This window comes from Lycium barbarum, chromosome 12, assembly GCF_019175385.1.
Source record: "Lycium barbarum isolate Lr01 chromosome 12, ASM1917538v2, whole genome shotgun sequence".
In the NCBI taxonomy this organism is placed as follows: Eukaryota; Viridiplantae; Streptophyta; class Magnoliopsida; order Solanales; family Solanaceae; genus Lycium; species Lycium barbarum.
The window spans coordinates 100,956,218-101,028,306 of record NC_083348.1 but is presented as its reverse complement, the minus strand read 5'-3'; the positions used below and the strand labels follow the sequence as shown (position 1 = coordinate 101,028,306).

Below are 72,089 nucleotides of genomic sequence, written 5' to 3'. Positions count from 1 at the left end.
GTATGTAGTTAGTGGAGCTTGGTAGAGTTCAGCGTAGTGGTAAGGGTAGAAAGACTGTTGTGGATGGTTAAAGTATGTAATGGCTTGGTTTGGTGGGTTTAGAGTAGTTGTAGGTGGTGGATAAAGGAATATAAGGAGTGTAAGCTAGCGATTGATTTGTTGGGTTGACGGGTAATGGATTAGGAGTAGCATAGGTAGTGTAGGTGGGTGGTTGACTTTGTGGAGGGGTATAGACGAATGATGTATTTGGTGGATCTACGAGGGTGATTGGAAGTAAGTTGTTGTTGGTAGGTGCATTATTCCGGGAAGGAAAATGTTCAAGAACTTGAGATTCAAGTGATGGAAAATGAGGCGGGTTTGGTGCGACGTTCCTAGGTTCAGGAGGTGGACTTTGGAGTGTAACGGATAAGTTGGTCATTTTTCTAACCCGATTTAGCTCTTCACGTAGATCCTCAATCTCTTGAGTCAGGCGGGCGATATGTTCATCCCGTTGAATAGTAGTTCCGTGTTCAGAAGTCTCGGGGGGATTACCAGGGATCACGATGTTTTCCACACCAGTTGAAATAGATGCGGCCGGATCAGACATAGTAATTTATTTCCTTGAACAAACCAACTACGTTCAGGCAATGATGACGTCTTCGACCTTGTGAGGTAAGGATGATCGGCCATCGAGTGTCAACACGAATCAACTCTTTGGGGAATAAATGAAAAGAAACATAAAGTGCAAATGATGTTAGCCTTATTAACATATCTAGGTAAGTCATGATCACGTAAAGTCAAGTAAGTCATGTAGCAAATAATTCATCAAATAAAGTCAAACAAGTTGTCAAACAAATGTAAACGATTATATCAAAAAATAATAACGCGTCCTAATATGCATGTGACCTCTTTGTGCCAGAGGTAGGCCTATCGTTTGTTTGAAGGGTAAAGTATGCCATAATACGTCATCCCATTGATTTTGATTAATTAAACAAATTCTATTTCCCAAAATAGAGTACAAAAAATAATGTAATATTTATTACATGTCAAATGAGTACAATATAAAATATTTTCTAATTTAAGTAAAGTAAATATGACATCTAGCTCCATTTTGTGATGCCCTTGGTCTTTGTCGTTCGTTGATCACGGACGTACTCTAATGTGAAGTCCATACATGTCATAGAAACGTTAGTCATTCCCTCCCCCCTAAAGTTTAATTAATTAAAGCAAATAGTCAATATTTAGGCACAATTATCCATCAAATATGTACATAAAGTATGATCAGTGTCACTCGGGGTCGTGAACCCGCTTGGACGTTTGGGTAAAGTCATCTAATGGGCTTAATACACCAAGGGTATTAAGTCTCCTAGGTAATGAAATGTATGCTCCTAATAAGGGTGTTGGTTTAGCTCTATCTTAGGCTGACTAAGAGTTGGCTTCCTATGACGCAAGGTTCCCCCAAGTGGACAACTTGGGAGTGGAAAGTCCGTGGCCGTCGACTGCACCGCCGATCGACTAAATCCACAAGATCGATCCAACTAAAGGGTGATTTTGTAGTGTACGGCCGCGAACCGCGAAACCGCTTTAAGTGTGTGAATATGTGTGAGTTTTCCAGGAGTGGAAGAAATATGAACGGAATGACAATTTATCAAAGCAGTAACACTTAAACAGTTTATATCAAACAAACAATTTATCACGCAAACATATTTATAGCATATAAAACAGTTTAGGCAAATAAAGTAACTAAGTTTGCACACAAAGACTAATTAAATCTAAGTCCGTTATGGTTAGAACCTAGGTTAATCCCCAGCAGAGTCGCCAAGCTGTCATACCCCATTTTAACCGGGTTAAATTAGAAGTACAACATATTGGAAATTCTTATTTTTTGTTTATTTTAAGGAGTCGCCACCTAATTATTTACGGTGAATTAGGACACCTAAAGTTATTTAAAGTAATTATCTAAAGTTGATTTTATTTTAAAGTCTACCCAACTAAAAGATTCTAGGTAAGGGTTCAATTAGTCTAAAGGGAAGGTATTAAGCATCCTTTAAGACCCATTAACAATGGTTAACCGACCGGACTTACAATTAATTAGGCTGAGTGTAAATATAGTATTATAAAAAAGAATGTAGCCTTGTAAATGTGACTAAAATTATGGATAGACTTGTAAGAATGCTATTTAAAATAGGACCTGTAGAAAATAATTATTTGTATAAGAGAAGATTTTAAGTGCTATTTAAGAGTAAGACTTACAAAAGACTAATAGTTCATTATAGACTATGTAAGGATTGTTTTAACAAATATATGTTTCAAGCGTTAAAAAAAAGAGCTAAAGTGAAGAAGTTATCCACAAAACTAGCTTGTCTTTTATTTCTCAAAATACGCTAACATTAGTGTATAATTTGTGATGTTTTGAAAATCCTAAGATGAAAAATGATTCTTTTAACCCAAGAATGTGTAGGCATGCTATTTGAAAATCAATTACTCCAAATAAATGTTATAGATACTATACATAGTTTAGAAAATAGAAGTGAATGTAATTTGTGGAATTTTAAAGAGGCAAAACTAAATATTGGGTTGTTGGCTTTAATCTCTAAACTTAAGTCACATTCGATATGATAAAGCAAAAAATTATAGTTACTGCCTTCAGGGATGTGTGCTGTCGTATATGTTAAAATTACTCCCTTTATCACTAGTTATATATGAAATTTATCATGACCAAATAAACCTATTGTTAGTCTTATTGTCCACCAAACAACACACAAGCAAATAGAAGTAGATGAATCAAACACAATGAAACAAATTTGATGGAACATTCAGCCGCGTTTCCATGTTTCCTGTGCAGCTCGAACATGGAGAAGAAAAAGAACAGGGACGTTACAACAGCTTGTGGCAAGCTGTAAGCTTAAGCCTCAAACAAGTTAATGGTTTGCCTGAGTGACATGGCAATTCACGTAGATAAACAACAACAATAAACAGTATTGTCTCATGAATGTGGCCGATGAGATTCGAAGATGTTGGAACTCGAAATTCCAGTTCATGCAAAGAAAGAGAAGGAGAAGGCTGAGTTGATGTCACAAGTTGTATATTCTAAAACCGACCCAAACAACAAATGGGAAAATAAGTAGTTGAACTGTTCACACATATTAAATCAGTCCACACAGAAGGCAGACTGGACTAGTTATCTCGACAACAATATCATGCTTCGACTAGATTCTCATCCATCTTAGATTGTATTCAAGTAAACACCTGTTCGATCTATCAATTGTTTAAAATAGCAAAGCAACTAAAACAAGACCCAAATCTCATGATTGACCAGACACACTACTCAGGTTACGCCATCTAGGCTTATAGCAAGTTCAAACATATACTTTGATAATAGGCAGTGACACATAAATGATAACTGAGCTTATATCAGAGGGATTATACAACATAAGTTTAACTTTTAAAGGGCAGTCCATGAACCAGTCTCAACTTAAATCAATATTTTAGGACTCCAGATTACCATGGGTATGCCTAGCGGACGGTTTCAGGGAAAGTTGAAGTAAACTCATAGAGACACTCCTCTGACTCGACTGAGCCATTGATCAAACTTTAATAGAAGAGTGCTACAGGTTTTCCAACTTTAGATTAGACGAATGTTAATCCAAATAACTCATACGACAATCAAGTTTAGGTTTAAACTAAACGCTTATGCGTTTGAAGGCTAAACCATATAATATAACAACCCAACCCAAATTACTTGAACAAATAAGAGCATATTATTATCCCTTACATTAATCAGATTACTATTTTAACAAACAATCATGACAATATAAACTGGAGGAACTACAACCAACCAGACAAATGGTTATCATCTAGCATTCATCGAATTCGACTTAAATCACGCAGCGAAGACATGGTAAACTTAACCTAAATCTCAGACTATCCATTCAACAATAATCTTATCAACTAAAAGAAACAGCCATGACCTTTTAAACCAAATAAAATCAACAACCAGTATCGATATGTCATGTAATCATTTCGTTACATCTAAACCCATGTAAATTATATTCATAACAGAATATATTATTTCGAACAAATAGAGCAAAAGAGGAGCAGTGTCGTATTAATAACCCTGAGGATCAAACAAACAAATCTTAAAAATCCAAATACCATATTCAGGTATGCGTTATTTTAAAGAAGCGAAATGGGGTTTCAACAGGATTCATACGGAGTCATACTAGGGTTAGGTCAATTTGTCGCTCGTAGGTTCCTAAAATTATTTATCTTTCACAGAATCCTCACAAGCTAATCTAAACAGGCCCAAGTAAACATGATTATGTCAAATTGGAGACCAAATACCATCATCATAATCATTCCTAACGAACTCGTACGAACATCTAAACGCCAACAAAACTGAAATTGAACTAAGCTAAAGTTAAAACATAAACCAAATAGATTCTAACAACTTCTAGACTGCAAAAAAAACGAAACTAAATTAAGACGCGGACATACAAGAATCATTAGAACCAAAATCAAACTAACCAATCCTGAACATGCTTGATACTACAAGTCATCAACTAAGATTCAACCAAAAATGAAACAAACATGCGAACATATTCGAAATTTCAGATTTGAAAAGAAAAGAACATGCTGACCTTTTGTAGGTGCAGTGAAGTGGGTGTCGACGTCTCGGATTTATACTCGAACTCGAAGAACCCGATTAAAGTAACAAAAGTTTCCAACCAAAAATAGAGTGATTGTTGGCTGTTATTTTCGAGCAAGGCTATCTTTGATGATTAAACTTGTGTTTTTGTAGGGAATTTTCTGGTTCCAGCCCTTGGTTTTATTTGATTTCGGGTCCCGTATCCCTCAACCATTGAAAAATCCCCCTTAATGTTGAGTAATTGCGTTGTTTTTATAGAAAAATATAAAGAGAGAGAGAGGAGGCGGGACAGAGAGAGACAGAGGAGACAACGGCGTGGGGGACAAGGAAAGGTGGAGCAGAGGCGTGGGGGACAGAGGTATGGTGGAAGTGGCAGGGAGAAGGCGTAGGGAGAACGTGAGGAGAGAGAGGAGCGTGGAGAGGAAGAAGAAGAGAGGGAAAGAAGGAGGCGGCTGTGGTGAAGAGAAAGATAAAGAGAGAGGGGAAAGATTAGGGTAAAGGAGAAAATAAGGGGTTGGGCCGGGTCAATAATTCGTTTGGGCTGGACCGGGTAATATTAAACATGGGCTGCTCATTTTGAGTTGGGCTGGCCGAATTAAACTTATGGGCTTCTAATTTAATAATTAGTACAATATATACTATGTGGAGACAATTAATAATTAATACGTAGGAAAATAAAGATTTTACAAAGTGTTGTCTTGTAATTAATTTAACGAATCCAAACCCGAGAATGAAACGATGACGAACATTTAAAATTTGTGATAAAGTAATGCTCGGAATGTTTAAAGATAAAAGTAGCGAAAATGATAGTAGTGAAAATAAAGTATTTAGTTCGTCAGTAAATTTAGAAGCCCGAATAAATAAAATTAAATAAAGGAGGGACAAAATTGAGTGTCAACAGTGTTTTGAATGAAGAGATGAGAAGAAGATCTCAAGCGTCGTCTTCTTTAACTTCACATTCTGATGTTTTGGTTACTGAAGATAGGGGGAGAAGTAACTTCAGATCTCAGAATGACAGAGGCAAAAGTAGAAGCAAGTCAAGATCCTTCAGGTATAAGAATCTTACATGTGACTATTGTCACTTGAAAGAACACATCAAGAAACATTGCTACAAGTTTAAGAGAGACCAGAAAAAACAAAAGAAAGAAGGCGATAATGAAAATCGTGTTGCTGTTGTTGCTGAAAATGATCTTCTTGTTGCTTGTGGTAAAAATGATATCAATCTTGTTTGTGATGAGTCTACCTGGTTTGTGGATTCAAGTGCCACTTCTTATGTCACGCAAAAGAAGGAATTTTTTTTTTCTTATACTCCGGGTAATTTTGAAAATTTACGAATGGGCAATGATAGTGAGGTTGAGGTACTTGGTATTGGCACAGTTTGCTTGAAAAGTAAGAATGGTTCGAGGTTGGTTCTTAACAATGTCAAGCATGCTCCAGATGTTCGGCTGAATTTAATTTCTGTAGGAAAGCTTGATGATGATGGTTATGATCAAACCATTGGTGGTGGCCAGTGGAAGCTTTTTAAAGGTTCAATGGTTATGGCTCAAGGTTACAAGATGCCTGACTTGTACTTATTTCAGGGCTCCATTTGTGGTGACTCAGTAAATTTGGTGGAGAATGATACTTCATTAGAATTATGGCATAGAAGGTTGAGTCATATGAGCGAGAAGGGGATTGATAATTTGGCTAAGAAGAATTTGCTTTCTGGAGTGAAACAAGCAAAGTTAAAGAGATGTGTTCATTGCTTTGCCGGGAAACAGAAAATAGTTTCTTTTCAGAGTCATTCACCTTCAAGAAAGCTTGATTTGCTGGAGTTGGTACATTCTCATTTGTGTGATCCTTTTAAAGTAAGCTCTCGTGATGGTGCACTTTACTTTGTGACTTTTATTGATGATCATTCTCGCAAACTCTGGGTATTTCCTTTGAAGTCCAAGGATCAAGTACTTGATGTGTTCAAGACTTTTCAGGCCTTGGTTGAGAGACAGACAAGGAAGAAACTAAAATGCATCCGCTCAGAAAATGGTGGTGAATACTGTCATACCCCATTTTAACCGGGTTAAGGTAGGAGTACAACATATTGGTGATTCCTATTTTTTGTTTATTTTAAGGAGTCGCCACCTAATTATTTATGGTGAATTAGGCCACCTAAAATTTATTAAAGTAGTTATCTAAAGTTGATATTATTGTAAAGTCTACAAAACCAAAAAGATTCTAGGTAAGGGTTCAATTAGTATAAAGGGAAGGTATTAGGCATCCTTTAAGACCCATTAACAATGGTTAACCGACTGGACTTATGTTAATTAATCAAGGCTAAAATGTAGATGTAATTTTTAAATATTTAAGAAAATATTGCTAAAGTTATTTAAAGTAAAACTTGTAGAAAATAATAGTTGCATAAAAGAGTTTAGTTAAAAATAAACTAAAAGAAGCGAGACTTGTAATGTTTATATGTATTTGGAGAAAATGACTAAAATTTAAAGGAGTTATTTAATAAAAGTTTTAAAGGTTCTTTTAGACTAATATATATTTCAAGTGTTGGAAAGGAACTAAAGTGGAAAAGTTATCCGTTGAAACTAGTTTGCCTTTTATTTCTCAAAACAAGCTAACGTTAGTATGTAAAATTTATGATGCTTTGGAAACATATCTTTCCTTTTAACTAAAATGCCAAACTTACGAGGAACAACTACGCTCACTTGATTTAAGACCCAAATTTGCTAATTAAGACATCCTAATATAAAATAGGCTCGGTCAAACATAAGCAACTAAGTATTTATCCTAATCACACAGTTAGGCAAAATGTTAGTCACACCAACATATAAATAAACATCGGAATATAGAATTAAAATGACTAAAGCCGTGTTTGGCTTCCATAAAAGCGTGAAGTTTTCAGTGGTTCGACGTTTGGCTAGCCACCCTCTTTGCTTTCTGTTCAGATGAATATCGAGAGAATGAGAGTTGAATAGGAATGCGTGTTCAAGGTCCAATTGCCGCATAGTCTTAAAATGAGATCGTTGGGATAGTGAGGTCTTTATGAAGACTCCATTTCGCTCCCAAAGTGTTCATGTAAAAAAAAAAGAGGAGAAATAAAGATCCAATTAGTAAGCAATTTCCAAGTCTTAACAGAAAGCATACTAAGATAAAATATTCTCGTCTAAAGAGAGATGCTACCACATAGTCATCAAATTAATCAAATTTCTAATTAGTTCGCATAAGCAAGTGTGTTCCCAGAAGTATGATTTTCAGACATGAACGTACACCAAACAATATTCGTTTGGAGCAAGCCCCTTAATGCATATCAACACCAGAGTATTAACTTTGAAAAATTCTATTTAAAGATTTACCTCCTAGAGTTCGAGCTTAAAAGAATTATAGATACTTAGCTAAACCCATATTCAAACATGCGTAATTGATAAACTCCAATAGACATATTTCTTAGATAAACATGCAGAGACATTTTCTATATGTTGAGGTGAGCATAAGAAGATACATTAACGCTTCAAAAGGGGCTTGATAATAACGAAAGAAATTTATTTCTCAGGCTATGCTACCGTATTATTTCAAAGGAAGTGTTCTACATTCTAAGTGAAATGTCTAGCAATAGGGAACTGAAATCATGGTATTTAAAACCAAAAAAACCACAGAAATAACAATTAATGTCATGATCATCAGAAAATCTATTCACATAAGAAATATAATCGACTTCTATCTTTGGCTCGATCAACATATACAAAACAGAATACACAATTCCTTCATGATTTTTTGTATACAACAAACTTTAAATCATGTTTTCTACATGGAAACCAAATAAACTATAACTCATATATTCAAATAAACGAACATTTGTTAATACCAAAGCACAACAAACAGGGGGGAAGAAATTTAAAGTTACGGACCAGTTTTGGGTGCAGTGGGCTAATCAACAGAAACTAAACCAGGTTTGATTATATTATGCACTCTACTTGAATAACTTACGCAACAATCAAATTTTAGATTCAAACGAGACACTCGTGACCATACTAATATTTTTCAAACAAACATAAAAGGATCAAATTATCCCTGAAACGGCAGAAACATGCTAAACTTAAATCGAGCGAAGACTAAACCAACAACCAGCACCTTGATTCATTTCTATGCGACGAAGTCTGAATCACGATTATTTTCGATTAGAGACGCTTATAATATCTAGTAACTCATCGTCAGCTAGCAAATCTACTGGTTACAATAACTTAAACTTAAAGATGTATTTAAATCTTTCAGGTGAGAGGACTGCCACTTCTTTGATTTTAAATAACCACTGTTAAAGACAACTGCTTAACAAGCCAGACTCAAGAACGCGCAAATACTGGTGATTTTCTTGTGCTTTTATATAACAATGAATCAAGGGTCTTGAACTATCAAAACAGTAAACTTAATTTGGGAAGCATCAACAGTCATCAGTTGAAACAACAAACATACCATTTTACAACATCCGACATGGGAGCAGTAACTTGAAATCGGAAACACTTTTTATACAGAAAACCACATTACAACACAAAAACTCTAGACAGAATCGACAAGAGAGAAAAGGGGATGAATAACACTGACATGTCGTTGGTGCAGTGAACGGGGCGTCGAGGGCCTTGAATCTATGCTCGAACTCGAACGAACCCGAACCCGAACCCGATTAAAGTAACTAAAGTTTCAAAACTAAAAATGAAAATAGAGTAATTGTTGGTCGCGGCTAAAGTTCACCGGAAAAGGAAAAATCAAGTGTGGAAGATAGTTGTGTCCCTCAAAGCTGAATAAATTTCCTCCAAATACTGGAAAAAAAATCCCGCTTTCAACTGAATAATTCTTCTTCATTTATAGAGTGAGGATGAAGAGGAGCGCATGAGAGAGAGGAGCGGGGGGACAGAGAGGAACAGAGGCGTGGGGGACAGAGGGAAGTGGAGGTGGCAAAAGCGTGGGGGGGAAGACGAAGGAGGAGAGAGAGAGGGACGGGGGACAGAGGAGACAGAGGCGTGAGGGGTACAAGGAGAGTGGAGATAACGTGAGGAGAGGAGAGAGGAGGAGCTGCGGCTGTGCTCTCTCTTTTGTGACGAAAGAGTTTTAGGGATTTAGTTGTAGTGGGCCGCCGGGTCGGGTAAGGAGTGGGCTGACGGATTGATTGTGGGTATTGGGCTGTTGATTTAATATGTGGGCTGGTTATTTGGACTCAAATGTTGGTCTGAAAATATGGGTTCTTCTTTCTTTATTTTATTATTTTTTGGGCTTCTAGTTTAATACCTAGTACAATATATACTATATGATTAATAATTAGTATGTAGAAAAATAAGGTTTTAACAAAGTGTTGTCTTGTAATTAATTCAACTAGTCCACACCCGAAAATGAAACGATGACGAACCATTTAGAATTTGTGATAAAGTAATGCTCGTAATGTTGAAAATAAAAGTAGCGATATTAATAGTAGTAGCAATAAAAAATAAAAATAGTGAAAATAAAGTATTTAGCTCGTCAATAAATTTAGAACCCGAGTGAATAAAATTAAATAAAGGAGGGACAAAATTGGGTGTCAACAAATACATTGGTCCCTTTGATAATTATTGTAGACAGCAGGGTATTCGGCATCAGAAAACTCCTCCAAAGACTGCTCAGTTAAACGGTCTAGCAGAGAGGATGAACAGAACTCTAGTTGAGAGGGTTAGATGTTTGCTTTCAGATGCTAAGCTGCCAGATTCATTTTGGGCAGAAGCACTTAATACTGCTGCTTATGTTATCAATTTATCTCCTACTATTGCTTTGGATGGTGATGTCCCTGACAGAGTTTGGTTTGGTAAGGATGTCTCTTATGCTCATCTGAGAGTCTTCGGGTGCAAGGCCTTTGTGCATGTTTGTCACGACCTACCCCGTGGGCCGCGACTGGTGCCCTATTTGGACACCCTAAACCCATTCGCTTATCAAGTCAACATATCGAAGACTTATTCAAATTTAGCATACGTTATTTTAAACAGATACTGAAAACAAATGTCATCTTAAGCGGTTGCCCGTACAGAAACATCATATCAAATCCGGTAGGCTGGCGGAATACACATCGCCCAGATGTACAAACATATACAAACATGTGGGCCGTTTTGGCCATAATAACAAACGGGACCGCTTAAGGCACAAGTCACAGACATAATCGAACAAACACGACCCATGACCCACATATATGACTACAGGCCTCTACAAACCATAACAGAAACATATGACGGGACAGGGCCCTGCCGTACCCCAGATAGTCATACATATATATAGAGACATATACAATGAAAGATCTTTACCAAAAGTATGGGCTCCGAGTCAAAGGAGCACTCCAAAGTAGCAGAATGTATCCTACACTGGCGGGTCACCAGAACAAACGTCTGTACCTGCGGCCATGAAACGCAGCCCCCGAAGAAAGGGGGTCAGTACGAATTATGTAAAGCATGAAGTACAGAAATCTGAATCATAACTGAAGTGAGGAGTACAGAAAATGGATACAGAATTAGTATGTCAAAACATGTGCTGAAAATATATATAATGCAAATAAAAATCATGCATAGGGCTCAGGAACGTGGTCACCACTCCGACGCTGGCGCCACAACACATCATACTCCAGAAGGTTTCAAATCTCCATACAATCCCCGAACATATCATATCATCAAACATATCACATCATCAGAACACATCATATGCCATATCACATCATAACGCCGTATATAAGCGGAACCCGGCCCTATGGCGAGGTCTCGGGAACCGTAACACATCATACTGCCGAATATATCATAGTGCGCACGATCACAAAATCGGCCCGGGAACCGGCGAACGATATCAAAGTAGTAGGCACGAGCGGAGTAGTGCGGAAACCGTATGCATATAAATAAATAAATTTTGAAATTCGATGAACAAATATATTTATGACATCCGAAGGCTCAGAAATCAGTTTCGGGTCAATCAGAGTTAGTATACGAAAGTTACAAACTTTTGAAGTACAGAACTTTCTAAAAGCATTTCAGAAGCTCTTTTCGGAAATTCAAGTGACATTCATATTAAGGGAAATTTTAACCATTAGTATGGAGCAAACCAAATGGAGCCTTTAAGATCATATGTACGTATCAAAATATATGTATCCAAAACTTTAGCCATATCAAATATTTTTCGGACATCATTATGGATCACGTATTCATACTAGGAAACTTGCGGATAACATTATGGATCAAATCAAATGGGGACTTTAAGACCATATTTTCATATCGAAATATTCATCAAAGGCTTTAGTCTTCTCGTTTTTCTTTCGAACAACATTCGGAGCATAACAAATAGAATCTTTGAACATCATAAAATATGTATCCAGCCATATGGAATAGCTTATGGAGGTCAAAGATGTTAGCCATCCTAGTGGCTCTAAAAATAGGATTTTCTTTATAAGCATACATATACATTTTTGTTTATTCCAAAAAGGATCATGCCAAAAAGAAGGAACGGTAGGCTTTACATACCTCAATCGCTCGCTAACAAATCCCCGAATTAAGTCTCGGGCTCTCCAATATCTACAATAATATTATCAATTACCAAACATTAGCTACAAGTACTTAGAGACCCAATTCTAACTAGTACTTGTCTACAGAAATTTCGGCAGCATCTCCCCTGTAAATTCAACATCCCCGAGAATACAACTCGACCAAATTCATCAACAACCATACCAATAACATCAAAAATCAATTTAGAACGCATTCTAACATTAGTAGCCTTCTTTTCTACATAGTCATCAACATTCAATTCAACCACGTACGTTCAAGCCGATATCGACACTTACATATTCACTACTAATTCAAGATCATTTAAATACAATTCAAAAGCATTTCATACAATTCTACAAAATATTCAACAATCCCACCAAAAACCATACTTCACCCGAAACCTCCAATATTCGACCCAAACATTCACAACACATTTTTATCTTCCAATTCCATCAACAACAACAACAATTTGCACCTTAACAACTCCATTCCCATAATTACATCAAACTATAATAAAATCACATAATTTCCTACAACAACTTAACAACCAATTTTCATGCCAACTTGAACTATTATTCTTCCATTTGCATCACAAGGCCACAACAACACAATTAACATAATAAATAAAATTTGTTCATCCTCCTCCATCAACAACACTACACGACCACACACACACATACCCACAACACACAAATTTCATACTTTTCATTCATTTTCACATACTACAACATATATATAAGTCTTCCATAACATAAAAATGATAGAATTCTTACCTTTTCTTAAATCTTCCACTTGCTAAAAAAAGTACTTTCTTGCCTAAAAAATTATACCACGTTGAAGAGGGTCTTGAGCTTAATAGGAATACTAGGAATTTATGATTTTTGGATCAAATTTGATGGGCAAAAATTTTTCTTTATTTGTCCACTATGGCCGAACCCTTTCCTTGGCTCCCTCTCTCTCTCAAGTTTTTTTTTTTTTTTGTGTTTCTTGAATCTTCCAAATGAAGATGACTAATAGCTCCTCTTATTTATTTGTGGACTTGACTTAAATGGACACATGGGCTTGGGCCCTCTTTCCTTGTCATGGCCGGCCACTCTTGTGGATTGGGCCCCTTTTTTTTCATTTCTTTTGAGCCCAATTGGTTATAGTTCTTATTTTGTAATTCCCGAAACTAATTTTCAAAATTTTCCATTTTTCCCTTGACCTTCCTCAATATTTTCGCATCAACATTTCATGAACAACACATATATATTGAATAAAAATCAAAAGGCCTTATTTCTTACAAGTCAAAATTATTTCGAATTTTCCGAATATGCAAAAATACGGGATATAACAATGTTCCTAAGGATGAGAGGTCAAAGCTGGAGGTTAAAACTAGGCAGTGTATCTTCATTGGTTATGGTCAAGACGAATTTGGCTATCGTTTCTATGATCCAGTTGAGAAGAAACTTGTTAGAAGCTGTGATGTTGTGTTCTTTGAAGACCAAACAATTGAAGATTTTGACAAAGCTGAGAAGGTTGATTCTTAGAGCAATGAAAGCTTAGTTGATGTGATCCAGATCTTGTGACTATTGCACCTGAAGAAAATCTTCAAAATAATGAAGATCAAGTTGATAATGAAGATAGTGATCATGTTCAGAATGACCAGCATGATGTTGTTGATGCTTCAGTGGAAGATGATGTGGTTGGCCAGTAACCAGTTTCTATTGATGTTCCAAAGAGTTCTCTCAGAAGATCTATTAGAGAGAAAGTACCGTCATCTTGTTATTCATCCAATGAGTTTGTACTCTTGACTGATGGGGGAGAACCTGAAAGTTTTGATAAGGCCATGGATAGTGAAGAAAAAGAAAGGTGGTTTGATGCTATGCAAGATGAGATTAAATTCTTGCATGATAATCATACATTTGATCTGGTTAAGCTTCCTACAGATAGAAAAGCTTTGAAAAACAGGTGGGTTTTTAGGGTGAAACATGAAGATGGTAACCCAGTTCCACGGTACAAGGCTAGGTTGGTTGTCAAGGGATTTAATCAGAAGAAGGGAGTTGATTTTGATGAAATCGTTTCTCTATTTGTGAAGATGTTATCTATTGAGGTTGTCCTAGGCTTGGTTGCGAGTCTAAATTTAGAGTGTTGCTTGATCGCCAGGATAGCGGTTTCCTCCACATAGTCGGGAGGGGGAAAATTGTTAGGTTTTTGGGTTTTCCCTTCCTATGTGGAATTGGATTAATAAAACCCAATCCAATTTGGACCAGGCCAATTTTGCCCAAAATTTTCTCTATATATAGGATCAATTTAGGTCTTATTTTGAGAACACAAGAGTGAATTTATAGCAGCCATATAGAGAGAAAAACGTGAGAGAGAAAACAGATTTTCATCCAGAAATTTTCTGCTACAATAGTCCGCTTTAAATTGCGTTTCCTGATTCGTTAACCGTTGAATCGTGCTGAAATTTGAACTGGGAGTTCTCAACATCAGGTTCTTCAATTTCAACGGTGAAGATCAGATTTTGTGGTCTGTAGCTCCAGTTTTCGAGTACGAACAGTACCTCGGTTTTGGGGGTGATTTCTCTCCTTTCTTCGCTAGTTTTGGTGCTATCTTTTATGTATTGTTGCTCTGTGCTTGGCTTTGTTGTTGTAGCCATTTGGGGAACATTGTTGTAACTCTTGTTGATTATAGTGGAGCTTTTGTGGGCTGGAGGTCCCATGGATGTTTCCTCTTCACATTGAAGGGGTTTTACCACGTAAATTTGGTGTCTCTTCCATTCGATTTATTTTTTCTTACTTTGCTAATTTATTGTTGGTATAGCTGCCTGGATTTCCATTTGTGCTAGTGTTTATTGTCTTCTCTTGGTTCAAATAGTGTGGGAAGTTTCGACTTGGGTATTTCTTCCGCTGTTACCTCGTCGTGCAATTTGGTTATTGCTTGTTTCTTCCCAGCAAAGTGTTGGGTGTGCGAACAAAGTACCACATTGATAGCTGAAAAGAAAAGGAAGATACTTATAAGGAGTTGGACACTCTCAATGATGTGAGGCCTTTTGGAGAAAACCGTGCGGGCTTGGCCCAAAGCGGACAATATCACAGCATGTTAAGAGTATCTTTGGGCCGTTTTAGCCCAACAACTGGTATCAGAGCCAATGGTTTGGCAGGACGAGTATGAAGATGGCGGAGTGTGGCGTGGGGCCCAGCTTAGTGTCTTTGCCCGTCTATGGGCCGGTTTACGACCTTTACCCGTAGCTTTGAAGACGCATTCACAGCCTTTGGGCTTCGGTGACCGTAAATACTCTGACCGTGTGGGTGGCACACAGACATGTTGAATCTCTGACCCGTGGTATGATAATGAGCCACGTGGAACTTAGTTCGAGGGGGAGATTGTTGGGTGTGCGAACAAAGTACCATATTGATAGCTAAAAAGAAAAGGAAGCTATTTATAAGGAGTTGGACACTCTTAATGATATGAGGCCTTTTGGAGAAAACCGTGCGGCTTGGCCCAAAGCGGACAATATCACATCATGTTAAGAGTATATTTGGGCCGTTTTAGCCCAACAGTCAGAAAGGTTAAAAAGTTGATGAATCTGTATTTAATTTATGTTTATATTATTGTATTTTCCCGCGCTTCGTGCGGTTATTAAAGAGATTATTAAATTTATAAAATAATATTTTATTAAATTATTATTATTTGCGAAGTTAAACACATTCTTTTATATTGTCATTTCTTGAAGTATTCTTTTAAGATTTTAAGCTATTAAGAATGTAATTTATTTTAGTTTTCATGCATATGGGTACATAGGGATACGATCTTCCAAGTGAATCTTCTTTTTTCATCTCATATTTACAAATCTTTAGTTTCTTTCGCTACTTCATGCGTCTTTTTTAAAGCAAAATGTCAGCAAAAAAAAATTAGAAATAAAGTTTAACAAAATTCGTTAGTAGCTTATTGACGTTCCTTAATTTGTGTTGATCAATGTTGAATCGCTGACGTTAGATCAAGGACTAGCCTATCTTCACTATGTGATGCTTAATTTGTCAAGATCGTTTATTTGATAAGCCTTCTCATTTTTTCTATCTCATCTCAGCCAAACATCAAAATCAATCCTATTTGAAGCAAGTAATTACGCTCCTCATTAATGCTTAGCTTTTTTCCAATATTGGCCATAGTTCCTTTTGGAGATTAATTAGGAAACATATTAGTGTTCATAATATATTTGCCGTCAAACAATTTTATGCAAATAACCTGTGAAAGGCGAAGAACAAAATTAGTTTAAAAGCATCATTAATAGTAAAAGTGGAATTTTTAGTATAAGCAAATCACTTTTGAACTTCGTATATGCAAATAATCTTCCTGCGCTCTATTTTTTTTCCGCTTTGCCAGGGCCACTGTTAGCATCTATATCTATATATCTATATATATATATATATATATATATATATATATATATATATATATATAAAAGAAGAGGTACAAGCAATGTGATTAAATCAAGTGGAAAGCTAATAGCAAACCACTTGGCAATTTTAAGACAACAATGATAAGAATTAGGACAAAGTTTTTAACATTTTTTAAAACATTCCAAAATTAAAAAAATAATTTATGGAAAATAAAGTTTTAACATTTGAATTTAAAACAAGCAACACTTATCCGCGTTTAGGATGAAGCTTTAAACTTTATCCTTAACAATATCACAATCCATTCAAACTCAAGCAATCTGTTAAAAAAAGAGTTATGTACCACATTAAATTCAATCAAAGGGTATTGACGATGCTCTCAACAGAAATGAAGAAACAAAATTGGAAATTTCTACAGCTAAAGGGAAAGAGAAGAAGAGACAAGAAGAACAAAGTGGTTGATCTGCTTTTTAGTTCGTAGTACTTGATCTGAGAACATTAGGTCTGAATATGAGGCATCATTTTCTATTTATACTCCTGGGCCTACACAGCTTTCGGTTATAATTTATTTGGGCCAAGTCTCAGCAGATGTGGGTTATAATTTATTTGAGCCAAGTCTCAACAGATGCAACATGGTTTATTTGGCCCAAGTCTCAGCAACACAGTGCAGGCCCATGTCCATCAGATCAACATACAAATAAAATCAAGATACAAACAAAATACAACCTGTACACAACTTGTATTTTTGTATTTATATTTTATTTTAGTAGACACCTATAAATATTTCATTTGGTTTGTTAGACAACAACATATATAGTATAGGGACATGTGTAATAGTACAATTAGTACAATATTCCTTGAATATTTTTAGATGCTCTGGGTAGTGTATAAATCCACAGGCTTGTACAGATTTGAGAATCAAGAAATACAACAGAAATTTTCCAGTGTCTTCTTCATTTCTAATAAAGGGTCCTATTTTAATTCTTTTAATAAAAGTGATCCAAACCGTACAGCTTTTGAGTTTGAGAGAAAATATTAAAATTTTGAGTTTGAGAGAAATTTCAAAACTCAGTTTTCAACAAGGAGTACGTCCATATTGATTCATATTAAAAAATCTGACGTTTATCTCTTTTTCTTTTGCCATTATCTTTTGTCAAATAATCATTTAATAATAATAATAATAATAACAACAATAAAAATTGCTAATTAATACATGTAATAATAATAATCTATAAATATAAAGTGAAGGATTTAAAATTTTAAAAGCTAAAGTTTTCTTAATTAACGAGAGTCGAGAGCAAGCTAGAAACAAATATCGGCACGGGGACATTCTCAAATGCATATACCTTTTTATCTTTGCTTTGTTAATTAACGAAAAGAACAAAAAAAAATGAATAGAAGTTAATCTTAAAGATAAAGATAGAGATATTATATGCAGATATTACTCCTCCTACTAACTAATTATCTTCATTTACACATATTGAAATATATTATGTGTATTTGACTCTATCCTAAAAGAGTCCTACTCCTGAACAAAGTTCTACACTTCTACTAGGATGCATTTCAGTAAAAGAGTCATATTTTAATCCAAACTGCACAGCTTTTCAATTTCTTGTATAAATTGGTATTCTAAGAATCTCGATAACATAGTTCAATTTCAACATTGGAAAACAAATACGCTGTTCAATATATACTTCAAAAGCATGTCTCCCTGAATTGACTTTATTAGTGATATATGGAGTACTAAGATGATGTGGAATTTAAAGGTTCGCGTAGTGTCGCTAGAGATGCTGCTGGGGGATGAGAAGGTATGTATACGGTTTGGATATTTTATTACAAAATCGTCTTTATTTCATGGTTGTATGATCTCAATCTTCTTCACAAAGCATAGAAATCAAGAAATGGTTGAATACCAATCAGTGGTTCGGTGAAGGTGGAAAAATTATGACCAACATGGTAGTGAAGCACTAATTTTTAGTGACAGAGAGGAGGACATTGCAGAACTAGAGGAAGAGAAACGTTATTTCTATGAGAGGGAGGACAAAATTCTTTGGTGAGTTCACACAATATAGTTTGTATACAACTTCATAAAACATTAACATTTATGGCAAGTGCGAGGTGGTTATATTACTCTTTATCATTTTGTTGTTTTCTGATTTTTAACTTATGCCGATAGTAGGTGGATGAGATGACCAAAAGGTTTTGTACAAACGAGTCTTTAAGCTCCCAGCAGTTACATTTTCCTAAGTTTCGTATAGACTTTTGTTTAAGAGATTAAGTTACTTCTTATCACTGAGAAGTATTATGTCTTGATGTATGTGCAGGGATTCAGTATTGAATGTAGAGGACTTTGTGAAATTTCATTCTGGCGTGAAGCATGGAGATATTGTCGGAATTACTAAATGTCTAGGTGTGGTATTCTTATTTCCTGTTAGTTTATGACAGATGTTCTCTGCGGTAATTTTGGTCTTGGTGGTAAAAAACAAGTTCTATTAGAAGAGAAAAGTTACTCTCACTATCACTCCATCATGTACTTAAACACTATTGATTAATGTAATTGAAAGGAACTGGAAACAAAATGTGTTAATGTGTACGTACTTTATAGGATTGGTGTACTATTGCATATTGATAGGTAAGATTTGCATGTGAAGTTATGATCATATTTAATACCATAATCAGTGAACTACATTTGTTTGTTTAGTTAGTGTTTATCATCTCAGGTTATTTAGTGTTTGTTTGGCCATTGGTTAGAGTAATGCAGATATTAGTTATGCTAGGTATTAGTAATACAAGATTATATGGCGTCACTGTTTCTGGATAAGTGAGATTGAAAGGTGTGTTTTGTTCATTAGTATTAATGGAGTAAGTTGTAAGTGTGTAAACCATTAAATGTGTAGAGTTGAGGTTTGCCAATGTTTTCTCTCTCTGTTCGAAAATGACAAGGAGAGGTTTAGAAACTAGCTGAAGGAATTGGTCTGTATTTATTGTCTGGATGGTTGTTTCTGATGCTGAATATAGCCCTGAGATGGATTATCAAATTTGTGGTTTTACCGACTTTGTGCAGGAGGATTCAAAATTCAAGCAAGCCGTAAGAATCAGGAATCCCAGAAAGAGGCTGAAAAAGATGTGGATACCTGCCAAAAATAAAGCAAAATGTGCGGACTGGATGAAATCGATGTACAAGGTCAAGATTTTGAAGCACCTATCGAAAAGAGTAAGGGTGATAGGATGCAAAAGATATAGTGACGACCCGGAACAGGTGCAAGAACCAGTTGAAAGGAAACAACAACTCTCTCTTGAAAGGGTATGTGAATGTTTCCCGTAACTAGGTGTTCTGATTTGCTTGGGACGACCTCTCACGCGCAAATAGATATATTACTTAATTTGTTATCTATGTACATCTGTATGTATTTATCGTGTTGTATGAGTGTGTGTTTGTATGTTTGTCAGCATGTGTGTGAAAATCAGAAATTTTTCATATTTCTTGAGATTTGTTGGGATAATTAACCTAACAGTAGATTAAGGAGAAACTTATTTGAAATTCAGGACAACTAAGTGGAGAGCATTGCTAGCGGGTGCAATTGGCAGGCCATTAATGCTTCTTGCTGGTAATACGTAGCACATAAACTTGGCAATTTACATTCTTATGCCCGCGGCTGTGTTGGAATCACGTTGTGGAATAAATAGTAAGCGGTTTGGGAGCATATGCAAGTCTTTAACTTAGGCTCATGGAGACATTTTCCTTATGTGTGTATCCCCTTCACAAATCCTGTAACCATTGTTTTTCTTCTTTTGTGAGGACCTAATTTCATGTAAAAACATACCTTAATACCCTTTTTCTTTAATATACTTCTTATATATGCTTTATACATATAAAACGTTATTATTACTGTGTAATTTATTTTCTTTCTAAACAACATAAAAATGCAATTTTTATGCATTGTTAGCACAACATTGTTGATAAACTGTAAAATTATGAACAAGTAAATATCTCTTCTTTCATCTTTATTTAATCTTTTAAGTCGTTGTGTCCTTATTTTAACATCTTAGGCACAATATTTTTAATGATTCATTTCTTTTGAAGCGATACGCGCATTGCGCGGGTACGTATACTCCTATATAAAATAGGAGAGGTATAAGCAATGTGGTTAAGCCAAGTGGCAAGCTAATAACAAGCCACTTGGCAATTTTAGGACAAAGTTAATGGAGATAGTAATAAAACTTTTGAATTGGTTAATTTGAATTGAAATATATCTTGAAGTATTTGAATTGGAAAATATTAGATTGTTGGAGTAAAATTAGATTTTCATTAGTATTAAACTACTAACCCACGGATGAAGAGTTCTAAATGAACTCCTACTATTGCCAAAACTTATCCTATCCGATATTATAAAATAAACCACATTTTCTTGAAGATCTTTTTAATTGCATTGCATTCTCTATTATTCTTTGTTGGAATTAAAGTTAATTTTTAGAGATAAACATTTTAAATCCTCCTAGATTTTAAATTCGCGATATTGGCTTCTCTTAAACAATATCTGGATTTTTTTTTTTACTAACTATGGCTTATCTAAACTTATATTTTAATAAAGTTAAAAATGGCTATAATGCAAGTGTATGTACAGAAACAAAAATATATGAATCTTTTAACAAATAAATTAAGGTTTAACATTTAAATTGAAGCTATCCAAATCAGATGAAATTATAAGTGATAAGATTCTATAATACATCAATAAAATTTCATTTCGTACTTTTATTACTGAATTTGCAATGAATTTAAAGTTTTAAAATGAAATAAAAAATTATCCAAACTATATATATATAAAATTAGCAAAGAATATGTGTCAGGATAAAATTTTCGTACTTTTGTTTTTGTCTTTTCTAACAAACAAAAGAAATAATAAGCAAAGAAGATTAGGGGAAGGTCAAAACTAAAGATAAGGAAGGGTAAGAGCTGCTCTTCTTTTGTTTCATCTCCATTTAGTTTAAAAAAATATAATTTATCTCCTCGGTTTCAAATGTTTTTCTCAATTCAAATATATAATAAATTATAAGATAAGGATATTTTGGAGTCCTATCTAATAAAGTGATATGATATTTGAATTCGAATTCAAAATGAAATTTGAGTTGGAATGAATATCCAATTTCTTGACCTCTTCTATATATATCATATAATGCTAGACTTTCTCCTCCTCCAATTCTATTCGTGAATTTTTCATTTTACTGAATTCATATTCTTTATCTTTTAGAAACTTATTCAGTGTTAATGTTTTTAATTCTATATGCAGATGTGTGATGGACCTATTATAGAAAAGGACGTTACAAGATTATTCCTTCTATTCATTATACTCAGGCCTGAACTCAAGTAAGTACTCTCCAGTGTAATTATTCTGATTTTGTCGTTATGATTTTTGATAATAAAATAAATACATTCTATTACGTAAAATAGAAAATCAATCTCTTATAGTCGAGTTGGCCCATTTTAATGCTAAATTTTCTTAATATTTTAAATTATTATTTTATTGAAACTAAAATAATGATTTTTGTTCTTTTAAAAAAATATATTTTTTATTACATAGGGGGTAGGAGAAGGGGAAAGGGGGGAGGGGACTACAACATGGGGATTCGAATCCACTAATAAGGTGAAAATTTAAGTAGCCAACCAATTGAGCTACTAGATCCCTACAATGATATTTGTTCCAAATGTTTGTTTGCTATTTAATTTTGTCTACAGACAATCATTTTTCAAAACTATTTGTGTAGATGACAACATGTTGTACTCTAAATTCTCTTCTTGAAGAAAAAATATATACGGTTCCGAAGATCTTTGTAATGGACGAAGATGTATAATGAATATATTTTTCCCTAATATCATAGAAGATAATTAATACTTGCATCTCTTATTTCTGTTTTGCAAAACGGATCTGTTATTGTAATTCTCATAAAAAAGTTAATGATGAAACAAGTTAGAGAATATCATATTGTTTTATAAGTTGAGATGTTCTTTTCTCGCCTTTATTTCTATCATTTATTATAATTTTAAAGCTAGCTCTACACCCATGTATTTATTGCATATGTATTTTTGAACCAACTTTTTTTTATTTTTGAACCTTCGTTTTACTCCGATTTTTAAGAACTTGCTGGATAAACATAATTCATCATTACTAAGATTAATCCTTGGAGTTTGAGCAGTAGCTTTTTATCATCTTTAATGCTCTTCGTAAAGTCAATACTACAATCACCAATTTAAGGATGTGATTTACTTTCTCCATGAACAAACAACATTGATAATTTCCTTAAGGTAAGATAAGAAGTATAAAGTTAAAAATTCTTTTGATGGTCATAGTTAATTTGTAAGTGATTTTATCGGATTCAAAATGGCGACCCACTCATAATTTTCAGTTACGATTTAAAAGCTTTTATCAATCATATTCCTCATAGTCGATCTTGCAATTGGAAGTTCAAGTTCATGTAATTTCCTTTTTTGTTTGTCTCACAGTTTTTTGGTCACAATATGTTTAGCTGCAAGAAATCTTTTTAGAAAAAATCAAGGTTGTAAGTTATATACTAGATATTGTTGGGGGGAAAATAAAGATTGCAAGTTATACATCTAAATTCGTAGGCCTATGGGCTAGCCATGATTTCTCTGATGTTTGTGTATCTCTCCCATCTAAATTTTTTCTTAGAGTTTATTAACAGAATACACAGTTTGCCAAAAACTAATAATGTGGAGATGATTTTCTTCTTACGGTTTCAATTACTGTAGGTATGTCTCTATATAAAATTAATCATTTTATGATGAATCAATCAACTATGTAATAAAGAAATTAAACAAAGACGAAATTCGATGCAATTGAAACCTATATATTTTTGAACGCACACGAGTGTGTATTATTTTTTTTTTGTTTTTGTAATGATGATATTTTTTTATTAAAAAAAATATATCTTGCGCATATGAATATTGTGTGGATTCGCAATCAATTCAATATGTAATTTTGTTTCCAAATCTCATCACTCTATTAAAATTGCCAAATAAAAAGAAAGGGATGCCAAATTAGGTATGTGAAGAGCGTACGGTCATTTATTTGGGTAAGTGATACAAGTTAGAATCCACTACTTGGTTCATTGTTGTAAGAGAATACGTGAAATAGTATCAGAACGTTGACATATCCTGCAAACTGGATTGTTGGTTTTGGGGGGGGGGGGGGGGGGTGGGGTTTGATCATATAATGTTATTTATTGAGAAAATGGTAAAAAAAAAAAAAAAAAAAAACGGAGGAATGAGTTGTTGTTTATACTTCACTCAAAATGTTTGCCTTTGTTCTTTTAACAAGTAACTTCTCCGAGTATAAAGTTTATTAGCATTTAAAATTAAAAAATATTTTAAACTATGGAGTATATTATAATAAGAAAATTATATTATGAATAAGACCTTATAACAAAAGACTTAATAAATACATCCAAAATTAAAAATATCAGATTAATAAATACAACCAAAATTAAAAATATCGGATATAAATAAATCTGGTACCACATTAAAAAATTCAATATATAAACTAATTTCTCATATAGATAACTTTAAAACACAGCATTCATAAGTTCTTTTGCTTTCGAAATCACATTTAGAGTGAGTTACTAATTATAGTTGTGTCAAATAAATCTTTTGTAATGTTATGACTTTTATATGTCATAAACTTGAAGAAGACTTAAAAAAATGATTGGTGAATCTACTGCAACTACAATGAGGATATTAGAATGACAGTAACTATAAACATATTGAAGTAGCTTTTGCAATTTCAGATGTATTTGTATAACTTTAAAACATATTGAAGTAGCTTTTGCAATTTCAGATGTATTTGTATAACTTTATGAGATTTAAAAAAAATTAAAAAAATAAAGACATCAAATTCAAACAGACAAACAACGTACAACTTATGACGAATAAAATTTGTCATTGGAAATAAGAAATGAATATATAAAGAACAATGAATTACATATACCTGCAAAATCAAGCAAGAAATCTAAGCATACCAAAATATATGCCACAAAGATAACAAAGCTTCCCCAAAGTCAGATATTGTACTTTTAAATGAATGAAACCTCCATTAGCTAAATACTATTTATAACGTGGCTTTTAACATTGCTTTGGAGGGCGAAGATGAGGAAACATGTGCAATAATTTATATGCATTAATTATTACATTTTATTAGCATTAATTATTACATTTAATTACAGAGCAAAAACATCTCTTAGTCCCCTCAAATTTCACCTCACCCGTTGTCTACTCAAACGGATGTTTTTGCGAGAATTTCGAAATGGTGCTGCCTATCATAATTAAGGGAGTCAGTGAGTGTTTCTTAAGATTTTTTAGGTAGAAGATAATGAGAAAAAAATAAGAAAAAAGCCAAAAAAGAAGTAGAAAAAAGATAATTAGGTTTTTTTGAGAAAAGGCCATCAATAGTCCCTTATCTATAGGAGTAGGTCTAAAATGGTCCCTTAACTATATACTTACCGGTTTTAGTCCTTTAACTATTCAAAAACTTATCAAATTTGGTCTCCATCTATTGTTTTATACAAACAACGTACAAACTCATAAACCTTCGTGAGATTAATCGTTAAACCATTTCTCAGACCTATATTTCTCTCTCCCTGCTTTTTTTTCCTCAAGTTCATTCTTTAACCTCAACTTTTTCCTCAAGTTCTCTCTCGCGTTTCCTCAAGTCCGTCGGTTTTAAAAAAAAAAAAAAAAAAAACTGATGGTCTCACGTCGGTTTTTTTTTTTTTTTTGAAAATTAAAGAATGAAATGTAGGAACTTGGAGTCAAACCCGGCTATGTTCCTTGGCATTAAAGGGCTTTACCACTAGACCACTGATATTTTTGTTCATATACTTACATTGATTTAATTTATACTGTTTTTTCGCTCTAAAAACCGACGGACTCCGTCTCCGTCGGTTTTTTATAAAAAAATAAAAAATAAAAATAAAAAACCGACGGACTCCATCAGTTTATTTTAGAAAATAATATAACAAATAATTATATTTTTTCGCGCAAAAAATAATCGACGCAGTCCGTCGGTTTTCTTAAAAAAAAAATATTTAAAAATATTATTGAAAAAGCCGATAGAGTCTGTCGGTCTTTCCATCGGTTTTTTTCCATCGATTTTTTTTTCTGTCGATTTTTACCAGTTTTTACCATTTTTTTTTTTAAACAAGAGGAGCTTGAGGAGAAAGAAGCAGGGAGAGAAAAATATAGGCCTGAGGAATGGTTTAATGATTAATCTGACGAAGGTTTATGAGTTTGTACACTGTTTGTATAAAAAAAAAATAGACGGAGACCAAATTTGATAAGTCTTTGGATAGTTAAAGGACTAAAACCGGTAAGTGTATGGTTAAGGGACCATTTTAGACCTACTCCTATAGATAAGGGACTATTTATGGCCTTTTCTCGATTTTTTTTTTGCCAAAAAGAGGTGTCACATCACTCCTCTTTTGCCTAATTTTATATTATATATAATATAGCTATGGTCCTCAATTATGTAGGTTGTTGATCCTTGCTAAATCAACGAATTGTGCCATTGCACGGTCAATTGTGTATTTTATTGAAATATTGATTCCTATGTGGTCCTAAAATTCAGTTGTGGTAAATCCAAGCAGTTCCCACAATGTCACGTGAGTGTCAATGTGATTATATATGGATTTTTTGGAAAACAACAAATCGTGATTTTTTTATATTTTAAAAAAGACAATAATTTTTCCCTTTTGATCTTCTTGATGTTTTTTTTTTCTTTTTCCTACGGTACTCTTTAGTTTGACTAATATATACATTGATAATACAATTCTCGCAATTGTTACATCTGGATCCAAATTATTGCAATCACTAATTATATTGAGGACAATACACACCGTTTACTTTGATAGATTGCTAGTCAATTCAAGCTGGATATCTGAAATATATCTGTCCCAAGAGATTGAAAATTTTAAAACAGTTATTTGTGCCTTTCATAAATTTAGTGAAGCCGTTAAAATATGCCCAAAAGACTATCAGTGTGAGTGGTTTAATGGAAAGAACCGATGAAGCTCATCTTATGTGTCTAAATTTCATGAGTTGCCGGTGATTACCTAGCATTTATTTGTCACTTTTCGGCCCTTTCTTAAAACGATCGCCACTATCCTGGAATTTCAAATTCCACCTATAAAACTCTAGGTATTATCCCTTGTGAATTTTGAAACTCTAGAAGGATTAACAGGTTCACAAAATTGAATGTCTGCTTCTACCTATTGTGGATATATAGGAGTTCCCAAAATTCTTATTTCTAATTAGATCTTCATGTAACACTGCTTGGGTGATGTATTTAATTAATTTGCCGTTGGGACAAATAAAGATGCATACCAATTACCATATATCTTAGGTATGTTGTATTTCAGTACGGTATTAGTCGCTTTCCACATATATAATTGAGTCATTGACAGGTCGTTTGACCAAACCTGTCACCCCAAATATATTCGCATATGACATAGGTTTTGAAGAAAGAAAATAGCCAGCCAAGTAACTTTACAGCATTGCGTGAACAGTGTGTAGCATTGTGTTTGTTATCAATCAATTAGAATCGCACCACTTACGTCCTACACTGTTTGGCTACTTTAATACTCCCTCGTACCAGTAAGAATAAGGAAAAACAGTTTTAGTCATGAATTGTTGTTTTAAACAAATTTCAGTCCTTATATTATTCGACCAAACATATTTACTTTTCAAATGAACAAAGTGGGTCTTGTTAGGCTATAATTGTTGACTTTCCTCTAAAAGTCTAGATTGTATCATGCAAAATTTGATGGAATAATTACTCTAAATCAAATTTATTAATATCTTGTTATGCCTAGATCAACAATTGACTTGAAGAAATGATGGTGTAGAAAAGGGTTAAAGGAAGAGCAAACTCAGTTGGTGGAATATATACTATACCAAGTTACTAATATGCATATGATGGACTACATCCCCCCCCCCCCCCCCCCCCCCACAAGCACACAGTTTTGGAGGGTCTATAGTGTTTTCACACTTCCCATTCTGGGTGACTCGAACTCAAGACCTACCAATTATGGGTGAAGGTGCTTTACCAACTGAATCACTGTCTCAAATTGATGTTAAAGCCCTACAAGATTAGAAAGCCCATAATTTTGTTGTTTGAGTTTTAAGATATTTGTACAGTTAACACACACACACAAGAATATGATCACTATATCATATTCAAGAATTTACACTTTGTTCTTTAATTTATGTAACTAAAAAACAACCTTTAATTACATGACTTTATGAAAAAAAATTAAGTACTTCTTGTCAGAAAATCCCAGAAAGAGATAATTTTCCTTTTTTAAATATATTTTTGAATGGCAGAAGATTATATAATTTAAAGTTCCTCAAGGCACTTCTCTATCCAAAAAAGTTTTTAAATATTCTTAGCCTAAAATTTACTAGCCGCGCTTCAACTTCAAACTAAGTTGAAATCAATTATTATACGAATAATATCTATCTATGCTGCTATTGGAATCCCACTTAATGATATTATTCGAGTTTTGGGTTAAAATTGTCCCTTATCTATGGAAGTAGGTTCATTTTGGTCCCTCAAATATTACCCTGAGCATATTTGATCCCTTATCTATAAGAGTAGGTTCATTTTGGTCCCTCAAATATAACGCTAAACATATTTAATCCCTTATCTATGCTAAAGTGGGGTGCTTTTGGTTCCCCTAATAGAACCCGTTTAAAAAGTAACGGTGCTAAACCCATGTGACACTCACGTGACTCGTAAAAGGCTAAACCCATTGGACAAAATGTAAAGCAGAGTAATGACATTTCTCTAAAAAATGCAATTCATATAAGATATTAGCAAAACAACTCATAATATTTGGATCATATGGTTGGTAACCAACTCTTAAATAGTAATCTGGCAGCACACATGGAACCGTTTCACTTATTTTGGAAGCATGTGAATATAAAGTTATTTTTGTTAAATATTAAAAAAATCAAAACTCTTTTTAACAACCGTTATAAATTATCTTAATTGTGGAATCACTACAATTTTTTTTGGAAGCATATGAATGCAAATTTTAATATATTAGATAAAGTTTCTGCCTTTTTTTAAAAATCAGCTTCTTCTTCTTCCAGCCAATTGAAAGCTTTCTACAGAGAGGCTAAGGCTTTTGTCGGTGAAGTGTTTCTTCATATGAAGTTGGGGAGAAAGGCAAATGAGTTTAGTATTTTTGTCCGGTGGGTTTAGCCTCTTACAAGTCACGTGAGTGTCACATGGGATTAGCACCGTTACTTTTTAAACGGGGTTCTATTAGGGGAACCAACAGTGTCCCACTGTAGCATAGTTAAGAGATTAAATATGCTTAGCGTTATATTTAAGGGACCAAAATGAACCTACTCCCATAGATAAGGGATCAAATATGCTCACAGTAATATTTAAGGGACCAAAATGAACATATTTCCATAAATAGGGGACAATTTTAACCCAAAACTCGATATTATTCAAATAGAAGTCCTTTTTTAAATTTAAAAAAAGAAGAAAAGTGTTCAGGTTGTCTAATCTAAGAAAGAGCTAATTTGGGGTCGCCCCAAGAAAGCCCATACCAAAAGTGCCCATAGAAGTAGTATTCATTTGTTACTGATACTAGTTATGTGAGACCCGTGCTAAGTTCGGGCCCAAACTCAAGATATAAAAGTAGATATTTTAACTAAATAAATATGATTTGTGTTAGTACAAGTGTACAACAACAACCATATACTCATTGTAGTCCCACAAGTGGGTAGTTTAAATGAAAGCAAAATTTTCATTCCACTCATTTAATATTTTAACTTCCATTTTGATGAAATTATTTAATTCAAATCAAATTTGGAGCAAGAATTTGACATTATAACTTATGTATCCTAATTTTCTGAAGTTATTTAGTTCTAAATAAATAATATATACATAGTTAATGAACTTTTAAGACAAATACATAATTTAACTTGTGCAGCGGATGGAGCTGCTCCTCTCTTAATTAGGGATTAGGGGTTCGAACATGGATATGGAAAAAAATCTTTGGAGGAAGCGCTCCCCCCGAATAGGCGCGATACAGTGCGAATTATCTGGATTAATTGGGCTCAAATGCGGATATCGAGCACCAATCGGAAAATCAAAGAACGTGAAAAATGAGGTAGGAGGTTCGATAGCTTTTGAAAAGTAGACTTTAAAAACAAAAAACAAAAAAATTGACTTAAATAAATAAGATTAGGACCTAAAAGTAATTAATTAAAAAGTTTTAAAAAAAAATGAAAATTATTGTGAGGACTACAAAAGTCCCCAGGTTCGATAACTTTTGAAAAGTAGACTTTAAAAACAAAAAACAAAAAAATTGACTTAAATAAATAAGATTAGGACATAAAAGTAATTAATTAAAAAGTTTTTAAAAAATTGAGAAATTATTGTGAGGACTACAAAAGTCCTCACATTTGCTCTTATATAATATAGTAATATGTTGAATATTGGGCAATTCTGCGAATTGCCCTTCTTTTGGAGTGGTCTTTAAATTTTGTCCCTCATATTTGTAGTCTTTAAATTTTGCCCCTCATATATGTGATCTTTAAGTTTTGCCCTTCGCTTGGATACCTGAGGTTCTGGGTTCGAATCCCTACTCAAGCATAAAATAAAAAAATATTTTGGCAAGGCAAGATTGGGGGAGTGTATGCCGGATCCGACATACAGTCCTTAAGGAAAAATTAAAATTATGCCGGAGGGACATAACTTTTCCTCAAGGCATAGTTTAGTTATGCCTTATGGGGCACTACTTTTCCTTAAGGAACTATGCCTTATGGGGCAAACTTTTAATTAAGGCATAACCAAAAGTGTGCCCCATAAGGCAAAACTTTTCCCTAAGACGTAGACTTTGCCTTATAAGACAAACTTTTAGTTATGCCTTAAGGAAAAGTTCCGCCTTATAGGGCATACTTTTAGTTATGTCTTATGGGTACACTTTTAGTTAAGGCATAACTAAAAGTATGCCCCATAAGGCAGAACTTTTCCTTAAGGCATAACTAAAAGTTTGGCTTGAAAAGTAAAAAAAAAAAAATATATGTCTCAAAGCAAAGTCTGCCCCCTCCGGCATAATTTTCATTTTTCCTTAAGGACTGTATGCTGGATCCGGCATACACTCCCCCAGCCCTGCCTTGCGATTTTTTTTTTAAATGCCTGAGCAGGGCCTCAGGTATCCAAGCGAAGGGCAAACTTAAAGACCACAAATATGAGTGGGCAAAATTTAAAGACGACCCCAAAAGAAGGGCAATCCGCGCAAAAAAATGTTGAATATTGTCACATAGTCCACAGTTGAAAGAACTAGCTAGCAGCAGTGTCCATTTTTGGGGAGGGGTTTTCTTAATTGAAAGCTCCTACAATACTAGTAACGAGAATTTTTAGATACATAAATATTACTAACAAATTACAAAAGGTTTAGTTTTTATTAAGACTAGACACGTAAGTGGAAGAATGTCCCCAGAAGTATACACATACTATACGATTTTGAGTCTTTTTGTTTCTTCGCTATACCATTAACAAACTGCCTCCATATCAATGAATAAGGGATTAAGGAAATGTTTATACATTTTTGGCAAATTTTGGAAGATGTTACGGTTATTATCCTTAATCTTCTGTTGGAGTCTTAAAAAGCTCCGTTCAAGCGGCCACATAATTTGCCTAATGTGCTCATAGTCCAGAATGTGGAACAAGCTTTCGAGTTTCGAGGACGAGAAAAATAGTTTAACATCCTTGATAAATTGAATACAGAAAAAAAAAATCCAACAAATATTCTTAAAATATCAAAATTTAGTGACCAAGTAACCATTTGTTTGTTAGGCAATAAAGTCTTATGAGGATCCATAAGAAATAAAATAAAACAATTGAGATTAAGATCAAATGAATCGGAGAAAAAGACATTGAATTCCACACAGTCTAATAGAGGAAAAGGATCCTTACAACTTTTAAACTTTCCTCTTTGTTTTTTTTAATTCTAGGATAGAGTAGTTCAGCTTTTCTCTTGTTTTTTGTTCTGTAAATAGCTTGATTGATTTTGAATAAACATCCAACAACATCCTGCTGGTTGGTTTTGCTTAAAAAGAAAAGAAAAGAAAAGAAAAAAAGCCTAATAGGGGAAGAGGGACCAGTTCCATTAAGTCCCTTAAATTAACGGGGTCATCATTAAAGAAAATTTCCCAAGGCCCAATAGACTTTTTCTTTTTCGCAGTGTTCTGAAATGTTGTTATTTTTCTACATTTTTTGGGGCGGATTGGCCTTCTTTTGGGGTGGTCTTTAATTTTTGCCCCTCAAATTGCTGGTTTTAATTTTTATCCTTCGCTTAAAAAGGTGGCCGAAAATTTCCCGAGGTTCTGAACTCGAATCCCCGGTTAGTCTAAAAAAAAAAAAAAAGATTTCGCAAGGCAAGACTTTGCAAAAAGTCTGCCGGAAGTTTTGTCTTAAGACAAAGTGTGCCGCATAATGCAAAATTTTTGCAAAGCCTTGCCTAAGGTTGTTCAAAACCGAACTATTACCGATAATCCAACCGCAAAATTGGCTTGCTAGTATTGGATTATGAGATTAACGGTTGGTGAGTTGGTTAAAATTTTATAATTAACGGTCTATTAGTGTGTGGACGGATTACTTAATTTCCTTATCGGGTAAACCGTTAACCCATTAAGAATTATGATTATTAGGTTTTTACCTCTAGATATATTAAATATATATTGTAATTTGTAAATCCTAAAGCAGTAAAGCTAAAACCCCAGCCCCCATTCTATATTTTTCTATTCAATAATATTCACTCATTTATTTCTAGATTAAATCTTCCATAGCTTCTGTTGTTGGGGGCTCTAACTGTTGCATGTTGCCAATAATTTGGCATTCAACTCTTAATAAACTTTACAATCACTCCATAACAAATATGCGTTGCACATTTGCTTGAACTTTGAAAAACTCAAAGCAAACTAGGAGTAATTCTTGTTATCACTGACTCACTCAGAGGCGGATCTAGGATTTGAAGGTGGTGGGCGCCACAATTTTCTTCAATGTACATCTTATTAGGAACGTGTATTTGGGTCGGGTCTATCTCTTTTGAGTTTTCGGGTCAACTTAATAGGCCATTTTTTATTTGCAAATATGAAAATTACATCTCTAAAATCAAGAAACGAACATAATTAGCATCTTAAATAAGGAATCACACCCATTAACAACAGAAGTAAAATCAACATTTTCACCAAGGAACTTACACCAATCAAAATAAGAAAAATTATATTAAAACTCTTCAATAGGTAAATTACACCCCATAAATAAATGTAGAATTAGATAAACTATAAGTTCTCAAAAATAAATCATAAATTTCATGTTTTTTCTAAGCAATGCTTATGAAATTTCCATCACAATTTAAGTAGTAAATTGAATTTAATAATTATAGAAAAGCACGAATTTTTATAATACTCTCCCTCCATCCATTTTTATTCATCCACTATACTAAAATAAATGTCCACTTTTACTTGTAAGTTGTACAATTTGAAAATCCAAGACATAATTTACCATTTTATACCTATTTTACCCTTATTATTAAGTACTCCAATTCACTTCTTATTTTATTTATTGCTTATTAAGATGGCCCCAAGTCAAATATAGACAAGCAAACATGGACAGAGGAAGTAACCAACAAAAGAATTATAAAAAAATTGAATTTTGATCACAATCCAAACTTCTTATTGAGACTCACAGATTCGAGATTAAGAGAAATGCTTAATTTAAGGGATTTTGAAGTTTCTATTTTGTGTGTTTTCGCTAGAGATCACAGATAAAATAATAGAATAGAGAAAAGAAAATATAAATAATAAAAAGATAAATAGAAAATTGAGAGAGCCGAAAAGGGAAATGACTGGTACAAAGGAACTAAAAAGCACAAAAAAAAAAACGGAAGTCAGAAAATGTTCAAGACAGATTCAAACTTGTGTCTACCAGCCATGACACCTTTGTCTAATTTGCGACTGGGGGCGGCAGGATCAAATATTTAATCTAGTTTAAGCAAATTGCAACATAAGTATATAAAAAAATTATCAATTTAGGGGATCCATGCCACCCCCACCCTAAAGGGTGGATCCGCCCCTGGGCTCACTGCATTTAGCACAATGAAAAAAAGTTCTTTTTTCCAGTAAGGTGGGTAAATTACATTGAAAAAGTGAATACGTGGAGGTATTATAAAGTGATAGCTGTTACATAATTTAGCCAATATACCACCCGTTAACCGCCCGATAATTGCTAATTCGATACCAAATCAACTGATATCTTATCGATTGACTAGTGGATTAGTACATTTAAAAGCCGATATCCGGCAAGCCGAACCGTTAAGAGTAGTTATCTATCCGATCCGCCCGATAAGCAGCCCTAACCTTGCTTTGTAATTTTTTTTATGACTAAGCCGGGATTCGAACCCAGAATCTTGGAATATTTTAGGTGAAGGGCAAAAATTAAAGACCAGCAATTTGAGGTGCAAATATTAAAAACCACCCCAACTAAGGACAATCATGCAAATCGCCCCTTTTTCTAAAAGTGGTAAATTTTATTAATGATAATCTTAGCCACTGATCCATGGCCTCAATAGTAAAAAAATTACGTAATTACTTTTTTTTTCTCCAGAAAAATTCAACATAACAGAGTTTTTTCTTTTCCAATTTAAAAGACATAACTAAACTTCTCATATATATAGGAGCCGTTCATGAGATAAAATCATGTTTGGACATGTAATTTGAATTTCTTAAGTTGCAATTTTTTTTATAAATATAAAAACCTCACAAGTTGTGAAAATCATCAAAATTTTCTCAATTCTTATACAATCTTACCAAATGAGTAAATCATAGTTCATAATAAAATTAATACGCTACTAGAAGACCTTTCTAAAAAATACAACATCAATTGATCAAACTTTCAATAAAAAAGAAAATTTAACATGAATAGTAATGTAACTACTCTTTAATATAATTCTCCCATATGGTAAACATGATTGGTAAATATCTTTTACCAACTTGCAGATTAATATTTAATACAAATGGTTACTAAACATGATTGGTAAATATATCTACCAACTTATGGGTCTTTTTTTACAAAATATAAACGTATACGTCAAATTTTACATTTATATTTCTTGAAATCATGATTTCAAATCCCAAATCATGCCTTTTTGGATGATTTGGAATTTCATCTCATGAGATGAAATCAAAAATGAAACTGTATGTCCAAACGCTGATTTCATCTCATGAGATGAAATCGCATATCCAAACACCTACGTAGTATCTCCATTCCAAAATTAATACTACCTCTCTTCCCTTTCAAGTAGGCAAAGAGCCAAATACGATACATTTTTTACTAAATTATGACCTCACATTTTCATATAGTAAAACTGTACAAATGAAATTGAATTATGTCCACCTTAAGGTTAAAGATCGATAAATTAACTCTTGACAAATAGTTTAGCTAAATAAACCAAGAATAACAGATCACCTTTATCACATAATAGCTTATCTTTGTTGTATATTGTCAAACAAAAACTCAATAATACATCCCTGAAATTCAATGTTTGAGAAAATTTTAGGCCAGTACTGCGAATTGGTTACGCATGATATCTACGTAATATCCACTGATCAATTGACGCGTGTCCAGATAATTTAGTACACGCTTTGTTTTTTTCTACAATGGACCGCACAAATGAGAACCAAATATACCAACACTTAACTAGTCGCGTGTCGCCCAAACTACGAATAATCATCCGTCGTGGTCTACACGCTCCAAAAATAAAGTGGTAAGACATCACTTTAACGCATTAGCTGAATTCATGTAACTTCAAAGTGGAAACAAGACCAACCCTAAAGCTCTGAGGCACCTAAATTTGGAATGGCATAAGCAAATCCTAAGGTTAAAACAAAGAATCTTTAAAGAAGAAGAAGATAATAGGAAATGTCATACACAAACAACCCATGTTCACTTTTCTCTCTCTAATCTCTACTTTGAACATAGACTCGAGAAAAAAAGGCTAATAAAATCCTTTCTTTTTTTTCTATCTAGCTAGGGTTTACAGTTCATTTCTTTCACAATTTTGGTTGACTCAGTAGGACTGAAAAGAGGATCTAATTGTTACCCAAGAGAAGAAAGTGGCAAATTAAGAAAAATAATAAGAGGGGAGGGATGGGTAGAGGAAGAGTTGAGTTGAAGAGGATAGAGAACAAGATAAATAGGCAAGTCACTTTTGCAAAGAGAAGAAATGGATTGCTTAAGAAAGCTTATGAACTATCTGTGCTTTGTGATGCTGAGGTTGCTCTTGTCATTTTCTCTAATCGTGGCAAGCTTTATGAATTCTGCAGCACCAACAAGTAAAATTAATTATTTCCATCTCTCTAATGTCTAGATCTTTATTGTCTTTGTAAGATCTGAATCTGACCTCTTTGCATTTGTTTTGGCTATTCATTTGTATGTTATGTGTTTCTTGGATCTTGTCCAATGCAAAATTAGGTTTTTAGAAGACATGATCTAATAGTTCCTAGCCAATTTGACCACAAAAAAAGGAAAAAAGTGGGTAGGTTATAATCTGATTATGTGTTAACCAAGATCTGTTACCTATCATGGATTATCAGCAATCAACTACTTGAAGATGATTTTTTTCTTTCATTCTTTGTAGGGAATAAAGTACCAAGATATGATGAAACATTAATCCTACTCCTAAGTTGTTCATAAATAAATAAAACAAGCAGATCCTAAGATTTAAATAAAGATTAGCTTGGAAAATCTACTTAGTATATTTTGGATCATATTTATTGGCAGATGGGCTGAGTAGTCATACGTACCTGCAGATCTGAAGAAGGCTTTATTATCATAATGTTGTGTACCTTCCAAATACGTTGGAGTAACCGGATAAAACATTGTCTCCCAGTCCTTCTACCTGTTTGATTTTTTTCAAATTTTGGCAAAATCTAATAAGGACTTCAATTCTTAGCAAAATAGTCTTAAGATGATTTTTTTTAAATCTTCTTTTACCTCTGTGATCTTAGACATTTGTGATAAATCTTTCCTAAATAGGTCATATGCATTGCCCGCCGGTTATAACTCTGTCCTTTATGAATTTCCTTTCTTTAAAGAGAAGACATCCTTAATACACCAAACATCCTGTGCTGACGCAGGATCCGGGGAAGGGTTGTACCTCAAGAGAGTGCGATGTATAGACAATCTATCTTGATGCAAGGTTCACTCATCTATATCTTATCCTTAGTGCGTGTTTGGCATGAAGGAAAATGTTTTCCTGAAAAATAAGTGAATTTTTCTCCATTTTCTTGTCTTTGGTAAGTAAGCGAAAAATATGTCTTAAGAAGCATTTATATATAATCTAGACAAATTAAACATTATGAGGGATGAGTGTAGCGTGTGGGGATGGGGGAGGTGTGGGCTACAGGAGTGGGGTGTGTTGGAGGATGTGGAGGATCGGAGTGAAATATCACTTATGGAACTTGTTTTTTCTAGAAAAAATATTATTCCAAAAGTTTTGATCGACCGAACATGAGAAAACTGAAATAAGTTTTATGGAAAATATTTTCCTCCGTACTAACACTCCCTTAATTGATGTTCTTCTTGAGTGCCTTGATTCTTCAAACATGTTTAATGTCTTCATCGCGTTTATAATTTGCATGGTCATACGTTATGTTTGCCTAACGATTAAGGATTTTCAAGGCTAACAATTAATAACTTTTTCCTTTTATTTCCCCTATGCATCAGTATGCTCAAGACCCTTGATAGGTACCAAAAGTGCAGCTACGGTACATTGGAAGTCAACCGATCAATCAAAGATAATGAGGTAACGAAAGCTAGTTGACTTCATTTCTCCAGTCCTTAGACAAAGGAATGAAAAATGCAAGATAAAAAATCTTCTTCTCGTAAACTTTTTCGTGAAAAAGCAAGCAAGATTTGAGTTTTTGAGAATAATGCCTATTTGCAAAAGTTTTTTTTTTTTTTTTTTTGGAGAGAATTTGTTTCTTGTTTAACTGTTTACAACAACAAATACATACCCAGTGAATTCTCACAATGTGGGGTCTAGGGAGGCTATTTCTGAAAGACCCTCAATTCAAGAGAAAGCATGACAAAAAAAAAAAATTAGATAAGGACAAGCAATTCAATGCAGTATGAAAATGAAAATAACAAGAGCGAAAAAGCCATGATATAGCATTATGAAACAAAAGGCAGTAATTATAATCGATATACAAATGAATACGCTAATCGAAGTATAACAAATAACAGAATACGGTTTAACTATGAGTTGTATCTTGTTTAACTGTTTGAGTTACAAAATACGATTCAACTATTATATTGACCTCTTTCATGATCATCTTGTGATCCATTGCAGCAAAGCAGCTATAGGGAATACTTGAAACTCAAAGCCAAATATGAGTCACTGCAGCGATATCAAAGGTAATTTACTATCTACCTAACCTTAATCATGCTAACATACAAAAAATGTACACAACTTGTATTCTTTATAACTTACAGTAGTTGACATTTTCTTTGAAGACAACTTCTTGGAGATGAGTTGGGGCCTCTGAATATAGATGATCTTGAGCATCTTGAAGTCCAACTAGATACTTCCCTCAAACACATAAGGTCCACCAGGGTAAGCTTAGTGATATAAACATATAGATAAATAACATATTATTAAAAGAAATAATGAGGGCACTGCTGGAATTTCCGAGAAATTTTTGGAACCTCTTTAATTCAAGTATTCTAATTGTTTCTTCTGGCTGCTCTATAGACACAAATGATGCTTGACCAGCTTTCTGATCTTCAAACTAAGGTAACTCTGATTTGATTCCAAATTGTTCTTAGCTCAATATATATGCATGTGGTAAAATAGTAAGTAATCGTAACTTTCCATTATAACAGGAGAAATTGTGGAATGAGGCTAACAAGGTTCTTGAAAGAAAGGTAGGTTGGCCATACATGTGATTGTAACTCTTTTCCTAGCTCATTCTTAGATTTGATTTTTTTTTTCTTTTTTTTTTTGGTAAATAACATTCTTGGATTTAATTAGTTGTCTTCAGATTGATTTTTATTAGAAATATCACTTACGTTTATTTTTCATTAATTAACTTTCTCTTATTGATCTAACAAATTGTGCTGTAATGCCATTGAATTTCGCATATTTAATTTGTTAGCAGCTGGAAGATATATATGCTGAAAACAACATGCAACAAACATGGGGAGGTGGTGAGCAAAGTCTCAATTATGGTCAGCAGCAACATGCTCAATCTCAGGGTTTTTTCCAACCTCTAGAGTGCAACTCTACTTTGCAAATTGGGTAAATCCTAGCATTTTCATTATGTTACTTCTAATTATTTGTATTTAATTTGCAACTGACGATTAATTAGTTGACGAGTGAGACTTGCTCTAGTACGAAGCACTATTGAAGGTAATAGTTGAGTGGTAAGTAGTCTTTTATCCTTAACTAGAGGTTTCGATTTTGAACTTGTGAATGGATCAAAGTTGCCTTTGGTAGGGAACACTTTATTCCCAAAGTGGAATTCTTTGAAGCGAATCTGAATTAGTTGGACCTAAAACAAGTATTAGACACCGGATGGGAAGCGAAAAAGAAAAAAAAAAACTCATTTGATCCCTTCGGTGATGACGGTAATTACGAAAAAGAGAGCAAATTATCATTTATAGTCTAGTGCTACCGATGAAAATCTTTCAATTGGTGTAGTTAAATACTTTAATTCCTATTGTTCCCTTTCCTTCCAATTATCTAATTCCTACTATGTAATAGAAAGAAAATTTTAAGTAAAACTAACTTGTTTACTTTTACAGGTACGATCCAATAACTACTTCAAGTCAAATGACAGCAGTAACAAATGCCCAAAACGTCAATGTTATGGTGCCTGGTTGGATGCTGTGAATGTCCCTCAAAAAGTCCAACTTTCACTTATTTTCAGTGTAGCATAAAAGCATATATTATATTATATGTTATAATAAAGGAGAAACTGATTTTCTATCCGAGCTGTAAATTCACCTCTTACGGTTCTTTTTCTAGTTTTTGAGCTAAACTCTATGGATAATACTAAGGTGAATGTTGTAAACCATATTGAAAGAAACTCGAACTATGTTGCTTTGAAATGCTTATTAATATCATGAGGTGGATGTTGCTGACCAGTTTCCGTTTGTTCACATTATTTATATTATGACAGTTTTAAGATGATATTTTTTTTTTTTATGAACTCATTTTAAATTCTGTTAATTCACACAAGATGGTTGAAAGTAGTCCAAGGCAATTATCTAATTCTCTACTAGGTGTAATGGATTATATATGGCAGCTTTCAAATTTCATAGAAGCAACCATTCAAAATTTAAAATGTACACGTGATGTTCCAGTGGCAAAGATTCACTGTTTAGAGAGGACAAGTAAATATTTCCTGAATATATACCGTTATTAAAACCTGCCCTTTGCGTATAATTACATAAATAATTTGATTGCGAGCATAAATTGAAGATACACCTGTGCTATATTGTGACTCATATATTGCATAAAATCAACTAAGATACCTACAGCAACGGTACTACGTCAATATAAGCAATATATAAACAGAAAAGGAAAATTAGTAACTGACATTGTCATATTAGTTCTTTAATTTTATCATTCCTCACGATTTTATTTTATTGAAATTATGAAGGGTTATGTTAAATTATTTTCTCATGTTTTAGCCTAGAGTGTTCTCGCTTTTAGATGTACAATAGCTTCTTGTCCTACACAAAAATAATCATTGAATTGCCCTTCAAACGCGCTGTTTTTTAGTTTTTGTCTTTCGTCTAAAAAAGTGATGAAAATATTTCGAGATTCTGGATTCAAACTCAGCCCAGTTAAAAAAAAAAAAAAAATTTAACAAGGCGAGGTTTCGCAAAAGTTAGGCCTCATAAAGCATAACTTCTGTAGTTCTGAGTTATGCCTAAGGCAAAAGTTATGCCGGACAAGGGGTATACCTTAAGGCATAACTTCTAAATAGAAACTATGCCTTATGGCATAACTTGCCTTACAATTTTATTTTTTATTTTTTAACTCTGTTGGGATTAGGGGTGGGCATGGTACGGTATTTGAAACTTCGGTGCGATAATTTCGGTTTTCGATTTCTAAAAATATTATACCATTACCGTCCCAATTTAATTCAGGATGGTTTGGTATTTTAAAGTTCGATTTCGATATTTAACGGTACGGTAACTCGGTACCATAGTTTGTCCAACTTCAACTTACATATACTCATATCATGGAGAATTATGACTTCCGTTACTTAAGAAACATCTCAACTATTATGTACTAAACACCTTACACATGTAAAAATATTCAAAAGAAAGTACAAGCAATCCGTTTCGTAAATCAATTACACAAAAAAGACATTTAAATCAAGATCGAGTAGTCACAGTTTCAACGTTTAAACAATTAGTTTTCTAATAATACTAGTTTATATATTTATTAGTATTATAATACTAAGATATTTGAATTGTATATGTAATTATATACTTCGGTATGATATCAGTATTTTCTTTATGAATACCGAATACCGTACCGAATACCAAACTTTTTAAAAATACATACCAAATACCATAATACAGAAATTGCGGTATAAAAAAAGTCGATTTCGGTATGGTAATCGTTATCTACCATACCATGCCCGCCCCTAGCTGGGATTCTACTGGAGTTAGGCCTTAAGACTTAACTTTTGCCGAATATGCCTAATTTACTATGAAATTCTGCCTTGCGTTTTTTTTTATACTCTGCAGGGGTTCAAACCTAGAATCTCAGGAGTATTTTCGGCCAATTTAAATGCCGAAGGGAAAAAATTAAACACCAAAATTTTGAGGGCCAAAAATTAAATACTACCCCCGAATAAGGCCATTTGCGCGAATGACCCAGAATTAATAGGTTAACAAAGCCCAAACTAGTGAGATCAACTACAATATGGCCCAAGAATCACAGGCTCAAAGTTGAAAACCCATTGGTACAGCTCACTGGAATCTCCGCAAGAGCTTTCAGATGCATCATTTGCTTCGGCAAACATTAACAACAAGAATAAGAGAAAATGAACTACCCTACCTGAGGTCCTAAATTTAATAACTCTGTGGAATATATTTTGTTTTACTTCTCCATTACTTAGCGGAATTTTGTTAGAGGGAAAACTTATAAGTATTTTCTTAAAAAAAAAAAAAAAAATCTCAGTTCAGATTTACATTGTTATTTAAAGAATAGTTGAAAGCATAACTTGGTCTTTTTGACTGCTGGGAGAAATTGGGATTAATTATATGTTGACCATGTTCTTGGAGAATAGGTAAAACTTAGCCTCATCAAAATATTGTTGAATTATTCTATTTGAATTTATTATACATTTATAAAAGTGAAAATTTATTTTTTAACATAATTGTGCCATGCTTACATTTGTAACTTGTTTGATCTTTACGTGTAAAACTGGATTTGATCTTTTGTGAATGTTTAAACTTCTCAATGTAAGTGCATTCATTATTTGTCCTCACGTTTTATTGAAGAATCAAATGGCCTCAAAGGAGTGGTTTCTATTCAAATATAAACACTGTACTACTTAAGGAATTATGTTGTCTCATATTACTTGTAATTTCATAGTGTAGAATACCTATGTATTCACGAGGCCTTCTCCTAAAGAAAATAATATATATGATTAAATACCCCTATATTATTCTGTCTTGCTTTATTAATTAATTAATTAATTAATTTTAAATTGTTCTTTTGGGGCTTTTAGTGTCACCAAGGTGCTCGATCTGCAAAGTATACACTTTTTAGGTATGTATACTATAAATTAACCAACTGAAGTTAGCACACAATAATATTCTGTTCCAACTAATTAATACTCCAAGATTTAGTTCTGATTGCCCTGGCAAGGGATCTTGGCTTCAGTTTTTCTTTTTAATTTTTAATTTCAGCCGCCAGGGCCACTCACATTTTTAATTAGAGAATCAGAAGACAGTTGTTACGAATATATGGTTCTCTATACGAATTTTGTTGTTGTTAACCATTAACAAAAATAGGAGTATGTGGTTTGTGGCGTGTCGAGTGCATCATATGATTAGGGTATATATGTAGCAATATTTTAATTTGCTTCTTTTTAATTTTTTATCGAATAAATTATATGGTCTTCCATTTGGCAAACCTCGATTCTTGCCACCCTTCTACCTAACAACAATGCCATGATTAATAAGGAAAAAGGAGAATTGAACCCGGATTATTCATCCATCCTTTTGATAAACTTATTTTAATTAAGTTGCCATAAAGTTATAGAAATGAGCAGAGAAGAATTTCGGATTTAAATTTAAGGAGTCTAACTTTTAAAATTTTAGTGCTAACTCATTGCAACTTAATTTATGAGTTCAGATATAATATTTATTAAAAAATTTAGTGAATTTTTACACATATATATATATATACTTCGTCTACAAAATTATGGGTTTAGATGAATTCAAGTCTACATCTGCCTTTTGAAAATGAGCACGATTGTTATCTTGTTCTTCGGATTCCTTTCTTTTTCTTAAAATAGAATAAATATACGAATTTAAAAAGTAGTTGAGAGAATGCAAAGGATTTTCCAAACGTGGTAGCTGTTCATTTATTTTGGTACAATGGATAAGAAAAGACGCGAAAAGAGGAAAACAGACACGAAGGGAGTACTGGCTTTGATTAAAAACCAGAAGCTATTTTGGGAACAAAATTGAATGGGAAACAGAAAATTTACATGGAGGAGGATAATTTTTACCATAAGGACACTACATTTTTTCTTGACCTCTAGATCATCAAATTGTCCTTTCAGGGATTTAACAAAAACTGACCAAGAGAGTGAGGGAGACTAAATTCGAACTCTGTAACAACAATAGGGTTCATATGACCTCTAGATCATCAAATTGTCCTTTCAGGGATTTAACAATGCTAAAATCTGCTACCCCGCCATTTTCAAAAAGAAAAGAAAAGTTACAGTAATAATTAATTTGCGAATAATAAAAAAGTACAATGGCTAAGATGGTCTTCCCATGTTAAGAACAACGGATATGTACAATGTCTTCTATTGAAGTAACACAGTAAGGTAGGGATCTGAGATTTTAAATGTATTACAGAATCAACGGAGTAATGTCTCTGTATACATACACTATTATAAAACCATTTTTTTTAACACTCCTAAGGCTGTGTCCTTTAATCTATATTTTATTTATTTATTATATTAGTATGCCATAATTAAATAGCTCTTTTTTAGTTTTGTGTCATGGTCCCCCACTTAAAGCTGTAGTATTGGTATTATTTGAAGGATTTGGAAAACCAATTGTAACTGTACTATATAACTATTCTAATCAAATTTGCCTGGTCGCATGTCATGGTCCCCTATGATTCTATATTTATTGTTGTAACGCGTGAAGTTTCTTACTAGGAAACAACTTGTTCCTAGGACTCGTAGTAACTTAATACTAGTACGTATAAATTTTCCAATTAATAAAGTAGACCTTATATCTTGATTATAGGAAAGCAAAAGTGACCTGTGATTATTTCTACACATAATAAGGACCACCATTCACCAAGCCTATAAGCACAACCCTACCTCGTCTTGTTTTTTGATGAGCCAAGGCCACCTTAAACAGAGGCGGAGCCAGGATTCGAAGCTTGTGGGTTCGGGGTTCTAATTCTTTAAAGTTACTGGGTTCTTAATTAATAATTTCTACATATTTGACAAAATTTTTAATACAAATATATGATTCGGACAAAAGCTACTGGATTCGGCCGAACCCACAACCGAAGGGCTGGCTCCGCCCCTGACCTTAAACCTTAAGCTGCGTGCGGTGTGCCACTATTCACTTTTCTCGTCGATATATTTTGTGCTCGACTGATGATTACAAGCCAAAAAGAAAAATTGCGATTTCTTTTCAGTACATTGTTTTTATTGGACCTTCATTAACCTTTTGGCTCATAATAGTCCCCACTGTTATCTTTCGTCTTAAATATACTATTCCGACTAACGGATGTTGAGTATGGCTTTGACATTTGCGACGGTGGAGCTATGTCGACAAAGAAAAAAATAATCCAAAGTTACCCCTAAAATGTCAAATTGTTTTATATATATATACCTTTCACAATAATTTTAGGCATACACTAAATAATTGTAAAATCTCAGATATATACCTGTTAACTCGAGCAATTTGCAGAGAAATGCAGAAAAGAAAAGATAAACGAAACCCTAGTGAAAGGTGAGAGAGAAGAGAGAGAATGAGAAAGAATGAAAATGAAATTTGTTTTCAATCAAATGTGTCCCAAGTCTATTACAGAGTATATATGTTTACAAGTCAATTAAATGAAGTAGTGGGCCGGGTCGGTGGCAGCTGGGCCTCGTGGACCTGAGCAATTTCAAGTGGGCTAACACCCCCCTTAAGCTTGAGGGTGAGTAAATGCCAAGCTTGGGAAGAAAATGTTGATGAAGCTGCCCAGATAAGGCCCTTGTCATGATATCTGCAAGCTGCTGATGACTAGGAACAAAATGAAGAGAGATCAGTCCAACAGTTAAGCAATCACGAACATAATGACAATCCACCTCAATATGTTTGGTGCGCTCGTGGAAAACCGGATTCTTTGCTATGTGTAAAGCTGCTTGACTGTCGCAAAAAACAAGAACAAGATCCATGATAGACAAACCAAGGTCACCAAGCAGCCGAACCAACCAAGAAATTTCAGCCACCACCTTTCGCAAGGCTCGATATTCAGCTTCAGCGGAGGATAAAGAAACAGTGGGTTGTTTCTTACTTTTCCAAGAGACAGGACATGTACCAAGAGTGATGTAGTAACCAGTGACTGATTTGCAAGAATTGGGACAACCAGCCCAATCAGAGTCGGAATACGCCAGTAAGGAAAAATCAGTAGCCTTAGAAAGTAGTATACCTTGTGCCGGGTCAGTCAACAAGTACCTCGTAACATGGATTGCTGCCAACGTATGAGGTTCTTGAGGGTGCTGGAGAAATTGACTTAGGTGTTGGACAGAAAATCCAATGTCTGGCCTGGTATGTTGTAAAAAATTAAGTTTGCCAACGAGCGTCTATATAAACTGGGGGAAGAAGGAGGAGCACCCATGTCCACCTGAAGCTTGATGTTGGGATCCAATGGTGTGGTGACTGAAGTATAATGATTGCAATGGAACTCATCTAAGAGGTCAGTAATGTACTTGTGTTGGCTGATCACATAGCCGCGAGGCTGAGAAGAAACCTCCAGGCCCAAGAAATAGTGAACTGAACCTAAATCTTTGATCTTGAACTGAGAATCAAGGAATGACTTTAAAGAACTCATCTCAGAGATGTCATCACCAGCTAAAAGAATATCATCGACATAGACAGCCAACACAACAAGAGAACCAGATGTGGTTTTGGTGAATAATGAGTAGTCATTTTTGCTGGACATGTAGCCTCGAGAGAGCAGGGCTGTAGACAGCTTGGAAAACCACTGCCTAGAAGCTTGCCTGAGGCCATATAAGGACTTTTTGAGCTTGCAAACCAAAGGATAATGGGAGGAAGAACTGACTTCAAGTCCCAGAGGAATTTTCATGTAGACCTCCTCATGGAGATCACCATGAAGGAATGCATTGTTAACATCCAGCTGGTAAACCGTCCAGTTTCTTTTGACAGCAAGGGTGAGAAGGCATTTGATGGTAGTGAGTTTGACAACCGGGGAAAAAGTTTCAGTGAAGTCAATGCCTTCTCTTTGTGTGTCACCTCTAATAACTAATCTCGCCTTATACCTCTCTACTGAACCATCAACCCTTTGCTTTATTTTGTATACCCATTTACAAGGGATGACTTTCTTATGGAGAGGAAGTGGAACAATGTCCCAAGTGTGGTTTGCATCAAGAGCTTGAAATTCCTTTAGCATGGCCTCTTGCCAAGCAGGATTAGAGACTGCCTGATGGTAGAACTGAGAGCAGGAAGGTTGCACAGAAGTACAAATGAAATCATCTAAGTATGCAGGTCTAGAAAAAATTCTGGATGATTGTCTTGTGGGTATAGGAGGGATAGGAGGTGCAGAGGTGGGGCTAGGTGTTGAAGAGGAATTTGTAGGTAACAAAGGAGTAGGAGAAGGAATAGATGGTGAGGAAGTAGCAGGAGAAGAAAGAGGAAACTCGGATGGAATATCTGCAGAAGAGAAAGGGGCCGAAGGAAAAATTGAAGGTGAAGATGAGTGATAGGGAAAAATGTGTTCATGAAATACCACATCTCTGGAGCAGAAGACAGAAACGTTGGACAGAGAAAGTAATTTGTATCCCTTTTTTCCATAAGGATAACCTAAAAAGACACAAGTAATAGCTCTAGGCTAAAATTTTATCCCTGCCATGCTGAGGGGAAGTAGCATAACATAAGCACCCAAAAGATTTGAGATGGTCATAGGAAGGAGGGTGTGCATGCAATTTCTCATAAGGAGACACATTATGCAAAATAGCTGAAGGTATCCTATTGATAAGATAGGTGGCAGTTAGGACACATTCACCCCAGTACTTGAGTGGTAGTTTAGATTGAAATAAAAGAGCTCTAGAAACCTCTAGTAGATGTTTGTGTTTCCGCTCAACCACCCCATTTTGTTGTGGGGTATGAGGGATGGTAGTTTGATGTAGAATGCCTTGACTAGCAAAGAAGGCAGAGGATTCAGAGCCTGCCTAACTCAAAGGCATTATCAGACCTAAAGGTTTAAACAGATGACTTAAAATGAACCTTGACCATTGTAACAAAAGCTTTCAGACTGGAAAGGGCATTGCTCTTATTAGACATGAGATGAGTCCAAGTGACCCTGGTGAAATCATCTACAAGTGTTAAAAAATATTTAAATCCATTATAAGTTTGAGTATTGTAGGGTCCCTAAATGTCAATATGGACTAGTTGAAAGGGAGAAGAAGTATGGATACTACTATCATGGAAGGGTAGTCTTTGTTGTCTGTCCATGGGGCAAATAGGACAAATGAAGGACTGCTTGGAAGAGACTATGGTAGATAAAAAAGGAATGGACTGCATTCTATTGAAAGGCATGTGACCCATTCGTTGGTGCCAAAACAAGTCAACTTTATTAAAATCAGCAGTTTTATTACATGTGGGAAAAACAGTAGAAGCTAAATCAGACATATTCACACAAGTTGACTGAGGACTGTTTGTAACAGAATTTGAAACAACCATAGGAACTGACTTATTACAACCAATAGAAGTTAGAACTGAAACAGAAGAATGGCATGATCCAGTAGGAAATAGATCAGCATCTGGATGGAGATAATAAAGCCTGCCAGGTGCCTTACCAATTACCAATGGCCTCTTCAGAGAAGGGCCCTGTAAAATAGCAATGAGTTTTTGTGAGAACGGCATCAGAGTCTAATTGAGTAATGAGCTGGTGTATAGAAATTAAATTGAATTGAAAAGAGGGCACTAGCAAGACATGCGATAAAGTTATATCGTGTCTAAGAACTAGTGAACCAGTAGACAAGACCTTGACCTTATAACCATTTGGAAGAGTGACAAGAAAAGGTTTAGGAAGAGGGGAAACATTGTGGAGTAAATGTTTGTGTGGTGTCATGTGATTGGTAGCTCCTGAGTCTAAAATCCACGGATTTACACCTAATTGTGAAGTAACACATGCATGAGTACAAACAGAATTTACAGCATATGCAGTAAACAGACCTGCAAAATGTGCAAAACCTGAGTTGTCAGAAGGAGACTCCTCATTTGTGTATCCAAGGTAACCAAGTGAGAGATGAGACTGTTGGAACATAGTCTGTAGATGCTGGTATTGTTCCTTGCTAAATCCATGAATAGAAGGATCAACAAATAGGGAAGCAGGAGAAAATAGTTGTGACATAGGAGGAATATTTGTTTGCACACATGAAGCAGATCTCTTATTCTTTGTGAATTTGAAATCTTCAGGGTATCCATGGAGTCTGTGGCACTTTTCCATCAAGTGTCCTGGCCTTTTACAGTATTTGTAAAATAGGGAAGAAGATCCTGATGAAGGATTTGTGCCTCTTTTGGGATCAAAAGCAATTTTCTGAGAAAAACTCCTATTGAAAGGTGTTGATGAGCCTAAAGTTTGAGTCTGAGAAGAATTTCTATTGTTGTATGTAGAAGCTATGAAAGCTGATGAATCACCAGAGAAACCAGGGGCAGAGAATTGACTTTCCTTTTGACTTTCATTTTGCTGCAGCAAGGAGTACACTTTACTAATTGAGGGGAAGTGGGTTCAACATTAGGATGTTGCTTTTGATGGTGGCATAAGAGTCATTTAGTCCATTGAGGAACTGGAAAAGCTGTTGGTCCTCTATAAATTTTGGTAGGGCACCACAAGAACATTCTGGACCAACATAAGTACAGTTGAGCTCATCCCAGAGACTCCTGAGCTTAGTGGAATAGGCTGCAATGCTTGATGAACCCTGAGTGGTGGAACTTATTTCCCTCTAGATTTGGATGTATTTTGAACCATTTGACTACCCAAATCTATCATTTATGTCCTCCCAGACCTCCTTAGCAGTCTTGAGGCACATAACACTAATTGCTATATCTCTAGACACAGAGTTTGTGATCCATGCTTTGACCATGTCATTGCATCTTTCCCAATATGTGTAATAAGGTGATTCACTAGGAGGCTTAGGATTCCTACCATCTAAAAGACCTAATTTGTTCTTAGCTGAGAGGGAAGTGAGCATACTACTTCTCCAAAGAGCAAATCCAGTACCAGAAAAAAGTACAGCCACGAGTTGGCTTCCAGGATTGTCTGATGGGTGAATATAGAAGACATGTGAATGATCAATAGAAAATGGGGAAAATCCTTCAGCACCGGAAACACTCGCATTGGCTGTATTTGTACTAATGTTGGGTATTTGTTGGTTGTTACTAGTCATTGTTGCGCAAGTACCAAATCAATAGAAATATTCACAGAGAATCACTTAAAACCAGAAATATGATTGTGCAAATACCAATCACCAAAATCCAGCTATACGAACATTCAAACACGAGAATCCAACTAAACCAACACGTATAGAACAATGTATAAAAAGTTCAACTACTGTACACAGTACTACAAAACGATGAGAATGAATATAATCAAAATAAACGATATTACCAGGCTTCTTCTATGACCTGAAGAAGTAAAGGCCTCAAAATCAAGCGATTCCAACCCTAAATCGCAGTTGAAATCCCCAAATCGAACAATCGGAACACACACTTCAAAATATGGTTCACGGGTTCCATCGGAAGAAAGGTAATAACAAGGAGATTGTAAATCCTCGCTCTGATACCATGTTAACTCGATCAATTTGCAGAGAAATGCAGAAAAGAAAAGATAAACGAAACCCTAGTGAAGGGTGAGAGAGAAGAGAGAGAATGAGAAAGAATGAAAATGAAATCTGTTTTCAATCAAATGTGTCCCAAGTCTATTACAGAGTATATATGTTTACAAGTCAATTAAATGAAGTAGTGGGCCGGGTCAGTGGCAGCTGGGCCTCGTGGACCTGAGCAATTTCATGTGGGCTAACAATACCCCCGAACAATTTAAGAATGTCTAAATCTCTACGATGTGGATTTTACTATACCAATCAAATGGAACCAATTTTTCTACAATGGAAAACCGTTAGTTGGAGGAGTATATTCGAGACGAAAAATAATATTCAACTCTTAATGGACCGATAAGTGAACCTAGGACAAACGTAACATCATAGGCGAAGCAGCCGGCCGTACATGCATGTAATGAACCGAAGGATTAACAGATGATGTGTTGACAACTACAACATACCCAGTGTAAATTTATAAGTGGAGTCTGGAGAGGTGGTGTGTACAATAGCTTTTTCTTATAACAATAAATATTGAAAACCCATTATTTCTCCCTTGCAACATTTTGCCGACGGTACTTGAAATGAGGTTAAAATTAAATGGAAAAAATTAGACAGAATCATAGGACTCACATTAACACAACTTACCAACAAATTCAAAATCGAAAAGTTAATTATGATTAAGTTTATCCTGACTATGTTGAGAATATTTTTTCCTGATTCCATATTCAGTTGTTTTTCAGCAAAATAAAGTGTTACTAGTAGTGTTTTTTTCCTGACAACATCGAGATAGTTATATATATTGATATTTGTTCACATTTCAGCTAGTCTTCCGATATTTAACTTATTACCTAACACTTGGCCATGAAAATTTTCACTTTTTTCCAGAAAATTATTTCCCTTTATTTGTAAATCAACGTTTGGCGATGCAAATTCCAAATACAATTTGAAGTTGTATTTAAAATTTGGAAAACAACTAAAAACTTGTTTCCACTTTTTTTTGCCCTCACTTTCAGTACATTCAAACAATCAAAAATTCTTGGCAAAAACTATAACCAAACACAACTCCATCTTCAACTCCAACTCCAAAATTCCAAATAAAGTGAAAAATATTTGGTTTTCATGGCCAAGAGCCTACTTCTTTTTTCTGAAAGAAAATCACAACAACAAACTTTGATGGGTCCAAAGTTATTGCATCCAATACTTAGCCCCCGTTTGGCCATAAGAATTATTCACTTTATTCCGGAATTTTTTTTCACTTTTTTCCGGAATCAGCGTTTGGCCATGAAAATTCCGAATACAACTTGAAGTCATATTCCGGAATACCAAAAACTCAAAAAATTTGTTTTTAAAATTTTTTTCACTTTTTTTACTTTTTTACAACTACATTTCACCAAAAACTACAATTTCAAAAACTATGGCCAAACACAACTTCAATTCCAAAATTCCAAAAAAAGTGATTTTTTTTTATATCTATGGACAAATGGGGCCTTAGTCGAGCACAAAAATCTGTCCTTGCGATAGTTATTTCTGATTGCAATAAAAAAGTTTATAATCATGCTGAGAAGTTTCCGTAGAACTAATTTCATTTTTCCAACCATTATCCATGCACAAAAATTACTTGTTATAAATCAATTTAGCCTGATAATGTAAGAACGAATACATTTTGGTTCGAAGGAACAAGAAGAGGAAAGGAGACAATGGACAAGAAGAGGCACTTGGATCCTGTATTATAGTACATTTGAAAAAGAGCAAAAGGTGTGTAACTAATGTCCTCCTGGGACCTTAGGGGTAGTTTGGTAGGTTGCATTAGAAAAAATAATACAATATGTATTGGGTTTGGTATTACTGTATTACATAGCAAATTATGGTATATATGAGCAATGTAAGGATTATTTATTACTATATATAATAAGTGAAAATGTAATGAATTTTGTCGTCCTTAGTTACTTCTCAACTTTCTTGTTGGGGATCTTGCTAACTAAATGGTTTGTACTTTCAATTTTGTCCTTGTATTTGATATTTATTGCATCATATGCCAAAGTATTTTTCAATAAATCAAGACACTTCCAAACCTATTTGGTAATATATGATCCATCAAATTAACTTTTGCAAAGTGGATATGTACTTTTTCTATCCCATAATATTACCCCTACTTTATTTCTTTATTACTTTGATTGCCACATTGGGTAATATAACAAAATTGAGATCCTTTAAAATGCTTCAAAAATTCTCTACAATGATGATGTCATATCTAACAGAAATATTTGGAGAAAAAGACTAAAATCATACATTATGTTTGGGTTTGGATCAAAATCATACATATTCTTTCACATGGAGCACTAATAGTACATTATGTTTGCATAAGTAGTGCACTTTTAGTCAAATTCCCAAATAAATTTAATGGAAAAGAACAACAATGCCCCTGAACTTTTAGAAAAGGTATAAAAATACCCTTTATTCATCTATTTTGCTAAAACTACCCCTCAATTCAACTTTTTGGCTCATTTATTCCCCTTGACAAACGGACAACACTAATTTAAAAAAAAAAAAAATTTGCACATGACATTTTATTACTGAAAAATTGATTTATTCTTTTAAAAAGAAATCTGAAACCTTGGAATTTTTTTAAATTTGGAAAACTTTTTTTTAACGAGTAAAACCTTGACTAATGGACAACACTAATTTTTTTTCTTTTCAAAATGTGAAAAATTGGATTTTTATAAAAATCTGAAAAAATTAAATTTTTTTATGGAAAAACTGTGTTTAAAAAAAAAAAACCAGAAAACTATCTTTTTTTAAATCTAGAAGAAAATTATGGAGTATTAGTTTTGCACATTTTACTTAAAAAAACAATCAGTTTTTCAGATTTAAAAATTGAATTTTCTAAAAAAAAAATGGGGTTTCCACCCGTTAAAAAAAAGTTTTCCAAACTTAAAAAAATTCCACATGTTTTAACGAAAATCCAATTCTGTTTTTTTTTTATATATATATATATATATATATATATATATATATATATATATAAAAGGCTTACTACATTTGTTTTTTAAAGAAACGGATGTTGAAAAATTATTTTTCCTTATTCTACAAACAACGATTTTTCAGATTTCTTTTTAAAAGAATAAATCATTTTTTCAGTAATAAAATGTCATGTGCAATTTAAATTTTTTAAAAAAAATTAGTGTTGTCCGTTAGTCAAGGGGAATAAATGAGCCAAAAAGTTGAATTGAGGGGTAGTTTTAGCAAAATAGATGAATAAAGGGTATTTTGATACCTTTTCTAAAAGTTCAGGGGCATTTTTGTTCTTTTCCGTTAAATTTATTTGGGAGTTTGACTAAAAGTGCACCACTTATGCAAACATAATGTACTATTAGTGCTCCATGTGAAAGAATATGTATGATTTTGATCCAAACCCAAACATAATGTATGATTTTGGTCCTTTTCTCGAAATATTTGTGACAAAGATAAGAAAATACAAAATTTTAAAGAACCCATTTATTGTTGAAAAAGTAATCCGTAGATGATATTTTCACTTGGTAAATTTTTAAATTACTGTTAAATTTTCCATGCTCTTGTTTATTAATGATCGTTAATTTGTATTTTGAAAACATAAATTTAGGTATGATATTTTAACATAATTTTGTATAATAGAGAATGAGTTTCAGGATCGATCCTCAAAATAATAGAAACAGAAGGAACAAAATTATTAGATATGTCGTCGCATTGAGATATGATTAAAAATTTAAATTTAATCGATTCTAACTTATTTGATATTGATAACTTAGTTATATGGTTATTATGATGTAAAGTATACAAAATAATATTCAACTAAGACTAAGAAAAACAAAAAAGAAAACACTTCCTCGCATGCATTTTTTGAAAGGAAAAGAAAGTTTAACATTTAATTTTTAATTTTTTTTATGATTTGATTAGAATTAGCATCTATAAAAATTAGTTAAGAGTCAATTTTTTTAAAATTTTATTTTATTTGTATTTATAGTTAAGTTCGCTAAATCTCTCAATGAAAGAATAAATATAGTATCTATAGATGTATTTAGACCTAGGCTTTAATCGTCATATTTTACCAGAACATGCTGATGAAATTACGAGTGCTAATCAATATACACCGAAACAATCTATTTTTATCTTAAACTAAAAATTATATGTTAACAAAATTCATAATGCTAAAATATCTTTTCAGTTTACAATTATAGTTAGTTTGAAATTGTTTTCATACTTCAAATTCTGTTAGTTTACAAAACATCAAATTATATGTGCCTTCTTAATACTTATTTCTTGCAATATTTGCTTCCTCATAAATAATTCTTTGAGCCCCCGTTTGGCCATAAGAATTATACACTTTATTCCAGATTTTTTTTTCACTTTTTTCCGGAATCAGCATTTGGCCATGAGAATTCCGAATACAACTTGAAGTTGTATTCTGGTATACCAAAAATTCAAAAAAAAAAAAAAATCAAAAAATTTCACTTTTTTACAATTACATTTCACCAAAAAATACAATTTCAAAAACTATGGTCAAACACAACTCCAAAATTTCAAAAAAAAAATTGTTTTTTTTTTTATATCTATGGACAAACGGCGCCTAATTAGTAAGTTATCTAATTATGTGACCAACTTAAATAATTAATGACACATAATTAAGAAGCAACCATATTAGATGAGTTGTGCTAGAAAAGAGCGCAACACAAATTATTATTTTTTAATTAATTTTTTTTATAATTATGATTACTCTTTACCTTGATCTTGGGCCCGGACTCAACACGGACTTTTAGAGACTAGTATATGAATAAGCATGGTTATAGATAGAATTGACCTTAATATACCAAACCAAACGGTGCATAAAAAATAATTTCAGCAAACTAATTTCAGCATTTACCAATACCAACAATATTACTAACACACCCTATTTAGTGGAATACTAATTTTGATACACTCTTGACTCTACCAAACGGCCCTAACACCTACCAAACGGCCCTAACACAAAGGGCACATACTTGCGGTTTGTGCCACACATAGGAAAAAGAGTAAAGGTGTGTAAGTAATGTGAGAAGGACGTAAAGCGCCGTCAACAGAAGTAGATACAAATATAACTGCACATACAACTAGTCAGTGAGTAACTCAAACAGATGTACTGCGTTCGGTTTCATAAAATGGGTTCCTAGAGGTAGAATCCTAGTCATGTGGTTTGTACCAAAACGGCAAAACCCAGGCTCTTAACGACGCCATTAACCACAAGGCATTACCGCTGTGTCCCATCCAATCAAAAATCGACAACGCAACACCCCCTAAACCACCCTTGTTTCCAATTTATATCATATTATCAGGTTATCTTGCCCTTTCATTTGTTCAATCAAAAATCAACAAGGACACCTCCAATCCCTACACCTTGTCCTCGTGTTTCTTCTCCTCCTTTAATCCAAACAGATCAAATTTTTCATTATTCACATGGTAGGACACAACCTGAATTAGTCCTCTTTTTTTTTCAACCTTCGTGTCAACCAAACTCCTTAAATGACAACCTACATAATTCGATAATACTTGCTTACAACCAAGAACAAAAGCATATGACATAATTATTTTCTATCGGCCACTTTCGATTTAGGGTGTTTCTTCTTGGCTTTCTTGCTTACAAACAAAGACTTTTTCCTTCAGAAACTCACTGGACCGACTAATTCGAATACACATAGAGAGACATAGTCTAGCTAATTCGTGGAAATCATTAAAGATGGGAAGAGGTAGGGTACAGTTGAAGAGGATAGAGAACAAGATAAGCAGGCAAGTGACATTCTCAAAGAGACGATCTGGATTGTTGAAGAAAGCTAATGAGATTTCCGTTTTGTGTGATGCTGACGTTGCTTTGATCGTTTTCTCTACCAAAGGCAAGCTCTTTGAGTACTCCACTAACTCCAGGTACTCACTCACTCCTTTTTATTAGGATCTTGTACTAATCAAGCTGAAAGATACCTAAGTCAACTGATCAAAAACAAATTTATTTTAGTTATACACAATTAACCTAAAAATTAGTCATGATATATATTTCCTTAACTAGTCAACTGATCGAATCTAACCTAGCCAAACTCATGCAGTAATTTCTGAAATTGTTTGTATGTTCAGTTAAACTCATTATACCCTTTGTAAATCAATATGACTAAAAATGTTCAAGTTTCGCCGTTTTCCCCTTTGATGGATATGGTTTCATGTGAGGTGAAGTAATTACTTTTAAACTCTCTTATTTCTTCCAAAAAGTTTTAAGTGATTGATGGCTATGATTCGTAATTATGAAAAGTGATGAAGTACGTACTGAGTTTCTACTTATTAATCTTTGAAGAATTGAAGTTTATTTATGTCAGACGAACCAACCAGGCAAGTAAAACGAAAAGACAGATTTTGTTCTTAAACAAATAAATATGTTACTTCTTCCATTATGCTTCAATTTTTTGTCAGGCTGTCATGTTGGTATTTTGGTTTTTAGATAATTTTGACATTATTACGTTACACAGAGATCAAATGCACCAAGAAAAGAAATTTAAAAGTTCAAATATTGTCAGATGTAGTCAAACATCGATGCATCTGTGATACACAACCTACTGAATTGATCACCAGTGCTTGCTCTTTAGTCTATTGTCTGTCAAAAAACTGAAAAAGTTGTAACTTGTGGGGAGCTTCTGATTATTTGGAAATTCTAATAGGATTAAAGGGAGAGAAAAAAATAGACAACAAAAGCAAAAGCTGAAGAAAGAGCATATTTCATCTTTGAAGCTAAGAGTGTGTTAAATTGAAGAGACCAATAAGACAAATATCTGTCGGAAATGGGGAGTCTAGAGCCTTGTGCCTCTTTGTCAGTTCATTCATTGATAGTACGAGGAGCACTCTCTATGACGTGTACTCAATGACATTAACTTCTACATATTCACAGACAATGTAAATGTAAAGAAATTTTCTACTGTCAGTTCATCTTAAATGTAATTTCAAGTAATTGTCTACGAAAAAAATTTAGTAATTTGAAATAACAAGATAAATTATCTAGTATAACAGATTAATATATTATCATAGAGTAAAAATTCTTTACATTACCAATGTATAAGTTATCTTCCGGTCCTTTGGTCTCTGATAATCACAAGTTAAAATGTTAATCATGTTTGTATTAGAGAGGAAATGGCTTGGTTTTCCAATTGAATATTGATATTGATCCAAATCCTTGAGTTGATTGTTTCTAGGCTATGATTTCATGTTATATCTATATGATTAATATCCTCTTAAAGTTTGTAATAAGAATAATACATATCAATCAAGAATCATAATATATTGCTCGTGATCAGGAAATTCGAACAACTAACGATTACATTCCAAAGAAGGAAACTACACAATTGCTCACACCAATTAAAAACTGCACTTAAGTTATATAACACAAAAGCATATCTTAACAGAGAAGCCTGTAATTTTTATTGGTTAAATTTTAAATTAAGATGTTCTTGAAACTTAATAGGAGAAATTATAAACAATAACATTTGGTGAAAAAGAAATTGTTCCATCCAATTTTGCATGAATATATAGCAATTTGATCACTATCTCATGAAGAGAAAGCCTCTTAAGATTTTTTGGTTGATCATTAATCCATTATATAGAGAGACTCGTTAATAAGGATAAAAAATTGGAGCTTAGACTACAATGTGTTTGTTGGTATAAGATACAATAAAAAGGTAGAAGTGATAACTTGTGCATTGGCCTGTATGAGTGTATCACTGTTAAATGATGAGTTAAAAGACCTAGTAACTAGATTTATTCATACCTAGTATTTTAATTTATGCAAGGCATATCTTACACATAGGGGTGTACATGGATCGGGTTGGTTCGGATTTTTCAAATACCAAATCAAACTAATTGCATCGGGTTTTTAAATTTATAAATCAAACCAAACCAATAAAATTCGTGTTTTTCGATTCGGGGTTTTCTCGGGTTATTCGGTTTTTTCGGGTTTTTTACCAAAAAAGTCTTCATACAAAACATATGACTTTTACTTCAAATATTTCTGTAGTCCTAGTAAGATTCAACTATATAACTAAGATGTTTCTTAAGAAAATAACACAAAATGTGAGACGGATGATGACATTGTATTAAAATATTCAACAAAAAATAAGTATTGCTAATTAATAAGCCATAAAGAAAATGACTTTAATCTAAATACTAAGTTATGCTAAAATAAGTACGGCTAATAAGTATTAATTACATGACAAAGAAAAAACAATTAAACTATGTATTTTTACGCTCTAAACCAATTATACAAAACTAAAGAATAGATATCCAACATTACTGTCTTTCCTAGTGTTAGAATTGAATTTATTTTGTTAGTATTAGTGTTGAGTTGGTTTTGATTTGGACTTTATTTGAGTTACTGACATCTATGGGATATAAAACTTACTGGTATTCAAAATTCTAAGTTCAAGCTTAAAATAATATGGTAAAAAATTTAAGAAATATTTCAAATTACATTACAAATAAATATTTTTATGTATAAAATATTTTAAAAATTGAATACACGTAATGTCGGGTTGGTTTGGTTCGGTTTGATTTTTTATTTTATTTTTTTAGCTAAAACCAAACTAAACCAATTATGGTCGCGATTATTTTTTTCAACACCAAACCAAGTCAAACCAAACCATTAGTCGGATTTTTTTCTCGATTTATCGATGTGGTGCGATTTGTCGGTTTGCTTTGTACACCCCTACTTACACATTATGATAAACATGATTGTGATATATCTTGTCAAATAATCTCATTCAGCTAGAAACAATAAACAAGCCCTTGTAAAGTTAGGCTGGTTATTAATTTATGACTGCATGAATAAACACCTGGCTAGTTGATTTGTTATAGCTGTTAGCAACTTTTTTTTTTTTTAACTGGTAATTGTATTATATATATATATATATATATATATATATATATATATATATATATATATATATATTCATATGAGCAAAACAGTACATAGGTTGTACTGAAACCATATCTACAAAAGTACTCCAAGACTCTACATTTCTACTTCTATATTGAATCTAATAAATCAATAATGGAAACAGTATCATCTGAATAAGCCTGGTTACACCAAAAACAAAGTAATAAAATACAATTCAACTTGAGCTTCTGCACTCCACTCTCTGTACTCTCAAAACATATGGAGTTTCTTTCTTTCCATATTGCCCACCATATGCTGGCAGGGACAATTATATTCTCCACCCATTTTTGTTCTTTGCCTATAATCCTGCCTCTTCCCAACTCTTTAGAGCATCTGAAACTTTGCCAGGCATGGTCTAGGCTATACCTTTGAGATTTAAAAATATTCTCCAAAGCTCTTGTGTAAACTTACAGTGTAGGAACAGATGGTTAACTGTCTCTGCTGTTTCTCCACAAAGGAAACATCTAGAGCATAAAATTACCCCTCTTTTCATCAAATTATCCTGTGTAAGAACTGCTTTCTTAGCTAAAAGCCACACAAAGCAACAAACTTTATGTGGAATTTTGGGTCTCCAAATGTGTTTCCAGGGCCATTTGGTAATCGGTTGAATTGATTGATTCATCATCCTATAAGCTGAACTAACTTTGAACACTCCTTTGTTATTTCCCAGCCACCAAAATACATCCCTTAACTATTCCAATATGTTAAAAAAAATCAGCCACTCTTTGTATCTCCCAATCATTGATTTGCCTTCTGAAAGTGAAGTTCCATCCTTGAGGTGTCTACAAATCAGCAACAGTCCTTTGATGATCTAAGACAATATTGTATATACCTTGAAATGGTTTTCCAGATTACCAGCCTCAAGCCAATTATCCTTCCAGAATCTGGTTTTGACCCCATCAACTACTTTGATCTTGGAATTGCACTTAACTTCATTCCATAAGGCTCTTATGGATCTCCAAAGACTAACCCCATATGGTGTGGTAATCTCCTTATCATCCAGCTATCTTCCTCCTCATATTTTGCATTAATAACTTTCCTCCATAATAGTTGATTTTCATTGGCATACTTCCATAGCCACTTCATTCTAAGTGCTTTGCTCTGCATTTTCATATTTTTTATTCCCAGTCCCCCACTCTTCTTGCCAGTAATCACTACTTTCCACTTCACCAAGTGAAATCATTTTTTTTCCCTTTGTTCCCTTGCCACAAGAATTCCCTTCTGATGCTATCCAACCTCTTGATAATCCCTGCTGGAAGCTGTAAGCAACTTTGATCTTGTATCAAGCTGAAATTAGTTCAAATAGAACATATATCTTTCACTTTGAATCGATATACCTGATTATCTAAATTGCAAAAACATCTCATTCTAAAACCTAGAAGCCTATTTAAGCACTTATGGATATCAATGGTAGAGTAAGTAACCACAACCAAGGGTGCAACCTAATTATCAATGAAGTGTGTTGAGAATAATAATGAGGTTTTAGGTTGAAATTTTACCGAGCAAAAAATACTAGATAATTTTTTCTCACCTAGCCAAACTTTGGCGGACAGAGTTTTCAAGCACCTGTGCCGGTGGAAGGTTAGGTAACATGTGATATATTGAAGTGTGCCCAAGCTAACCCAAACACTATGGTTATAAAAATATAATGGAAGAGTAGTAATTGTAAACACCCTTACTTCAATTAGTAACTGTAAACACCCTTACTTCAATTGTGAAAAGACTAACTTATATTTCAAAACAAATTAAACACTTTGTTCTCTTATACATTAAAACTAACTCTACAATAACTTACAACTAGGTACAATATAACTCAATCCTAAGGACTGAAACTAGTTATGAGAAGTCAGTTTATGAATCCGCTGTCTCATGCTATCATGTTAATTTATTACCTCAATTAGCATTAGTTTGCCTTAGAGTTAAGTCAATGTTTCCAAATCCCAGTACCTTGCTGACACATCATACTAGCAAATTAAAAATCGTACACCTATATCGTACAGTTAAATAGTTCAATTTAGTACTGTCTTTTATTGACCTTCAGAGTGTTTTCTGTGTAGCATGGAAAGTATTCTGGAAAGATACGAAAGATACTCATATGCAGAGAGAGAGTTGAATCCTAATGACTCTGATCCCAAGGTGATATGCAAAATCCTTCAGTTTGCTTAGCTCATTGTTTTTCTTGATTCATCCGTTGTTCAACTTTCACAAACTTTTCTCCAAGCCGAGTCCATGTTGTTAACACATCAATCTCTACAAAAGTTTTTTCTAGTTCAACTACAAATACACTTTTTCTTTAATTTCATTCCGGATATTGTCCAAACGCTTATTTCAGCTCCTCTTTCTTTATTTGTTCTAGATTTGGTATTCCTTTTGACTCTATTGATGCATTGCTGTAGGAAAATTGGAGTGTGGAGCGTCCGAAGCTAATGTCAAGGATTGAACTTTTACAAAGAAATATAAGGTACCCTACTTCACTTCACATATCTATCAGAACTTCAGATCATGTGTAGCGTTCTTGCTGTATTGGTAGAATATCTATTTGTTACATAAAAATGTGCAGGCATTATATGGGTCAGGATCTGGACCCTCTCAATTTGCGGGAGCTCCAAAGTTTAGAACAACAGATTGATACATCATTGAAGCGAATACGAACCAGGAAGGTTAGCATTATTCACATCTTCTCTTATTTTTTTCCTTTTTCCTGATGCTCTCCACATTTGATTATGTAATGCTCATTACAAAAATTACCTTATATACACTGATATTTTAAAATAAATAAATTATATGATTCAAGTATAACATGTTCTAGCATGTAACATGTGTTTATTTTTTTAATCACTAATCTCATATTGTATGAACGGTCACCTATAGTAATCTTTAAGGAAAACTGATAGTTATAAAGACTTACACAATCAATGTATAGAAATTAAACTGTTATCGTTATAGTTCCATTAGCTATTTCTCAATAAGTATGTCACTTGAATATGCAGAACCAACTGATGCACGAGTCCATTTCTGAGCTGCAGAAAAAGGTGCTTGATTTCCATCTCGTTCGACTTGTTATATTTATGCTAACATATATAGCTTGCGATCCCTGCCAGTATGAGGCACAATGCTATTTAACACAGTCAGTAAACAGTCCAACTAATTAAATTAAGCAAAAAATATCACGTATACAGTCACTTCTATATCTGCTTATATTTATGATCTAATTTGTCTTATAAGTAAATCTTCGAATATGAGCAGGAGAAAGCGCTGCAAGAACAAAACAACTTGATAAGAAAGAAGGTATATGCTACAACCTGCTTTTTAACATCTTAAACTAGTAGGTGTTACAAATTTGAAATTCTATCGGTATCCTCGTGGTCTCATTAAAAATATTGTGTGAACTGAAAACAGCTGAAAGAAAACGAGAAGACACAAAATGGGCAAGCACAACCCAACTCAGGCCAAAACTCAGCAACCTTTCATCATGTGCCTCCATCACAATCTCACCAAGTTCCTAACCTAACAATTGGGTACTCTTTCTCTCTCTCTTGATGACTTTTACCTATTGACAGTGCGAACGAACTTTTACAATAACTTTTTGCAACGTTTCTCTCCATCAAAAGGAACAAAGCAACTAATTTTACACTATCAGGTCACATGACCAGATGACTACATATAATTGCTCACAATTCTAATTTTCTTTTGGTGTTCCTGTGAGACTCCTGTTTATATAGAAGATTGTCTCCTTTTTTGAGAATCATGCTTTGAAGTAGGTTCTCTCTTTTTGGTATATCAGGTCTTTTTCCCCCAATTTAAATAAATTAAAAAAAAAAAAAAGTGGATTTAGTGACCTAAAGAGTACTGTATGTTATATGCTATAGCATAAATTACACTGATGTGTAAAAATTATACTGTCAGTGGATATGATTAAATTAAATCCTATAGCTTTATTCCTTTCTTTAGGATGAAGTTCCAGGTTTTATGTTTGATGTTTGTTCAAAGAAGATCTAGTTAAAAGGGAACCAATGCTAGCTTGTCTCTTAATCCGTTTTAAACATGCATGTCTGCCATAAGTTTGGGGTGACCATTTGTTTAAATGTCCAAAAAACTGATAAATGATGGAAGTTTATAATGTCTATCAGTGGGCCTTTTGGAGGAACAAGGGAAATGAACACAGATGGATCGGGTCAAGCTCTCCCTGGTTTTAATTATTCCTTGATGCCACCATGGATGCTCCGCCATGTCAGCAATGGAGGGTGAAAACAAGAAAAACCATTTCCTTCTCTAGAGGAGTATAAAAGACGTACTATTGGAAGTTGTAGATGTAACATTGCTTCTACAACAGCTAGATTGGTACGGTCCATGTATAAGTAATTGTATATGTTCCAAACAATGAACCTTCCACCTTGTGATGTATAAGCTAAGCTAATAAAACTTTCATCCTTCATTTTTAATTTGTCCGTCACTCGAGTCTCTTTCCTATAAATAGAATTAAGCAGCGCAGGTTGTTTAATTGATTTTTTATGTTATGGAATCAGGAATACTATAGATAGTTATTTGTTGTTTCAGGTTGCATTATTCTGATGATGTTACACCGTCAAATGTTCCCTCAAAGGGGATGATATATTGAGTCTGGAGCCTAAAGGGCACAAAAATACACAAAATAAACCAAAAGGGGGGCTGCCTTCCACTATATACCAAAAGGGGTATAACGTGGAGGGGCCAACGTTATACTCCAAATTTTTTCGAATTGTCAGACAAAAAAAAAAAAAAGTAACATATGAAGTCAAGTAGAAACGGCCTATCCATAAGCAGGAAACAATAAGAATTAGAACCTAATGATTTTTGTTTTTCCCACAATTGATCATTTTTTTCTCGAAAACTTTAAGGTTTAGCAAAGATGGAGAGAAATTTTACCATTCGACCATATCCGCATTTTTTTTGTTCTTGATACACAATATATATACCCACATAAGATTACAGTTGAATCAGGATGAACCAATTAACTTGATTGAACAATTCAAAATACTGTCCCCATTCCGAATTAAACAACATCAGTAAGATTATGAGTTATCTCATAATATAGTCTCCGGAAAATTAACTGAAAAATAAAAGCATTCACAAGCAATCAAGATCTAAAAGTCTAGAGAACATACTTGCCGACATCTATAAGAATGTTACAGTTGCCAGAGGGCCTGGTATGGCGAACAAGGATGCCAGCGTTCATTCTCCTATTTCTGTTACCCGGTTCAGTAGCTTTAGTGCACACCTATAACAGGACATTAAAAGAATTTCATATAGTTTAATCAATTATTTTAATCGAAAGTACTCTTAACAATTAGTATAAATAAGGATGCAGCATTTAGGTTTCTCAGGCTTACAGGACAAGTCTTCAAGGGGTTAGTGACGGAGCTCACTCGTGGAATTCCTTCACTTGTACCGGTTCCGATAAATATTATCTCAGATTGGTGGACAGCGCACGATTTACACTATATATATATATATATATATATATATATATATATATATATATATATATATTGTATAACGTGGACTGATCCACGTTATACCATTAATTTTTTTTTTTTTTTTTGACAATTCGAAAAAAAAATTGGGGTATAACGTTAGCCCCTCCACGTTATACCCCTTTTGGTATATGGTGGAAGGCAGCCCCCTTTTGGTTTATTTTGTGTATTTTTGTGCCCTTTAGGCTCCGGACTCTGATTATATTGATAAACTAATTTAGCTTTATAACACTAATCATCCTTATGATTTTGGATATATATCACGGTCACTTCCCTTTGATTTTTTATAACAATTTTAAAATGATAAAACTTTCTACACCATTCCGAAAATACGCTCTCGAGGCATTAATTATTAAATACTTAATGGTGACCCAAACTATATTTGTTTGATTCTCCGTTTTTGTTTTGGATTCGGGTGGACTGTCAATCTGCAGGCGTGGAAAAACTGTGCTATTATGTTTCAAATCTAAAGAAATGATAAGAAGTTTTAAGTCCTTTTATCCTGCAGAAAGTGTTCATGCGTCCAAAAATATACTTCATCGTCGGCTGCAAATATGGACACAAAAATATGATATGTGAAAATTCAGGTTGAAAACTAATTGTTCTTGGAGTACAATTTATTAATTGTTCGCTAGCTTCCAAAGTGCCAAAGTGTTTTAACTCCAACAAACTGATATCGATTTAAAAGTACTCCAGTTATTTGGCCGAAGAAATATAATAAAACTTCAAAGTACCAAAAGATAAATATTCCCATTCGAACGAATTGATTCAAATTTATCACTAAGGAGCACTCTAGCTAAATAGCAATTACAATTTACAATACCACAAACAGTCACTCTAGTTGATATAACGTACTGAATGAAAGGGAAGAGGAACGAAGTTAAAACAGAGTTTACTCGGACTTTCTTAACTAGTTTAATGTTTGGTTAAATGTACATGTTTTCAATTACAATATACAATTCATTTCAAAGTACAAAACCGACCAACTTACATAGTGCAGCACCACACCAGCTCCAGAAAGGAGAATACATTATTCAATGAAGAAATAAAGACACTAGTTTTCTTTATTGTATTACATGAATTCAAGAATCAATCCCAATGGGTGAATAAGTAATATTACACATTAACACCATCGATGATTTCACGGACCAAACTCATCATCATTGAAGTAATGCTCCCTGCAAATGCCAAAACAATAATAATAACAAAATCAATAAATATATTCAATTAATGGCTATATAGAGCACGACAAAAGGAGGGGGGGAATGAGGGGAAGCAACGAAATTTTTTATAACAAGACAGGTTTTGAACATCTAAAGTGCCTGCAAAGTTTGAGGAGTATACATGCTTCACTAAAATTTCTACCTCAATCTTTCACAAAGCCGTGCTAAAGCATCAGCTCCTGTTCGTGAGGCGACATCCTCAACCTCTGAAGCATTGGACAGATTCACCGTTTCTGCAAGCTGAAACTCACACAGCTCCTTCAGCGAACATGCATCAGTCAACACTGCTGAATGTCCACCACCAGCAGCCAATTTCCGGACCTCCCCAACGCACCTGAATAAAATGTACTTAAATAAGAAAGGGATAATTTACATTTTTGGACCGCTCAAGAAAATAATAGCCAGAAAATGTATAGATTTTGTATATTAAGTATAAATATACATATTGTATACACAAGATATACCTATAATATACATAACCAGTGTATATGTTTTGTATATTTTGGCTACTGCCCGCAATTAATTTCGGCCCCCGGGTAAAATATGAAAAAATTCCCAATAAAAAATGATTTTGTATGAAAAGATTTCTAACGTCTAGTCAAGCAATAGCTCTCACGAATCTTACCAATCAACCGGTGATGGATACCAGGCATATGTAGACTTCTCATTAGCCGCTTGACCATAGCAGTTATAACCCCATCCATGTATTCGTCCATCTTTAGCAGAAATAAGTGTGTGTGAATGCCCACAAGCAACAAGTTGCACACCATCTGGAACAACCAGCACTGGTATATTTCGGAGCATCATATCAGATTCATTGAGCTTGCATGAAAAGAATCCATTTAAGGGCCCAACTCCCAATTGCCCAGCCTGACCTCCACCCCAAGCATAAAGAGCCCCTTTTGCAGTAACAGCACAGCTGTGAACACCACCACAGGCAACTTCTTTTATAATTATGCCATCAAGGGCAACTACACGCCTAGGTAAAAGTTCCTTGTCACCTGACTGAAGGGAACAATGGCCAAGTTGTCCCATGCTCCCCAATCCCCAAGTATAGCTGTAGTTAGTCAAAATGATAAAAAAAATAAGTCTGCATGTATCAGTATAAAAGAGGCACTAAATGAAAGCAAACATTCCAATGAAATATGTGATTAAGAAATCAAACAAAAAGAGGCTCAGAACAATTATATCAGCTTTAATCCACAAGCCCTGTGGGTTGTTAAGTCCTAAAAGGTTAATGAGGGGTATAGCAGAAAGATGGCAGGCCATCATGAAGATACATATTGTGAAGCTTGTTATTCATTTGATATGAGGGTCAATGATTAACTCAGACCCACAATGACTCAAAAAGTTTAAATTTTACCATGATAAGTGAAGTTGCACTAGTGGCAAGAGTATCACCAAGGAACCAAAATGGGAAAGGGTTGGTATTGGCTTCTGGTTAGGGGTTTTCAGGAGAGCAGGGAGTCATAGCACAAGAAAAGTTCAATTTTTACCATATATTCGTACCAGCATAAGAAAGAACAAGCGAGAAAGAGAACTTAGTTTTACTATAGCATAAGCAAATGATAGTACAATATTATTAAGGGTCCTTTTGGAAGGAAAATTATTATCTCAAAGAGCTTCGTGATAATGATTCCTGCTTAAATAGGAAATCGCAATAACCAAAACCTGAAAGAGCCTAACCATGTAAACAGAAGAATTAAGTAAGCTTTGGAGTTTTCAGTGCATTCACGCGAATGCATGATGGCTCTTTCTGACCTTCTACAGCTTTTAACATGTAAATTTGTTCTACTGTGGAGGATTTCTCACTGCTCTATCTCTTCCTTTTTTGTATGTGTGTGTGTGTTTATGGTAGTGGTGGGTAGTTAAATGGGGTATTTTCTAGGAATCTTCTTAGCAATGACTGTCTAACAAAATCCTATAATAAAAACCAGAAGCCATGATAGATTTTGCAATTGTAATATTTCAGCAGGGGCCAGGCAACTTCAATGATTCAAAAGAAAATAAGAGAAGTTTCACAAATGGGCAAAACAAATCCTGCAAATCAAGTAGTGTGTATCTTTCTGGTTTATTTTCCCTGACATCCACCTCCACTTGTGCCATGCGGATAACCATAAAAACTTATCTCCATCAAGAAAGGTCCAATGAACACTTACACCTCGCCTTTCTCTGATATAGCTGCAGTATGGTACTCCCCGCATGACACTTGGGTAATCTTCACAAGTTCAGGGGCTTCATCAAGAAATTTAGCATATCCATTAATTACACGAGGGCCTTGAAGGCCTTCAGATGTAACACCTCTGCCAAGCTGACCATATTCATTATAGCCTGCTTTACCAGAGCAGTGACAAAATTTTCATTAATACATAAGGCTGTGTAACCTGATAGAGAATGCACACATAAAACTAAAAATCACATGCAGGGATCCATACACATATGCGCACCGACTTCATTAAAATTACTGAGAGGATATGTTAAGCATAGAATGGTATATAAAGGTGAATTAAGAATGTGCAAATTACCCCAAGCTTGTAGTAACCCTTCTTCTGATAGAGCTACAACATGAACAGCACCACAAGAAACTTGGCGAATAACCTGAATGAATTGAAAGAGCATGCAAGTATCAGAAAATTTGTTGCACACTGCGAATTGTCAAGTCACTTCTTGTATAAAGAAATCCAGAATTACATCATTTGCACGTAATAACCAAAGTATATAAGTTATACATGTATATCTGTATACATGATAGATATTTGCACGCAATATATACAAATAGAATCATAGATCTGTTTGCGGAATATCAAACGTACATCTGTTTGCGGATAAGGTTAATACTATTTAGAACTTGAACAAACCTAGGCCTCAACCCAATAAAAACCTTGCTTTTGTATGGAAAGCAACTTCTTAACAAAAAAAATGTGGGCATAGATTAGATAGAGAATTCAGGAAAAGGTAAAACTGCTAATAACATAAATGTGGCTAGATAAATGGTTATGCCCCACTCGTACCACACAGAGGTGACACATTTTCATGAGAAACAGAGATATGTCCACCAAAATTAATTCTCAAGACAGAGTTGGTACCGTAGAAGGAGCAAAGGCACCCCAAAAGAGTCGTGGGTAGTTGGATCCCTGCATAGAATAACATGGGCAAACAAATTGTGACCTCAAATAAACAAGGTAGCTGTTGAATCTGAAGGTTTTTGTGAGACTGACCTGGTTCTGTCCCCAGACCCAAAGTCTCCGAGCTGACATGGTACCATCTTTTTCACGTGGTTCTGCAATAGCAGCAGTACAATGTGCTCCACATGAAACACTAATAACAAATTCAGATTGTAATTGATTCACTTCCTTGGGATGCTTCCTAGCACTTTCAGTTCCATCACCCAGCTGACCAAACTCGTTAGCTCCTGTTTGAAAGTTTAAAAATTAGGAGTGTTCTATAAATTATTTCATGTTGCAATGAAATATATACACCTCTCTTATACAAAAAAAAAAAAAAAAAAAAAAAAAAAACATGTCCACAAACAAAAGCAGGATCAGACTTCTGAAATCACTTGTCTAATAGTAATTAAAAGTCTAGGTTCTTCCAAAAGAGGTGAACTTTACAAGTAAAATGAACTGTTTAATATCAACTTAAAACGCATAAAGTGGTGACGTCTACTTTGCACCATATCTTTTGAATAAAGGAATATAAAACAACTACTACACCAAGGAAATTACATGGGTAGAAAATACACGAAACCATAGCAAGATTAATAAAGAAACACAGTAAATGACCAACAAAATAGTGCAATGACTTTTTACCAACAAAATAGTGCAATGACTTTTCTTGTTATCAGTGAGAATAGGGTGATGGCTTTTAAAGGCACAACTTATAGCAAATGGCTGACCAGCCGAAGAGGATTAAACTACATTCAGGAAAAACTAAATGATACCATGGTTTACATGAGAACTCATCATTCCTTTGGAAGAAGCCAATAGAAGATTTGCTATCATCATCATCTATACTCCAAACTTCCTAGTTTCTCTCAACCCACACCTGAATATTTTGTCAACGGGATATCCAGGTAATCCATACATATATCACCGATAAAATGCTCTCTGCTCCTGCCTTCCAGAAAGTTTTAGTTTGTGGGATGACATTAAGACCACAAAAGAAACATAAGAGAAAAAACAAAAGTTGGCTTTGTATCCAAATAATTCGCACATTCTTGGGGTACAGCATTGTTGAAAACTGGGGTTTATTTCTGAGACGGTCACTCAACTAATAGTTATTATCTTAGAAAGTCACCTTTCTTCTTGATTCCAATTTCCTTCAACAAAGACAGTGACTTTTTGAGGTCATAACTATTAGTGGAATGACCATCTGAGATATCAACTCTTTCTTAGACAATTTTGATCCATAAATTTATTTGTTGCTTGCCAGATCCAATGGTAGCCTGATCAAACTAAAGACTAAGGTTTCTTTCTTCATTCCACACAATCTATGAAAAAATGATATGATCCAAGAAAAAGAAAAAGAAAAAAAAAAAATACGGCAAAGCTTGTAAATGATCAAGTAACCTCACAGCCAAAAAAGATGGATACTAAAAATGAAGGAAATAAAGGGCAAACCCCATGTAAAAAGGGATCCATCAGAGGCAACAGCAGCAGTGTGTTCTCTCCCACAAGCAATATCCAACCAACGTGAATTAGCACCAGCTGGGCATCCAAATAACTCTGGAGGAAGTTGCTTTGGTATCCTTAAACTCCTCTCTTTACATCTCCGACCCGTTTGACCCGAATGGTTGTAACCCCAAACGTAAATAGCACTCTTGTTTGTCAGACTCACCGCCTTAGACTCCCCAAATATTTCATCAATATCCATTTAATTTAAACTATCAAGAAAATGAATCACAAACTACAAAAGAAATTATCTTTGACTTTGAAAGAAAACAAGGTAATAATAGATGAAACAGTAAGTACGAACAACTTAAAAAAGGGGGTTGAAATTATGTCCGCGAAATATTGAAGAATCTAAGGTTACTGTTTTGAGCTCCAAAGAAATTGGGAGTTGACGGATGACAGGAACCGATTTTTCTAGACCTTTAAATACGTCTAATTTCTAATTGGACTTTAATATATACAGGATACTTTCTAAATTTAAAAATAATGTAATTGAAAATTTTGTTTTATTCTTAATAAATAAGTACTATCTGTATAAACACAAATGTTCTTGCATATTTTAGATTATGATTCTAATAGAAAATTAAATCTTGTACTAGTCAACCTGCGTTATATGTGGGATGGATGGCGTATTAGAGACGGAGTATAATATTTACACAATAAGAAGAAATGATATCTATATGATTAGTATAATTTGAATTGAATAAAATGATCCTAAAATATCTAATGTGTGTTATTTATTGATATTTTCTCGATAAAGTAATATAATTAAAATAACGTTTATAATAGGTCATAGAACCAATCTACTCGTCAAGTAATTATTGGACACGAACTCACGCTTTGATGAAAATTAATCTAATATATCATAATCTCAACATTTTTACATCGCGTTATTAATTAACCGTCACCTTAAGCTTCAATGGAGAAAATACTTATCATTTAGTTGCTTTTGACTTGAAAAGTCACGAGATGAATAAGGAATGAGATATTATAGAATTTACTTATTTGTCGGTTTATATTGATCAAGGAAACCAAAATATAGCGGAAATTACCTTATTTTAATTTGAGTCTATTTATTACAAAAGATACTAGTATTCGTACCCGCGCGATGCGCGAAAAATATTAAAAATTATAGTTATGATAAATTGTAGTATTTCAATTGTCATCTTATTTATTAATGCAATGTACAATACTTAATAACAAAATTTCTATAAAATTAGAAAAGACTGGATGATATAGAGTGCTAGGTTTTTTTCTTAGTCATTTAATAGTAGTTTTATCATTTTTATTTTATCTATTGCTCAAAATTATATCATATTAGTTTTTATGGGTAAAAATCATATTACCCCTTCAATTCTCCTTTAAACTTCAAACAACTTTGTCCAACTTTGAACAATATGTTGACATCCCCCGACCCCTCTGTCTCAATTGAACCTTTTAAGTACCTTTTTCTTCTCTAAATTGTTAACCTTTTTTCTAATTTTCCTTTTTGAATATTATGACTTTTTTCTTTCTAACATATATTATGAATATTTATAGAACAAATAAATATTTATATACGTCTCCTCTTTTATAGATATAGATATAGATTTGGTTTTAATTACTTAAAACAACTGATCACCAAACGGTGGTTAACATAAGTTCGAAGTACACAGCGTAGATTTTAAATTTCCTAAAGCCATTTCCACACCAACCACTACTCTTTTTTTTTTTTTTAATATCTAAGAAGAATACCAGGAGAAGACGTGATTTTAGTTTT

General features: G+C 33.9%; 5 protein-coding genes across 9 annotated transcripts in view; 4 read left to right on the top strand and 1 right to left on the bottom strand.

Moving 5' to 3' along the window:
* The first annotated feature begins 18,068 nt into the window (after positions 1-18,068).
* Positions 18,069-20,405, top strand: LOC132623504 (DNA-directed RNA polymerase II subunit RPB1-like). Of its 2 annotated transcripts, XR_009576259.1 has the most exons (4): positions 18,069-18,582; positions 18,854-18,939; positions 19,594-19,833; positions 20,076-20,405. XR_009576259.1 is itself a non-coding variant. In XM_060338271.1 (2 exons), the coding sequence occupies exons 1-2, from the start codon at positions 19,522-19,524 to the stop codon at positions 20,082-20,084; spliced, it is 321 nt and encodes a 106-aa protein (XP_060194254.1). In that variant the 5' UTR covers positions 18,950-19,521; the 3' UTR covers positions 20,085-20,405. The 2 variants fall into 2 exon arrangements, 1 of the variants encoding a protein (XP_060194254.1); XM_060338271.1 differs by lacking the exons at positions 18,069-18,582; positions 18,854-18,939 and having other exon boundaries at positions 18,950-19,833.
* A 15,085-nt stretch (positions 20,406-35,490) lies between these two features.
* LOC132623778 (agamous-like MADS-box protein MADS2) lies at positions 35,491-39,766 on the top strand. 2 transcript variants are annotated; one of them, XM_060338583.1, is made up of 8 exons: positions 35,491-35,952; positions 37,346-37,424; positions 37,971-38,035; positions 38,135-38,234; positions 38,373-38,414; positions 38,504-38,545; positions 38,776-38,918; positions 39,425-39,766. In XM_060338583.1, exons 1-8 carry the CDS (start codon positions 35,768-35,770, stop codon positions 39,510-39,512), a joined length of 744 nt encoding a protein of 247 aa, XP_060194566.1. In that variant the 5' UTR covers positions 35,491-35,767; the 3' UTR covers positions 39,513-39,766. The 2 variants fall into 2 exon arrangements, with proteins under 2 accessions (XP_060194566.1, XP_060194567.1); XM_060338584.1 differs by having other exon boundaries at positions 35,494-35,952; positions 38,779-38,918.
* A 15,397-nt stretch (positions 39,767-55,163) lies between these two features.
* Positions 55,164-63,377, top strand: LOC132623776 (truncated transcription factor CAULIFLOWER A-like). Its single transcript, XM_060338582.1, has 8 exons — positions 55,164-55,881; positions 60,982-61,060; positions 61,321-61,385; positions 61,485-61,584; positions 61,915-61,956; positions 62,171-62,212; positions 62,324-62,442; positions 63,055-63,377. The coding sequence occupies exons 1-8, from the start codon at positions 55,697-55,699 to the stop codon at positions 63,170-63,172; spliced, it is 750 nt and encodes a 249-aa protein (XP_060194565.1). The 5' UTR covers positions 55,164-55,696; the 3' UTR covers positions 63,173-63,377.
* Positions 63,378-65,317: 1,940 nt separating this feature from the next.
* On the bottom strand, positions 65,318-70,764 carry LOC132622041 (ultraviolet-B receptor UVR8). 3 transcript variants are annotated; one of them, XM_060336554.1, is made up of 9 exons: positions 70,280-70,419; positions 69,601-69,772; positions 68,879-69,072; positions 68,747-68,794; positions 68,186-68,258; positions 67,820-67,991; positions 66,286-66,717; positions 65,803-65,994; positions 65,318-65,615 (listed from the first exon to the last, which is right to left on the bottom strand). In XM_060336554.1, exons 2-9 carry the CDS (start codon positions 69,665-69,667, stop codon positions 65,579-65,581), a joined length of 1,215 nt encoding a protein of 404 aa, XP_060192537.1. In that variant the 5' UTR covers positions 69,668-69,772; positions 70,280-70,419; the 3' UTR covers positions 65,318-65,578. The 3 variants fall into 3 exon arrangements, with proteins under 3 accessions (XP_060192537.1, XP_060192538.1, XP_060192536.1); XM_060336555.1 differs by having other exon boundaries at positions 69,601-69,776; positions 70,280-70,395; XM_060336553.1 differs by lacking the exon at positions 69,601-69,772 and having other exon boundaries at positions 70,280-70,764.
* Positions 70,765-71,949: 1,185 nt separating this feature from the next.
* Positions 71,950-72,089, top strand: part of LOC132623262 (uncharacterized) — a 3,185-nt gene continuing 3,045 nt past the window's right edge. Inside the window, exon 1 of the mRNA XM_060337993.1 lies at positions 71,950-72,089. This exon is cut by the window's right edge and continues 68 nt beyond it. The gene's annotated coding sequence lies outside the window, so the exon portion shown is untranslated.

Bases quoted from the DNA above. Each gene is read 5' to 3' on its own strand.
- LOC132623504 (XM_060338271.1), top strand. From the start codon at position 19,522: ATGGTTGTTTCTGATGCTGAATATAGCCCTGAGATGGATTATCAAATT.
- LOC132623778 (XM_060338583.1), top strand. From the start codon at position 35,768: ATGGGTAGAGGAAGAGTTGAGTTGAAGAGGATAGAGAACAAGATAAAT. The intron at 38,235-38,372 runs GTAAGCTTAGTG...GCTGCTCTATAG, and splicing joins AACACATAAGGTCCACCAGG to ACACAAATGATGCTTGACCA. The intron at 38,919-39,424 runs GTAAATCCTAGC...TTACTTTTACAG, and splicing joins AACTCTACTTTGCAAATTGG to GTACGATCCAATAACTACTT.
- LOC132623776 (XM_060338582.1), top strand. From the start codon at position 55,697: ATGGGAAGAGGTAGGGTACAGTTGAAGAGGATAGAGAACAAGATAAGC. The intron at 55,882-60,981 runs GTACTCACTCAC...TTTTCTGTGTAG, and splicing joins GAGTACTCCACTAACTCCAG to CATGGAAAGTATTCTGGAAA. The intron at 62,213-62,323 runs GTATATGCTACA...AACTGAAAACAG, and splicing joins ACAACTTGATAAGAAAGAAG to CTGAAAGAAAACGAGAAGAC.
- LOC132622041 (XM_060336553.1), bottom strand. From the start codon at position 70,532: ATGGATATTGATGAAATATTTGGGGAGTCTAAGGCGGTGAGTCTGACA. The intron at 68,259-68,746 runs GTACCAACTCTG...CAATTCATTCAG, and splicing joins GTGCCTTTGCTCCTTCTACG to GTTATTCGCCAAGTTTCTTG. The intron at 67,992-68,185 runs GTAATTTGCACA...CTGGTAAAGCAG, and splicing joins AGGGTTACTACAAGCTTGGG to GCTATAATGAATATGGTCAG.